Source organism: Bubalus bubalis, chromosome 18 (genome assembly GCF_019923935.1).
Source record: "Bubalus bubalis isolate 160015118507 breed Murrah chromosome 18, NDDB_SH_1, whole genome shotgun sequence".
In the NCBI taxonomy this organism is placed as follows: Eukaryota; Metazoa; Chordata; class Mammalia; order Artiodactyla; family Bovidae; genus Bubalus; species Bubalus bubalis.
In genome coordinates this window covers 57187459-57259364 of record NC_059174.1, presented here as the reverse complement: position 1 = coordinate 57259364, position 71906 = coordinate 57187459, and the positions used below count along the sequence as shown (strand labels likewise).

The window sequence follows — 71906 nt, the reverse complement described above, 5'->3', positions numbered from 1 at the left end:
GGGGATGTTGTCAGTATGAAATTCAGCTACAGAGAATTGACATTTAGGGGGAAAGTCATGCTTTCATGGTATCATTTATGAGGGAATTCATTTCCTGTAATTTTGACATAATACACAGCATTACAGAAATTATTAAATATGTAAATAAATACAGTAGTTAGAAAACAAAGCAAAAATTATAGCAGAACCATGTGAAAATACCTAAGTGTTCTGTACCTATTTTAATAACATGATTTTTGTATTTGGGAATTGTGTATGTGAGCATTAACGATTGTGACTCCCTAGTTCATGTGCTTAAATGTCATAAAATTTTACCACAGAATATCTGCACTGAGTCTTTGTATCATCATAATGCTACATGAATTATAACTGAACTCATTATTTTAGTAAAAGAATCTTATGACTCAATATCTTGCCACCTCTACCATGCCCCAACTGTATGCTTTATTAGTAAGTGGGCCTGGAAATTTCTGAGTCTTTCTTGAGTAAAACTTTTGTTTTCATTGATCCAAAGATGGAAAAATTGTCCTGTGTATTAATAACGCTTAAGTGAAAATGCAGCACACAGTTGATTGCTTGACATATTTAAATGGAGAACTGGGCACATAAAATATTAGTGTATCATACAACCAAAGGTACCTTAGATTGGATGAAATACAGTAGAAATCATCATCTTTATAATAGTCTTTCTTCTAAACCAGCCAGATATTTAGGGTTTGAAGATGATGACTATTCATAGGTTTTATATACCCCCTTTGAATTCTGAACAGTTTGAGATAAAGTCCCTGGTATCAGAAGATAAAATTAAATATTAGCTTGAGTCCTGGTATTGCCTGATTGGATGTGTGGTTTGTTCCTAAGGACAAATAAAATATTTCCCCCATACAGCACAAGATGCACTTCCTTTTGAAAGAGTATAAACCAAACTTTACAGATGTTTTTATTAATCCCTTTCTAGAATGTAATACAAAATCTCATTTTTTTTTTTTTTATTAAATGGGAATTAAACTCTTAAGTTACAAGGAGCTTGACTCTGGTTTCCTTTTGAAGCACATTTTACATTAAAATAAAACACAAACCTCAAAGAACAATCCACAGACTGGGAGACTATATCTCAACACTTAACTGAAAAAGATGAAAACTTAGAGTGTATAAAGAACTCTTATGAATCTGTGGGTGCAGAAAAATTGGGATCATTAAGACAAAGAGGGTTGCTCACCATCTAGTTTTGACAGGGGGTAAGTTGTGACCCACTGCAGTTGCTGACAGTGCACTGAGAGGAATTTAAATGGTAAAACAACAGGCATTCTGTGCTTAGAATGCAAGTGAACAGGCAGGCAGGGCTCACAGATCGTTAGATGTATATCTCAGGAAGACTTTTAGTGACACTGGATTCTAGCATCTTCCCATACAGAGATAAACCTTAAAAAGATTAACTTGAGACATTTTTTTTTCCTTTATGATTAGCAGTAAATCTTTTACCAAGATGTATGCCTAACTGCATGTATTTCCTATCCAGAAAGCATATATAAACGGGCTTCTCCCTTACCTTTTTGGGGCAATTTCCTCAGAGCTAATGTCATCCCAAAACTGGGTTCACCTCTTGGTGGGTCTCAAGCCAGTAGGCACACCCAAGCCAAAGAATGGAAGAAGGAAGGATTTATTACTTGCAGCAGGTAAGAACACCCAGGGATTTTTCCCAAAGCATTGGCTCCTGGGAACTGCAAAAGTGAAGAAGTTTTAAGCTAAGGGCACATGCACATTCATGAAGGGGCTTGAGCAGAGAATTTAGCATAAAATTGAGCAAAAGTTGAGTGTCCAGCTTTAGTAGAAGTCAGAGGGTCAAGATTATCAATTTGGTCCTTCACCTAGTGAAGTGAAAGTTTAGCTGCATAGTGGTGTCCAATTCTTTGCGACCCCATGGACTCTAGCCCACCAGTCTACATCAAATTCTCCAGGCAAGAATACTGGAGTGGGCTGCCATTCCCTTCTCCAGGGGATCTTCCTGACTCAGGGATCAAACCCATGTCTCCTATGGCTCCTGCATTGGCAGGTGGATTCTTTACCACTGCGTTACCTGGGAAGCCCCATTGTCCCCTTAACATCATTGATTACGGAGACTGTTCAAGGGCAAGAATTATGGCCAGGCTTAGACGACAAAACGGCTTAGGCTAAAATGGGTTCTCTCATATGTCAAGAAAGCCATGCCTGGTTCTCTTTCTCAGAGAAATCTCCCTAACCCATATACTTACACTAACTGGATGGCTGTGGTCCTTAGCAAGAACCTGAATAAAACTTACAACTGTTATTTTGCATGTTTTCCAGTCAACAGATCAATAAGAAAATAACAGAGTAAAAATCAGTAGGTAAATATCCATAGAAGAGATGATTCTGAATACCCAATTAACATGAAAAGACACTAAACTGCATTTTTAACTGAAAGCAGGCCCATTTTTGGACAGCCAATTCTCAGATTTTACTTCTTTTATGTGAAAAATTATAGCAATTCCTGCTGGATAGGATAGTTTTAATAGTTTTGGGGGACATATCTGTAAAGTGACAGCTGACTGACTTACAGTATCCTAAAAATTTGTAAGGAACACTTGATTTGTCTCTGCCAAAGTATGACAGGATGGAAGGGGGCAGGGCACAGTCATTACAAGAATGACACAGCCATTGAAGATATGACAAACTGGTTAGAACCTACAAGGCTTTGACTAGCCTATACGACTTCCCATAGACCTTGAGCCTCATTATACACTCCTTGTAGTACATTAACGGAGAAGGCGATGGCACCCCACTCCAGTACTCTTGCCTGGAAAATCTCATGGGCGGAGGAGCCTGGTAGGCTGCAGTCCATGGGGTCGCGAAGAGTTGGACATGACTGAGCGACTTCACTTTCACTTTTCACTTTCATGGTGGAGAAGGAAATGGCAACCCACTCCAGTGTTCTTGCCTGGAGAATCCCAGGGACGGGGGAGCCTGGTGGGCTGCCGTCTATGGGGTCGCACAGAGTCGGACACGACTGAAGCGACTTAGCAGCAGCAGTAGTACATTAATATGCTAAATAACACACCCACCAGTGCCAGGACAGTTTCAAGGTTGACCATTTTAAAAGATCAAAAAGTGGGTGGTGGCCCAATTCCTGAAAACTGCTTTTCCCCACAAATAGTTTAAATAATCCTCCCACTTGTTAGCCTATAAAATTATTCAACCCATAAAAACTAACAACCCTCTACCCCTAGGCTGCTCTCACTTGCCTAGGGCATGTGTATTTCTCTGAATAAATTCACTTTCACTTTACTATGGCTCACTCTCCTGAGACCTGGGATGTGACCATTCTCTTGCTCCTCCCTTCTCCTGTAACCATAGCCCACTGCTGCTACAGCTGGAAGAAGCTTGGACTAAGATGCACGATAGGGTGAGGGGTGAACAGAGAGAAGGGGACGTACATTAGTTCAGTTCAGTCGCTCAGTCGTGTCTGACTCTTTGCGACCCCATGAACCGCAGCATGCCAGGCTTCCCTGTCCATCACCAACTCCCGGAATTTACCCAAACTCATGTCCATTGAGTCAGTGATGCCATCCAACCATCTCATCCTCTGTCATCCCCTTCTCCTGCCTTAAATCATCCCCAACATCAGGGTCTTTTCAAGTGAGTCAGCTCTTCACATCAGGTGGCCGGACATTTTTGGCTGGACATTAAAAAGTGACAAAACAGCACAAAGATGCCCCAGAATTGTCTCCCAATAATCTTAGATGAAAGCAGAGGTGCTAAGGCCTTAATGATGTTGTCCCAGAAAGAATGGTTGTGTGTATTTTGAGACCTACCAGAATCCTGTGGGGCTTCCTGTTCATAGGAAAAAAGGCTTTGGGCTCCTTGACTTTCCAGGAGTTCAAAAGGGCAGATTCAAATAGTTTTTCTAATAAAGGAAGTAAGGGAACTCAGTAACAAAGGAAAAGCAGTCAAGAAATAATATTGCAGCAATAAAGCAGGGTCCTGGTTCTTCCTCCAAGGATACACATAACAATATACCTTTCAGCTTTTGGCTGAGCACAACATTCCTGGAACACTATCCATTACCTCACCACCAACCAAACAGAAGCAAGTCACATATCCTGTAGCCCCCGCCCCAAATTTTGCCTTTAAAAACTCTTCCCCCAGATTTCCCTGGTGGTCTAGTGGATAAGAATCCTCCTGCCAATGCAGGGGACAATCCTTGGTCTGGGAGGATCTCCACATACCTGTGGGCCACAACCACTGAGCTGGCAAACTTCAACTACTGAAGCCCTTGCGCCTAGGGCTGTTGCTCTGCAACAAGAGAAGCTACCATAATGAGAAGCCCATGCACTGCAGTGAAGAACTGCCCCGACTCTGCCACTAGAGAAAGCCAGCACACAGCAACAAGGGCCCAATGCAGCCAAAAATTAATTAATTAATTCAAAACAAACAGGGACTTCACTGGTGGTCCAGTGGTTAAGAGTCTGCCTTCCAACACGGGGGATGCAGTTTCGATCCCTGGTCAGGGAACTAAGAGCCCACATGCTTCAACTAAGTGTGGTGACTAAGCTCCCATGCTGCAATGAAGATCCCACATGCCTCAACTAAGATCTCATGCACCCAAATAAATATTTAAAAAACTCAAAAGAAACAAATACTCTTGTAAAAAAAAAAAAAACCTGATGGTTTTCAGGGAGTTCAGGTTTTTTTTTAGCACAAGCCAACCTTCTCCTTCCTTGGCCCTGCAGTAAACCTCTCTCTGCTCCAAATTGCAACATTTTGGTTTGTCTGGCCTCACTCTGTATCTGGCTCATGAACTTGTGGTCAACAACCTGTGTCTCCTGCATTGCAGGCGGATTCTTTACCTCTTGAGCCATCAGGGAAGCCCCTGTATTGTCTTTAATTACACAAATGACTTATTGTCACATATTTGGTCTTTGTATGTACTTGGTCTTTGACGCTGGCTCTTGGGACAGAGTTCCTAAAACATCTGCAGTTTCCTGAGAAATAGAGGAGTATCCTTTTTTTATTCATAACAAGCCCCTCTGAACTATCTGTGAGTGTATGCTAATGAGGTGACTCAGGACAGGTCCCTAGACAACTTTAAGACAGGAGCTGATCCCAGAAAGACCAAGCCTTGACTGGAATGTTGGGCTCTACCCTCTGATTTCAGTAGACAGGAAAGGAACTGGAGATTGAACTCTGTCACTAGTAGGCAGGGGTTTAATCAATCATTCCTATGTAATAGAACCACCATAAAAACCCCAATGGGGTTCAGAGAACTTCCAAGGAGGCAGGCTGATCCCCGTGCTGGGAGGGTGACTCATCCCAACTCTGGGATGGGGAAAGAGGCCCTTGCACTCAGGACCTTTTTACACTTGACTCTCTTTACCTTTTCATGTGGGTGTTCATTAATATCCTTGATGAAAGTGAAAGTTGCTCAGTCATGTCTGACTCTTTGCAACCCCATGAACCATACAGTTCATGGAATTCTCCAGGCCAGAATACTGGAGTGGGTAGCCTTTCCCTTTTCCAGGGGACCTTACCAACCCAGGGATTGAACCCAGGTCTCCCACATTGCAGGCGGATTCTTTACCCGCTGAGCCACACACAGGAAGAAGCCCTATATCCTTGGTAATAAACTATAAAGGTAAGCATAACATTGTCCTCAGTTTTGTCAGTTGTTCTAGCAATTTATCTAACCTTAGCAGGGAAGGTACGGGAACCCCTGAGTTGTAGCCAAGCTGGACACAAATGCAGGGGAACCTGGGACTTTGGACTGGTGTCTGAACTGAAGGCACTCTTGTGATACTGAGCCCTTTAGCCTGTGGAGCCTGATGCTAACTCTGAGTTGTCAGTGTCAGCTTAGGGTTGAAGCTGAAGACCAAATATTAGAACAAAAGATGTTCCTAGTGCTTTTACCACTTAGGAGACTACAAGGGTTTTAGGATCTCTAAGCCAACAACCAGGGATAGAAACCTCTATTATTTCACACCCTCCATTTTAGTAATAAGAGAAACACTCATATTACAGGGGACTGTGTTGTTACAGGGACCGCTGACACTGGAGGATGTGGCCGTGGATGTCACGTGGGAGGAGTGGCAGCTCCTGGCCCCTGCTCAGAAGGCCTTGTACCAGGACGTGATGCTAGAGGACTATAGCAACCTGGTGTCTGTGGGTGAGGACAGTGCCTTTTCTTTCTTCAGCTTCTGAAGGCTTTGTTGTGTCTGTCATGCTCTGAAGTGGTAGATTTTCGGTCTCATCTCCTGTCCCAGATGAGAAGGTATACTCTCTTTTCATTTTAGAGAAAAGCCTTTAATTTACAAACATACAAATTGTGTAGTCCCTAAAAAGCATACTGTTCTCAGCATCACTGATCCCTGGTGACATCTGATGAACCTGAGTCTTCTGGCATTTCCCATGAACAGGGTATCAAGTTAGCAAACCTGATGTACTCTCCAAGTTGGAATGAGAAGAACCACCATGGACCTTAGACGATGAAGTTCCTGGTCAACCCCATCCAGGTAGGTGAGAGAGAAGCAGCAAGACGGGCAAGGCTGAAGAAATCACCTTTCAGTTCCTTAGAGAAGGCATCCCAGTGGGGAGGGGTGCAGAGGACACAGAAACAGGCTCCATGTATCCCTCTCTCCATTTGAGAGCTCTTTTTCTGGGTGGGAATTTAAAGGAAAATATACCCCTTTATCTCTTCTTGGAAAGAATCCATTTATTTCTCCTTAGATGTCAACATTCCTCCCTGCCACACCCCACAGTCTTCCTTGGATTTTCAAATCTTCCCATACTTCATCATTTGTCAGAGTATGATTTTATGTTTCTTTCATGTCTCTTGATATGAAACTCCTCCTTCTGTGTCTTGCTTCTAAGAGGAAACTTTGAATTCATCATTATCTTCTGATGCATACACACGTTCCTGCCCCATTGGAAAGTATTTCCCCTTATGACATCCAGCCACACCTTGGAAGCCTTTATTCTCGTGGTGACATGGTCTCTTAATATGTATTTATGTTTGTTTTTCTTTTTTCCCACTCTGAGCTACTTCAAAGGTTCTGTTGTCATCCTCTGCTCTCATAGACTATAAAACCTTATTTATTTAAATGTGTTAAGCCCTTGTTCTCTGGCCCATGTCCCCTAACAATGTCTAATACACCTGCTGCTACCATATAGTTTACCTGTCTCTATGGCAACTCCCAGTAAGTTCACACTTTTTGTGTGAGACACCAGAACCATCTTCCCTCCAAGAAAATCCCTTTCCAACATCCTTTCTGAAATTGAGATTCTGTTGTACTTCTGTACATCTTAAATCCTGACATTACCTTGAATCTTCTTTACCTTCTGTGTGTATGCACGTGTCATTTCCAGCTCTTTGCAACCCTATGGACTGTGGCCTGCCAGCCCCTTCTGTCCATGAGATTCTCCAGGCAAGAATACTGGAAGGGGGTGCCATTTCATTCTCCAGGGGATCCTCCTGGCCCAGGGATCAAACCTGCATCTCCCACATCTCCGGCATTGGCAGGCAGGTTCTTTACCACAAGCACCACCTGGGAAGCCCCTCTTTACCCTCTGTGCTCCTGCATTTAATACCTTTGCTGTTCCTATTCTTTGTTTCATTAGAGAAGATCTTTCTAAAATTTCTCATTCTGTTAGGCTAGGGAGCCTAAACAAAATCATAAAATCTCATTAGTGAGTCTTATCCTTCCTTCCAAATAAATCCTCATTTCTTCTATGTCTCATTACTTCCTTTGCTTCTTCAAACCATTGTCATGTTTGAACTGCCTACTTTATTCCTTATCTTGTTTATTGTTTCCTTTCCACCTGCAGAATATGGCTTCAATTTAAGTAAAGAATTTTTTTGTGTTTCTCCAATACCAGCACCATGTCTGGTTTGTGGATTAGCCATTTAATAAGGATGTGTTGAATGAATGTCTTTCACCATTTTGAAATTGGGTGTCCCTCCAGTCTCTGTGAGGTGATGCTAACAGTGATGGTATTTAACTGTCCCCAGGGCCTTATTTATAAAGCAAACAAATCTATATTTATTCATTGTGAATTTACTCTATTTTACACTGATGGCTGACATCTTTTGGGTTGTTTGGTGTTTTATATTATCGTGTTTTTAACCATTTCCAAGAGATTGGAGTTAGTGCTTAACGGATGCAGAGTTTTTCAGTTGGAGAAGATGGAAAAACAAAACAAAAAACTAGCGATGAAAGGTGCTGATGGTTGTAGAACATTGTGATTATACTTAATATCACAGAACTGTACATTTAAAAATGGTTAAGGGACTTCCCTGGTGGTCGAGTAGTAGGACTCTGCTTCCACTGCAGGGAGCATGGGTTCAATCCCTCGTCAGGGAACTAAGATCTTGCATGGCCCAGCCCTGCCAAAACCATTAAAACAGTAAAATTTATTTTATATATATTTAACTATAATTTTTAGAAGTTTTTTAAAGATAAGGTAATTTTATGCTTGGAATTTCTTTTCTATTTGATATCTTGGGTTTTTCATTAAAAAGCCAGCTCACCCCAAGGTATTTTTGAAATAGTTTTATTCCATCTGATGCTCATAAAGTGTTCATTGTTATCTTTCCTAGACATTAAGGAAGTGGATGATCATGTGCAGTTGCACTGGCAAAACCAAAATATGCTGAAGTGTCATGAACAGAATGCATTTGGGAATATTATTCATCAGAGCAGACGTTGTTTTCCTTTAAGGCCAAATTATGATGTATTTGATTTACACAGGAAAACTCTGAAATCATATCTAGATGTAACTAACCAGAAAAAAAGCTGCAACAAAAAGGAGCCTGCTGAGTTTAATGGGGATGGGAGATCCTTGCTCCATGCTCATCATGAACAAACTCATACTGAAATTGAACATCAGGAAATACACAAAACAGAGAACACCCATGAATGTACTGAATATGGGAAAGCCTTCCTCAAGAAGTCTCAGCTCAATGAACATAAAATAATTCTCACACAGGAAAGAAACCCCATGGATGTAGTCTGTGTGGGAAAACCTTCTTCAAGAAGTTCAAGCTCACTGAACATCAGCGAACTTACAAAGGAGAGAAACCCCATGAGTGTTGTAAGTGTGGAAGAGCCTTCCTCAGGGAATTTTAGCTTACTGAATATCAGAAGATGCATACGGGAAATAAACCCCATGTATGCAGTATATGTGGAAAAGCATTCTACAGAAAGTTCAAGCTAACCGAGCACCAGAGAACTCATACAGGAGAGAAAGCCTACAAATGTACTGAATGTGGAAAAGCCTTCTTTAGGAAGGCAGAGCTCACTATACACCAACAAAACAAAACAGGAGAAAAACCCCATGTATGCAGTGAGTGTGGAAAAGCTTTCTCCAGAAAAGCACAGCTCTTTCTGGATCAGAAAATTCAGACAGGAGAGAAATCTTATATATGCAGTGAGTGTGGGAAAGGTTTCACACAGAAGGGCAATCTCCTCATACATCAACTAACTCACACTGGAGAGAAACCCTATGGATGCACTGAATGTGGTAAGGCCTTCAGTCAGAAGGCATGCCTCATAGCACATCAGTGATACCATACGGGAAAGACTTCCTTTGTATGTGCTAACCATGAAAAATCTTGTTTGCAGAAATCAGGACTCATTAAACCTCAGAGAATTCATATAAGAGAGAAACCTTATGTGTGCAGCGACTGTAGGAAAGCCTTCACCACAAAGACAATGCTCATTGTCCATCAAAGAACTCACATGGGAGAGAGGCCCTATGGATGCAACGAGTGTGGGAGAGCTTTCTCCCACATGTCTGGTTAAACACAAGAGGACACACACGAGAGAGAAATAAGTAGATTCTGTGAAGGTGGAATACTCTTTCACAAAGGGTCACGGCTTCTTAGATACTAGTGAACTCTTGCAGGGGAAAAACTCTGTTAATATAGTGACTGTGCAGATGCCTTCTGTGACCCCTCAGACATCATTACTCATCAGTGAACTCCTAGCAGGTAGGAATGTAGTCCCGATGGAACAGCCAGCTGCCAGATGATCACCCTCAGGAGATAACAGAGAGTTTGTGCAGGAGAGAAAGGTTTATGGATGCTATGAATGTGGTTATGCCTTCAGTGGTCAATTACATCTTATTTTATGTCATGAAAAATATATAGGAAAAAAACTGGTACATTCTATATGGAAAAGCCTTGGGCCATAATGTATAGCTGCTTGCATGGTTATATGTAAACAGGAAGCCTGTGAATGCAGAAGTTAGAAAAGCTGTGTTTTGGAAGAAATACCCTGTCATCAGTGATTACCATTGGTCATAGGTGAGCTTATAGTGGGTAAAAAATATGAGAGTGGTAAAACCCTTGCCCCCAGTAGGTATTACATACTCGAGAGAAACTGTTGGAAGGCAGTGAATGTGGCAAGGTTTTCAGTGGTACATTCTGCCTCATCCATCAGCTGGTGAAATCATACACAAAACACTGTGAACATACTACTTGACGAGTATCTTAATTAGTTCTTGTGATGCAAAGCCTGTGAAAATGAGGGGTATTTGAGAGCTTTATGTACCATTTCCCACTTTAATGCATTACATAAATACCTGATACATATTTTTGGACAGGAAACCTGGAACCATATTCTTAGGTACTATGCTTAAAAGTGAAAATGTTAGTCACTCAGTCATGTCTGACTCTTTGTGACCCCATGGACTGTACCTGCCAAGCTCCTCTGTCCATGGAATTCTCAAGACAAGAATACTGGAGTAGGTTGCCATTCCATTTGCCAGGGGTTTGACCCAGGGATCGAACTAGGGTCTCCTGTATTGCTGGCAGATTCTTTCCTGTCTGAGCAACCAGGGAAGCCTGGTTACTATGCTTATGTTTCCATAATTTTAAGGAGATAATCTACCTCACATCACTGGTTATATTCATTTCTTATACATTCATTTCTCCCAACTGAAAAAAAATTATCTTCAACGCCCACCCAGTATATGATAATTAGCTGCTACATTTCTTTGACTCTAAATTTATTTAAATATTATTTCAGAAAATTGGGTTTTCTAATAAGAAAAATGAATATTAAGGTCATAAATGCAACTTAATGTCCTTGAATGAGCTTAACTTCAACTGATAAATAAGACCAAGCATTATACAATAAAGGTCACCTTAAACGTAGTTTTTTTGGAGAAGGCAATGGCACCCCACTCCAGTACTTTTGCCTGGAAAATCCCATGGACAGAGGAGCCTGGTGGGCTGCAGTCCATGGGGTCGCTAAGAGTCGGATACAACTGAGCGATTTCACTTTCACTTTTCACTTTCATGCATTGGAGAAGGAAATGGCAACCCACTCCAGTGTTCTTGCCTGGAGAATCCCAGGGGCAGGGGAGCCTGGTGGGCTGCCGTCTATGGGTCGCACAGAGTCGGACCCAACTGAAGCGACTTAGCGGCAAATGTAGTTTTTAAGATTTTCTAGACTTGAAAAGGTAGTGAAATGGTTTGCAAAGTGAACTGAAAGCCCAAAAACAATTAGTAATTTAAACCTATAAATTACATAATAAAATACATTGCAACACAGACCTTGTTTTTTTTTTTTTTTCCTTAAAACATGAAAAGATGGGCAATCTGAACACAAATTAAGATTGCTTCTCTCCTAGCTCTCCCCTTCTCTGGTTATCCAGATTATTCTCAGAATCCTGGGAATATGAAAGTCTACACTGGTTAACTCAGCTGCATTCTTCCTTCTGGACATAGTTCCCTAACCCTATCTTTTGCCTCACTGATGGGATGGAAACCGATACCAGGAAGAAAGGTGGGTGGTTCCATTTCCTCCTAACTCAGGCACTTTTGAATCTAACATGTTTGGGAGTCATATGAGGAAGAGAGAAGTAGATTTTGTAGAATCAACTTTGGCCTGTTACCTCATTCTCCACTGAGCTGGAGAGACTGAATCAGATTGGGAATGAGTGGAGGAGCCCTGCAAGAGTGGGCCGAATCTGGTTCTAGACTGGAATACTACAGGCCTTTAACCAATCTGGCAAATGTTTTCCGAATCTCTATAATCATTGAGCTGTAGCCAGGGGTAATGTCAGTAGTGACTGGCATAAGGTTCAGGCCAAGTCTACTGCTGGAAAACTGGGTTTGAGGAAGGGCATGATGTCAGGTCCCTTAGGGAGAAGCTAGCGGTAGAGGCATGTAAGTAGATGAGGTATCTTAATGGCATTGTAAATGTTCTTTAAAAACTAACACATGAAAAAAAAAAAACTAACACATGATGTGAAAACTTAAGACTCACTTGGAGTGAACATCTCAATTGTTTTCTTAAGGGTTTTAATGTGAAATATATGAAGATCTTAGGTCATACATAAACATTCCTGTATTACACTGCTCTGGTGGCCATACTGAAATACCAGCATAGGTGGCTTAAACAGAAGTTAATATTCTCATAGTTCCAGAGACTAGAAGTCCAAAGTCAAGGTTCCAGCAGATACAACTGGAGTACAGCCCCACCCTTACAACTTCATTTAACCTGAATTACTTACCGTAGGAGTCCCATCTCCAAATAGAGCCACAGTGGGTTTCAGGGCTTCAGCATGTGAATCTGATGGGACACAAACATTCAGTCCTTAAAATTCCACCACTGGCCCTGTCCCCTCCAATCACGCCCCTCTTGCATGCAAAATACATACATTTCATCCCAATAGCCCCCTGGATTAACTCTAATCCAGGACTTCCCTGGTGGTTCAGTGGTTAAGAATCTACCTGCCAATGCAAGGGAAATGGGTTTGACCCTTGGTCCAGAAGATTCCACATGCCTATGGCAACTAAGCCTGTGCACCACAACTACTGAGCCCACATACTGCAACTAGATAAAGCCCCTGCCCAACAAGGAAGACCCAACACAGCCAAAAACAAATACCTTTAAAAAAAAAAAAAAAGTCTTTATCCAAAGTCTCATCTGAGCCAAATATAGGTGAGACCTGATGTACAATTCACCCTGAGGAAAATTCCTCTCCATCTTTGGACCCGTGAAACCAGGTAAGTTATTTTCTTCAAAAATACAATGGTGGGACAGAGGTATGATACATACTTCCATTATAAGACAGATAAATCATAAGGAAAAAAGAGTGACTGGTCCCAAGCAAGTCCAAAAGCTAGAAAAACAAATTCCATTAAATCTTAGGCTAATGTCTTTGGTTCACTGCTCTGCCCTCCAGGCGCTGTAGATCACATTGTAGGTGGGAATCAAAACTCTTGCTATAATGAGGAAGACAAACCAACAACTTTCCTTTTACATTCTGCACACCAGTACTGAGACAGGCTGGGACCCAGGACACTTCACTGCAGTGCCTGCCCCTAGACAAACAGCCCATCCAGAATACAGAGGAACTATAAGGGACTAAAAATAACTGCCTGGCATAGGCAATAGGAGCAAATTATGAACAAGATACACAAAGACCCAAACCCAACTGCTACTTCTGAGGTACTGTGAGCAAAAGCAGGATCCTATGTGTGTTCCCTGCAAACAGCCCTAAAAGGAATGGGCAGACCACCCAAGCCACCCCTCCCCTGGACCTGCCCTACCCTCACACCATTTAATGGACCAGTTCACCACCTGCCCCGTAGCAAGCAAGGGTACCTGTTACTTGTTTTCACTTCCTCCTGCTACAGCACCAGGCCCAATAAAGCATTGCCTGAATTTATCTGGCCTCTTACCAATTTCTATTGGCTAGAATCCAAGACCCTGGTCAGTAACAGAATGTACAGCTCAATGAAACCATGTTATCTTTCCTGCATTTATACCTTTTGTATTTCCAGCACCCAGATCCCTGTTTGCCACAGAGGATGCATTTTATAAACATCTGCTGGGTCAATAAATAAATAACCCCTTTAGCTTGAACGTTCTCTGAACCAAGTTCTATAATTAAAGGGTTGTTGTTTAGTCGCTACATCGTGTCCGACTCTTTTGCGACCCCATGGACTGTATAGCCCTCCAGGAGCCTCTCTGTCCATGGGATTTCACAGGCAAGAATACTGGAGGGGGTTGCCATTTCCTTTTCTGACCTTCCTGACTTAGGGAGCGGTGCTTCATCAGTTGCGTCACAATACTCAACAGAATCACTTCCCTCAGAGCTTTTGATTCAAGTATTTCTCACCTTTGTGCAAGTAAAACCTTACCCCATCTTTGGCTCACCCCACTGTCGAAGGGAGAACCATGCTTCTCCTCTGGCTTTGCCCCTGATCAAAAGTGTTTCCCATTTCCCTCCACACCAGTCATAACAAGAGCTGTATAATCCCGCCGTTTTACCCACTCTCAGACCTGTGCCCTCCTGAACGGTTTTCTAAACCCTGCAACACCTTCTGCAGTCCGCATTCCTAGAATACTGCTCGGTTGTCCTTCAATTGTTGCCAGGTTTGGCTTGGGATCCCTCCGTATTGGATTTCTTTGAGACGGCCGCGCTTCTTAGCTTCTCTTTATCTTAAATCAAAGGGCCTTCGTGTCCGCGAACATCTCTGCCCAGCCTGCAGAGATCCAGGGACCCTTGAGTTTCTGAGAAGCTAAGCGTTTGTGCAGCGCCCCTGGCGAATGTTCAAAGTCATGGCCCAGTGGGTCAGGTGGGCCGAAAATAGAGTGAAATAAGTCCTTTTCGATCGCTTCTCACCGTTTTACACCTTCCCGCGAAAGGAAGAAAAACGAAGCCCTCACCGGCCAAACGGAACTAGGTGGGAAAACCGCTGCTACTGGTAAAGAGCCGCGAACCCGGCGCGGAAATACTGCGTCATGGAAGGCTCGCGAGAAGCCAGGATCCGGGTCTTTGGAACGGCCGCTTGTGAACCTCGTCGGCCGCCATCCTTTCACCTTCCAGGAGTCTTGCCTGCGGCAGAGGGTGGTCGCCTGGTTTTAAAACGTCTATCCTGTTATTTGCCTCCAGCGGTGAAGACAGAAGTCATCCATCAGGTCAGTGTTGGTTTCTGGGCGTGTGTCAGGCCAGGGAGAGCGCCTTAGGGTGTGTGTTGTTGTTGTTCCAGATTGCGTAATGGGGTAGGCGTTGGGGTGACGCGAATGGTCATGCCGGCTCGTAGCTTTTGTGTTTGTGGACCAACCTGGGGATTCATGTTGAGAGTTTTCTCTGGTGCGGGAGCACGGTTACCGTATTGAATCTGTAACCTAGCTGGACGCCACCAGGCCTTCCTGGCACAGGCCTTCCCTCACATCCTGTGCTTCAGCTCCTCTCTGAAGTACCTAGATAATAGTACTTGATGTACATTTCATGAGTTGTTTTGCAGAGGTTAAAAAAAAAAAAAAAAAAAAACTCTCCCTCTCCAACAAAGAAGAAGATATTAATAAACTATTTAGTGAGGTAGGGCACAGAACCCCAGGCCTCCTGGAACCCAAGGACTGATAATGTTAACCCCTGTGAAACCATCCTGCTACCTCACCAAAAGCCAATTAAAGAATTGTACACAAGCTGATCTTAGACCCTGCAAACCCCCTCCCTCCCTCACCTGGCTTTTAAAAGTGCTTTGCCAGATCCCTTCTCATTTTAGGGCGTTTTAGGGCAAGAGCTGTCTTGTCTCATTGCAAGGCCTTGAAATAAACCTTTCACTGTTCCAAACAACAGTTTGGCTTTGCGGTGTCTTGAACATGATTAACAGCATGACAAATTGGGAGATCTTTGCTGGAGAGTAATATCTGGGGTGTCCGTTGTTGGGGGATTGGAACTTGTGTCCTCATTAGGGACAGTGTTTGGGGAGCTTATTGCATGTTTAATTTTAGATGTGGAGTTTCCGGTCTTGCATCCATGTTTACTGTATATTCCTATTGAAAATACTTGGTTTTCAGGTTCATCCTAAAATCAGGGCTTCCCTGGTGCTCAGCAGTAAAGAATCTGCCTGCCAATGCAAGAGACTGAGGTTTGATCCCTGGGTGCGGAAAATCCTTTGGAGAAGGGAACGGCAACCCACTCCAGTATTCTTGGGCTTCCCTTGTGGGTCAGCTGGTAAACAATCCACCTGCAATGTGGGAGACCTGGGTTTGATCCCTGGGTTGGGAAGATCCCTTGGAGAAGGGAAAGGCTACCCACTCCAGTATTCTGGCCTAGAGAATTCCATGGACTGTATACATGGGGTTGCAAAGAGTCAGACACAACTGAGCAACTTTCACTTTCCAATATTCTTGCTTGGGAAATCCCATGGACAGAGGAGCCTGGCAGGCTACACTCCATGGGGTCACAAAGAGTTGGACACGACTGAGCACTAACACACTTTAAATACTCCTCCAGAAAGCAACTCTTGTTAAAATTTAGTATATTTCATTTTTAGCATTGGGACCAGATGTGTAGGTTTTGATATGATTTTATACATTTTAATCTAACATCCTATCATAACCATTTGAAAGTTTTATTTCTTTTCTTTAAAAAAAAACTATTGCAGTTATGTTCCATCAAGTGGGTATTTTAATTTGGGAAGAAGCGATACAGATGTAGGTACTACACTTTTCAGTTCAGTTCAGTTCAGTCGCTCAGTCGTGTCCGACTCTGCGACCCATGAATCACAGCACACCAGGCCTCCCTGTCCATCTCCAACTCCCGGAGTCACTCAAACTCATGTCCATTGAGTCAGTGATGCCATCCAGCCATCTTATCCTCTGTCATCCCCTTCTCCTCCTGCCCGTAATCCCTCCCAGCATGAGAGTCTTTTCCAATGAGTCAGCTCTTCGCATCAGGTGGCCAAAGTATTGGAGTTTCAGCTTCAGCATCAGTCCCTCCAATGAACACCCAGGATTGATCTCCTTTAGAATGGACTGGTTGGATCTCCTTGCAGTCCAAGGGACTCTCAAGAGTCTTCTCCAACACCACAGTTCAAAAGCATCAATTCTTCGACGCTCAGCTTTGTTCACAGTCCAACTCTCACATCCATACATGACCACTGGAAAAAACCATAGCCTTGACTAGACGGACCTTTGTTGGCAAAGTAATATCTCTGCTTTTCAATATGCTATCTAGGTTGGTCATAACTTTCCTTCCAAGGAGTAAGCGTCTTTTAATTTCATGGCTGCAGTCACCATCTGCAGGGATTTTGGAGCCCAGAAAAATAACATCTGACACTGTTTCCACTGTTTCCCCATCTATTTCCCTTGAAGTGGTGGGACCAGATGCCATGATCTTCGTTTTCTGAATGTTGAGCCTTAAGCCAACTTTTTCACTCTCCTCTTTCACTTTCATCAAGAGGCTTTTTAGTTCCTCTTCACTTTCTGCCATAAGGGTGGTGTCATCGGCATATCTGAGATTATTGCTATTTCTCCCGACAATCTTGATTCCAGCTTGTGTTTCTAACAGTCCAGCATTTCTCATGATGTACTCTGCATAGAAGTTAAATAAGTAGGGTGACAATATACAGCCTTGATGTACTCCTTTTCCTATTTGGAACCAGGCTGTTGTTCCATGTCCAGTTCTAACTGTTGCTTCCTGACCTGCATATAGGTTTCTCAAGAGGCAGGTCAGGTGGTCTGGTATTCCCATCTCTTTCAGAATTTCCCACAGTTTCTTGTGATCCACACAGTCAAAGGCTTTGGCATAGTGAATAAAGCAGAAATAGATGTTTTTCTGGAACTCTCCTGCTTTTTCGGTGATCCAGAGGATGGTGGCAATTTATCTCTGGTTCCTCTGCCTTTTCTAAAACCAGCTTGAACATCTGGAAGTTCACGGTTCACGTACTCCTGAAGCCTGGCTTACAGAATTTTGAGCATTACTTTACTAGCGTGTGAGATGAGTGCAATTGTGTGGTAGTTTTAGCATTCTTTGGCATTGCCTTTCTTTGGGATTGGAATGAAAACTGATCTTTTCCAGTCCTGTGGCCACTGCTGAGTTTTCCAATTTTGCTGGCATATAGAGTGCAGCACTTTCACAACATCGTCTTTCAGAATTTGAAATAGCTCAACTGGAATTCCATCACTTCCACTAGCTTTGTTCGTAGTGATGGTTTCTAAGGCCCACTTGACTTCACATTCCAGGATGTCTGCCTCCAGGTGAGTGATCACACTATCATGATTATCTGGGTTGTGAAGCTCTTTTTTGTATAGTTCTTCTGTGTATTTTTGCCACCTCTTCTTAATATCTTCTGCTTCTGATATGTCCATACCATTTCTGTCCTTTATTGAGCCCATCTTTGCATGAAATATTCCCTTGCTGCTGCTGCTGCTAAGTCGCTTCAGTCATGTCCGACTCTGTGCGACCCCATAGACAGCAGCCCACCAGGCTCCCCCATCCCTGGAATTCTCCAGGCAAGAACACTGGAGTGGGTTGCCATTTTATTCTCCAATGCGTGAAAGTGAAGTGAAGTTGCTCAGTCGTGTCCGACTCTTAGCAACCCCATGGACTGCGACTCACCAGGCTCCTCCGCCCAGGGGATTTTCCAGGCAAGAGTACTGAAGTGGGATATCTCTGATTTTCTTGAAGAGATCTCTAGTCTTTCCCATTCTGTTGTTTTCCTCTATTTCTTTGCATTGATCGCTGAGGAAGGCTTTCTTATCCCCTCCTTGCTATTCTTTGGAACTCTACATTCAGATGCTTATATCTTTCTTTTTCTCCTCTGCTTTTCACTTCTCTTCTTTTCACAGCTATTTGTAAGGCCTCCTCAGACAGCCATTTTGCTTTTTTGCATTTCTTTTCCATGGGGATGGTCTTATCCCTGTCTCCTGTACAATGTCACAAACCTCGTCCATAGTTCATGAGGCATTCTGTCTATCAGATCTAGTCCCTTAAATCTATTTCTCACTTCCACTGTATAATCATAAGGGATTTGATTTAGGTCATACCTGAATGGTCTAGTGGTTTTCCCCACTTTCTTCAATTTAAGTCTGAATTTGGCAATAAGGAGTTCATGATCTGAGCCACAGTTAGCTTCCGGTCTTGTTTTTGCTGATTGTATAGAGCTTCTCCATCTTTGGCTATAAGGAATATAATCAGTCTGATTTCGGTGTTGGCTATCTGGTGATGTCCATGTGTAGGAACATGTAAATGGATTTCTTTTAACTCAAGTTTTTTGGTTTCTTTGACCAGCTGTGATGTTTTTCTATACGTGTTTTGAACATGTTTTATTACGTTTGTTTGTAAACAGGTTATACTTTTGTTGTAGCTGTAAATAGTGTCATTTTTTTCCCATATGACCCAGCTCCCTCAATTTTGTGTCTTCTAATTTTATGTAATGAACAAGAGCAAAAATTAAAAAGATACACTTATTTTGTCACCTCATTCCACTCAGATATTACTAATTGACTCCTTCAAATAGATTCCTTTCTATTTTCTAGTTGAGCATCTTTGTCATCTGCAAATAGAGTTGGCCAGGTGGCAGGTTTATGGACTGGAGTAAGAAGAACCTGCTTCTTCCTCTGACTTGGGTAGGTTAATCTTTGAGTCAGGCTTCATCGCTTGTGAAAAAAGCTGTCATGATTCCCACTTCATAGCTGTTAGAAAGATGGAATGAGCAAAAGTTCTTTGAGTACAAAGCAGAGTGCCTGCTAGTCTGAATAAATGGTACGTGCACTTTATCAAGTTATTAATCTTTCTCAAAGGTGTCCCACACACTTTATTGAGATGTAATTGGCATATACATATATAATTCTGTAAGTTTAAAGGTGTACAGTTGTGTTTATTTAATACACTTACATACTGTCAAATGATCACCACCGTAAGTTAGCCAACATCTGCATCATGTGACATAATTACCATTTCTTTTTAGTGATGAGAACACTGAAGATCTGCTTTTTTTAATTAACTTTCAAGTGTATGTGCTTAGTTGCTCCGTTGTGTCCGACTCTTTGCAACCCCATGGACTGTAGCCCTCCAGGCTCTGCTCTCCATGGGGATTCTTCAGGCCAGAATACTGGAATGGGTTGCCATGCCCTCCTCCAGGGGATCATCACAACCCAGGGATGGAACCCACGTCTAATACGTATTTAACTGTAATCACCATGCTGTACATTACAGTCCCCTTAAAAGGCTTTTAAATTTTATTTTCGTTGATAATTTTTTTCTCTTTTAAGTTTTCTTTATGTTGTGAGATTTTTCAATATTTTATATTCCAGGAATAAAGCATACCTGTTCATAATGATTTGTTCTTTTAACATGGGACTAAATTCTGTTTGCTTATAGTTTACCTAATATTTTTGCACCTAGAAATAAAAAAATGTTTTGGATTTGCTTCAAAATAATCCAGTGGTGGTGGGGGAGTGAATGGAGGTGTAAATAAAACAAATTAGGTTTGAGTTGATAATTATTGAAGTCACACAGTGGTATGTGGAGTTTGATTATGCTGTTCTTTTTTTGTTTGTTTATCTATGGCTGCACTGGGTCTTCATTGCTGCACACGGGCTTTCTCTAGTGCGGCAAATGGAATCTACTCTCTGGTGGTGGTGCACAGGGCTTCTCACTGAGGTGGCTTCTCTTGTTGCAGAGCACGGACTCTAGGCACGCGGGCTCAGTAGTTTTGTGTGCCTGGGCTTAGTTGCCCCAAGGCATGTGGAATCTTTCTGGACCATGGATCGAACCCGTATCCCCTGCGTTGGCAGGCATGTTCTTAAGCACTGAACCACCAGGGGCGTCGCTGAGTACACTGTTCTCTATGAGGGTTTTTTGTACATGAGGTTTAAATTACTATTCTTTCTTTTGCTTGAAATTTTTTTTTAAAAATTGTGAAAATGTATAAGTGAAACTGATCTGTACTTTTCTTTAAAAGCTTTTTTCAAGTATAACACCCAAAATTAAAGGCTAGAATGTTACAGAAACAAAATAAAAACCAAATTAAAAAGGATAGAATATTACAGGGACTTCCTTGGCAGTCCAGTGGTTAAGACTCTGCCCTTCCACTACAGAGGCACAGGTTCAATTCCTGGTCATCCCTGGTTAGGGAACTAAGATCTCACATGCCAAACAGCATGGCTAAAAAAAAAAGAATAGAGTAGTCCAGTACCCTAGAAGCCTCCACCTCCTAATCTCCCTCCTCTCCAGAGGCAATTACTTTCCTAAAAACATATTAAATTTGCCTGACTATTAACTTTATGTAAGTAGAATCGTGCATCCATGTTTTCTTGTGTCTGGCTTCTTATGTTCAATATTTTGTTGTGAAATTCATCTAAGTTATTGCATGTAGCAATAGAGTATTTCTTTTCATTGCAATTAGTATTCCACTGTATGAAAGTAAAAGAAATTGTTAGTCCCTCAGTTGTGTCTGCCTCTTTGCGACCCCATGCACCGTAGCCTTCCCCACCTCCTCCCAGGCTTCTCTGTCCATGGAATTCTCCAGGCAAGAGTTCTGAAGTGGGTAGCCATTCCCTTCTCCAGGGAATCGTCCCAACTTGGATTGAACCCAGGTCTCCTGCATTGCAGTCGGATTCTTTACCATCTCATTTCTTTTTATTGCTCAGTCATGTCTGATTCTTGCAACCCCATGGACTGTAACCATCAGGCTTCTCTGTCCATGGAATTCTCTTGCCTCTCCCGGCAAGAAACTGGAGTAGGTTGCCATTTCCTACTCCACTATATTATATATATGTACACACTCTGTTATATTCTTTTTCCAGTACTGTTTATCGTAAGACACTGAATATATAGTCCCCTGTGCTGTACAGTAGGACCTTGTTGTTTATAGAGCCAACATTTTCGTACTTCATTTTTCCTGAACTGGATCTGTGTGAGATCTTAGCCATGGACAAGACCATGAGCTGGTTTTTATTTCCCATCTTCTCTTTCATTTTCACACTCTTCCAACTTTGTCAAAAAAGGCATTCGTCTCACCCATTTCATATGTTTCTGTGGGACCCAACCCCATGATAGAAAAGCTTTCAGGGAGTTAAAGAGACTTGAATTATTGGGACATTCTGTTTGAATGAGTACTCGTGGCTAGAGAGAGCTGTGGCCGTAGGTTCAGTCATTGAATTTGCTCTTGAATCCACAGATTCTAGTCTACAGGAACATCTTCAGTAATAGGAGGCTCCAGGCTTGGGAGAGCATGGATTCTGGCAGCAGCCTGACCTGAGACCCCTGACCATAACCTCCAGGCAGGCCTGGAAAGAGAGAAGACAACACAGCCTGGAGTTACACACCCTTTCTTAAGAAGTGGAGAAGATGAGCAAGGTCCAGGTGAGGTTTGTGTTATGTTTTAATCCTTTGTTTCCCAGGGGACTTGTGGAAGCTTCTAAAAAGCAGTCTGGTGAAATGAGAACAGTATGAAGTGAAAAGTGAAAGTGATGGTCACTCAGTTGTGTCAGACTCTTTTTGACTCCCATGGAGTGTAACCCACCAGGCTCCTCTGTCTGTGGAATTCTCCAGGCCAGAATACTAGAGTGGTTAGCCATTCCCTTCTCTAGAGGATCTTCCCGACCCAGAGACAGAACCCTGGTATCCTCCATTGCAGGCAGATTCTTTACCTTCTGAGCCACCAGGAAAGCCCTGAGAAAAGTATACGTTAATAAAAATTAGGATCTGCTGGACAGTAAGTTTAGGCTAAAATCTTAAAATAGAGGCAAATTCTTCCCTTATAACTTCTTAACCCCAGTTTCAAAAAAATGAAGTCAGAGCCAATTATTCTTGGGTGATCTTTGTATTTTTACTCACACAAATGATACATAGCTCCATTTGCGTGCACAAGGTTTAAGCACACAGAAGTCTTTGCACCAAAAGAGAATATCCTCTTTGCCTTTTTCTCACCAAAGGCCCACCCTGAAGGGTAACATGTTAATAATTTGGGTCTCCCACCAAATTCATGTTTGGTAAAATATATCTATATTTAGATTAATTTATGTATATCTTAATATATGCATTTCTATGCACACACATATGTAAACTTATGTAGCTGAATATATTATTAAGAGTTTTTCATATGTCTGGGATGAGACTATATACTATATAGACTATATACTATAGACTATACTATTTGGGGGCTTGATTCTTTTCATTTAAGAGAATGCCTTGAAGATCATTGATACCAGTATATTTAAATCCATCTCATTGATTTTAATGTTTGCATAATATTTCATAGCATGGAGGTTTAGGATACCCTGTCTGCCTCTAATAGACTTCTAAATTAATAACAGATTTTCCACTCATATAAACAAAGACCTTCTTACTGCACAGTGTCTTTTATTTCTATGCAAATATTATTTTAGTTCTTTTCTAGGCTGGGAAGGACTAATTTGTAGAATTCCACAGGGCTATGGTTTGAATGTTTGTGTGCCTCTACAATTCATTGTTGAAATCTTAACCAATCAAAGATGATAGTATTAGGAGGTGGGACCATTTGGAGGTGTGTAGGTCAGTCATGAGGGTGAGGTCTTCACAAATGGGTTGAATGTCCTTTTAAGAGAGAATGCACAGGGATCTCTCGCCCTTCCCTGTGAAGGTTCCCGCTGTGAACCAGGGAGCAGGCCCTCACTAAAAGGTGGCCATGATGGCCCTTGATCCCAGACTTCCCAGCCCCCACAACTGTGAGAAATAAATTTGTTTTTATAAGCTACCCAGTCTGTGGTATTTTATTATAGCAACCCAAGTGGACTAAGACACAGTCACGGGCTTTCCCTGGTGGCTCAGTGGTAAAGAACCCATCTGCCAATGCAGGGGACACAGGTTCAATTCCTGGGCCCAGAAGATCCCACATTGCCACAGAGCTAAGCCCGAGCACCACAACCACTGAGCCTGTGCTCTGGAGCCCAGGAGGCACAACTGCTAAAGCCCACTGGCCTAGAGCCTGTGCTCTGCAGCAGGAGAACCCGTGACAATGAGAGGCCCACACACCACAGCTAGGGCGTGGCCCCCACAACTAGAGAAAAGCACATGCAGCAACGAAGACACAGCACAAAAATAAATAAATAAATAAATACAGATTTTTTTAAAAAAAAGACACATGGTCTATCCTATGTGAAATAGCCACAGCCACAGTGCACATAATTTTTTATCATGGGGAAGATAAACAGAACGTGTTCCTGGGACTTCCGTGGTGGTCTAGCGGTTAGGATTCCAGGCTTTCACTGCTGTGATCCGGGTTCAGTCCCTGGTCAGGGAACTGAGATCCCATGAGCTATGTTGTACGACCAAAAAATAAAATAAAAATGAGATCTCTTCTGATTTATTAAAAAAAAAAAGAACATGTTCTTACTCTTTTTCCACATCATATGTTCCATCGTGAATTGCACTGGAATTTGTTATTACAGGGCTCTGTGTCATTCGAGGATGTGGCTGTGGGCTTCAGCCAGGAGGAGTGGCAGATACTGGGCCCATCTCAGAAGGCCCTGTACTGGGACGTCATGTTGGAGAACTACTGCAACTTAGTGTCAGTAGGTAAGGGCAACGTGTGCTCAGGCCACCCAGGATGGCGTTCTCCTGCTCTCTGTCCATCTCTGGCTCAACCCATGCCTGCTTCACTTACACCCTTCTCAAATGACTGACCTCCCTGTCTACAAACTTACCCCGGCCCCAGCTAATGCCCATTCTAGCTTTAGATCAGAACATCTCCACTATGAGAGCTTATCATAGGGGTGGTGATGGGCGTGCCTCTCTGCTGGTTTCCCTGGTAACCAATGAGCCAACCTGACATCAGTTTCCCCTGTAACTGGTAATGCACCCCCCACCCCAGCAAAGACTGCCATCATGTCCTACCTGCCATGTACCGCACACAGTGGGGTATTGCTCCAGGACCTTGCGTCAGACAAGTAAGCTCCTCCCTCCGTTAAACCACTGATGTCTCTGTCGCCGACTCCAGGCTCTTTTTCTTTGAAGTTGGGTGAGTCCAGGGCTTGGCTTGGAGGACTGCAAGGTGCAGCCCAGCAGACAGCATTATAGTCAGTTGCCTTTTCTTTCTCATTCAGTGAAATCTGCAGGGTTCCTGGAATGTTGTATTTTATGGTTGGGACTAAAGCACTGTAGGTCCTAGAATGCATGTTCTCCCTTTCCAAGTTAAAGGTTTTTACTTTATCAAAGTATAAGGGATGTGGTCCTCAAAATCGAACTTTGTACAGTTCTCGTAGATCACCCCGGCACAAATGCTCAGCACCGGCCATCCCGTGATTTCCCGTTTACAGGATATCAGGCTCCCACACCAAATTCACTCTTTCAGTTGGAACAAGGAGGACGCCTGTGGACAGTCAAGGGAGCAGCCCTGAGTCCAACCTGCCCAGGTGAGTGAGCGCAAACCAAGAAGGTGGAACGAAACGACACGAAAATTCAGTTAGTCAGTGACAGGTTGACATTTCTGAAGTATTATCTAGGGAACTTCCCTGACACCAGTTGGTGACCCAATAACCTAACACCTTTCTGCATGTTGTTATTAGGGCTGTTCTTTGCCTGCTATTAAAGCATGATGTCTTCTTTTTTACAGTTTTCTGGATCTTACTGTTGTTTGTTTCATCCAAGACCTTGAGGTCTTAAGGTGGTTCCATGCCTCCCAGCATACTCCCTCGTGCCTTCTCCTTCCTTTGTCTGCAGGGGCTCACTTCCTGTCCTCCACCTTACTCACTATGAGGTATCTCTCACCACCCATACAAATCACTTTGCACTTAGTGCTGCTCCCTGCCTCTGCAGTATCAGCTCCCCTTTTGACAGAGCTATTCTCCCTCCCTGACTACCCACCTCACCTTCATTCATCTGAAAAACCACACACACCTTGTCTCCCAGGGGACTTCTGTCTACTGATTGACGCTCTGCTTCCCCAGCTTTCAGGTTAAGGGTTTTGTTGTTAATCTTCTGTTAAAAGTTTGACTCAGTCTCAGGGCCTCAGCTTTCTGTTCTCTGCTGGAGGGCCCCAGGTTGACTCCTGCTAACGTCTGACCTGCACTCTAACTCTGTGTGTGTTGCCAGCCACCAGAGCTGCTGGCCTGTGATGCTCTACTTCCTGTGTGTGAGACCAGAATCCTCTTTTCTCCCAGATCCTGTCTTCACCCTCAGAGTGTGTGTTCACACATATGGAAGATTTAAGCTCTCTGAAAGATATTCCTGGGTTGACAACTCTCTTTCTATAGTCTAATCTGCCCTCTGATTTTGCATTTTGCCTGCATCCAAAGTAATTGTCCTGCAAAATACTTTTTCCTTCAGTTTCATGAATGAGATCATTTTTCCTCCTGGTGAATTCTTTTCCTCCCCATGCATTTTGTTTAGGTTCTACCATATTGCTCTGCCTTTCAGTTACCTTGAGTCTTTCCTATTTGCTCTGTTATTTCTGAAGGTCTCTGTGGTGGTCCAGTAGTTAACACTCCATGCTTCGTCTGCAGGGGTCGCAGGTTTTATCCCTGGTCAGGTCCCACATGGCACAGGACATGGCCAAAAAAAATTTTTAAAGGCCTTCTGTATGAATTCCAGGTGCCTTCTTTCGGACTTCCCAGGTGGCTCAGATGGTAAAGAATCTGCCTGCAATGTAGGAGACGTGGGTTTGAGCCCTGGAGAAGGAAATGGCTACCCACTCCAGTATTCTTGCCTGGAGAATTCCATGGATAGAGGAGCCTGGCGGGCTACAGTCCATGGGGTCACAAAGAGTTGGACACGACTGAGTGATTAATACTAACTAACTGCTGTTCCTACTGACTTTTGTTTTATAATACTCTCATTTTTTTCACAAAGCATAGGATACACTTCCATAGTAGACATTTCTCTTAGACTGGGATCTTATAAGACCTAACTCAAACCATGGCATTTCTGTACTCCATTTCCCCCCCTAGAATTATCATGGATGTTTTCATTGTTCTTTTTCCTAGAAGAAATGTGGGAGATTGATCCTATGCAATGGCACCCAGAAAACCAAAACAGAATTAAAACTTTGGAAAGATGTCCACAAAGTTATGCAAATAATTTTGATTTATGCAAAAGCCTTGTTCCTTTAACACAAAAACACAATAAGTTTGGCTCACACTGTAAAAGTTTGAAGTCACAGTTAGGTTTTGTTGTTGAGAATAGAAGATACGCAGGAAAGGACTCTGATGGGTTCAGTGGGTATGGGAAATCATCTGTCTGCCTCCAAGATAATAAAACTCTTAGTGGAATCAAATACCATGGTTGTGTGAAACCCAGTAGCACTAAATCACCACTCAAGTGGCCGTCAGAAAACTTGTTCAGGAAAGAAGCCATATGCATGCAGTGATTGCAGGAAAGCATTCTCCAGGAAGGCACAGCTCATTAGACATCAGAGAACTGAAAGGGGAGAGAAGCCCCACAGATGCAACGCATGTGGGAAAGCATTCATGAAGATTCAGCTCACTGAACATCAGAGAACTCATATGGGAGAGAAGCCCCATGAACCTAATGAATGTGGAAAAGCCTTCCAGAAGGTTGCAGCTCATGGGTCTCAAGAGCAGTCACACAGGAGAGAAACCCTACAGGATGTGGTGAGTGTGGAAAAGCCTTCAGCCAGAGGTTACCTGCTCAAGAGACATCAGTGCTCTCACACCGGGGAGAAACCGTATGGCTGCGGTGTGTGGGGGAAGGCCTTTTCCCAAAAGGCTCACCTCATTGCCCATCAGAGACTCCACACAGCCGAGAAGCCCTATGAGTGCTGCGAATGCGGAAGAACCTTCTTTTTTTTTACGTCTGACCTGACCAAGCATCAGAGAATTCACAGGGAAGAGAAACTGTGTGAGTGCAGTGACTGCAAAAAGGCCTTCCGAAGCCAGGCAAAGCTCATTCAGCACCAGCGGACTCACACCAGAGAGAGACCGTACGGCTGCAGTGAATGCGGCAAAGCCTTGGTGCACATGTGCTCATCAAACATAAGAAGACTCACTGGGGAGAGAAAGCTGTAGAATCCCCAGAGCTGGAGAAACCCTCCTCCGGGCGTCATAGCTCTTTATGCCTGAGTGAACTCGTACAGGAGCAAAGCCCTGTTAACGCAGTGCTTGCGGAGATGGTGTCTTCAGGAACTCAGTCCTTATTAAAGAGCGAGCTGCTAATGGGCAGAGTGATTGTGGCCTAGCCTTTTCTAAGAAGTCAGGCCTCAGTAGATAATCGGGGGTTTACCCAGGGAATGAGCCTCAGAAATGCTGAATGTGATCACCCCTTCAGTAATAAATTATGTCTTATATGTTACAGATACTACATAGAAAGAAAAATCCATGGGTACCAGAGATGGGGGAAAGCCTTGAGCCAGAATCTTCCCCACATTCTTATGTGTCAATGCTCACTTAGGGCAAAAATGCTGGATTTCCCTGGCGGTCCAGTGGTTAAGACTCCAAGCTTCCAATGCAAGGGGCACAGGTTCAATCCCTGATTAAGGAACTAAAATCTTACAGGCTGTTGTGGGGTGCAGCCAAAAAAAAAATATAAAGAGTTGATTTCAGGACAGAAATGCCATGGATGCAGTGGTTGTGTAGAACACTTCCATGAGAAATTAGACTTAGTAAATATCAGTGAGATCATATGGAGCAGAAATGTAGCTCTTGTGGGGAACCTTTTTCCCAGAAGTGATATCCTAGTGGGGTTCAAAGAGTTCCCATGGGACTGAAACCTTAGGAAAGAGTGTGATGGTCTTCATTGATCAATTATACCTTCTCACTTGTCAGAGAAGCATAGAAAGACAACTCTAGAGGCACTGAAAGTGGAAAAAACACATTTATAAAGTGGAAGAACTCATAGAAAAGAGAAATCCCCTGAAAGCCGTAAAAAAAAAAAAAGGAAACTGTATCCCTAAATTAAGTCCTGTATCACAGTTTTACCTTGGGAAATGGGGAGAGACTTCTCTAAGTAAAGGAAATCTTAGATGTCAGGAAATGCAGTATGGATTGAAAACCTCAGAATATAATGAATGTAAAAGTACAGCTGTATTAGTTTCTTATGACTGCTGAGTTTTCACAAACTCAGTGTTTCAGAATAACACTGTATTAGTCCAGAGATCTGAAATCCAAAATGCATCTCTCTCGGCTTAAAAACAAGGTTGTTGGCAGGGTCACATTTCTTTATGGAGGTTCTAGAGCAGACTCAGTTTCTTTGTTTTCCCAGCTTCTAGAAGCTGCCCAGATTCCATAACTTTTGACCCCTTTCCTTCCTTAAGGCCAGTGATGACTGGTCAACTCTTCATTTCTCACTTTTCTGCCTCTTCCTTCCACGCTTAAGGACCCTTGTGATTACATTGGGCCCACCCAGAAAATTCAAAATAATCTCCTATCTTAAAATCAGCTAATTAGCAACTTTAACTTCATCACTAACTTGTGTCCCCTTTGCCTTATAATATAGCATATTCACAAGTCCTGGACATAAGGATGTAGACATCTTTGGGAGGCCATTATGCTGCCTACCGAAGGCCACCCTTTGGCACCCAATGATTCGTGTCCATCCCACATGTAAAATGGAGTCACCCTATCCCACCATCTCCAAGTGTCTCAGCCTGTCACAGGACCAACTCAGAGTCCAAAATCTCACCTAAAACGGATCCACTCGGGAGTGCCAAATCTCACCTTCTAAAGCTAGTATTGGTGAGCCTCTGGGTATAATCTTCCCTGGGGCACCGTTTTTCTCTGTGAACCTTAAAACTCTAGAAACAATTTATTTGGCCCTAAAATGACTTAATGCCATCTTCTGCCTTAATTCCCCTTCACCGTATAATGTAACAGATTTCCAGATTCTGGGAATTGGGACGTGAACATCTTTGGGATTTGCCATGATATTGCCTACCACAAAAGCATTAGATTTCAGAGAGTTTGCACTTCAGTAAATTCCTGCCTACCCCTTAAATAAATTTGGAACAGCATGTTCCCAGTGAAGCAGTTATCTAAAGTAATTATGATCTAAGTACATTAACATTTTTTTTTCTTTAATCAGAGAATCTTGTACTAATTCTTAGATGTGAACACCGTGGAATGCTCTTGAAACATAAGAATCAAATTGGCAGCACTGGAAAAGAACTCTCTCCTAATGGAACATGAGATTTTTGCTGCTGGAAATACTACCAAACATACCTTTGTATCTATTCTGAAATTGAATAGATTAATATATCCACATATAAAATTCCATTGGCAGAGGATCCTGGCAGGCTATAGTCCACAGGGTCGCAAAGAGTAGGACATGACTCAGCAGGCATGGATCAACCAATAATGTTAATTTCATGAAGTCAGACATCCAATCAGAACCTACGCATGTATGCCAAGAAACAGGAAAATAGGACCCATAAATGTGAAGGAAAGTTTGTAGAAAGAGACCCAGAAAAATAAAAAATGAAAAAATATTTCTTAAAATAATAACAATGTAGAAAACAATAAATCTAAAAAGAGGAAAAAAGTAATAAAAGACCCAGAAATGACATGGGTGATAGAATTAGTAGAAAATGATGTTAAAATAGTTATTATAAATGTTATATATGGTCAAGAAGACTGTGTCAAGTGGATTATGGAAATTATAATCTTCTGTGGGATTCTCTCCACATGAAGAAAGGGACAGATTGCTTCTCTGGTGGCTCACAGGGTAAAGATGGACCTGCAATGTGGGAGACCTGGTTCAATCCCTGTGTCAGGAAGATCCCTTGGAAAAGGGAATGGCTACCCTCTCTAGTATTCTTGCCTGGTGAATCTCCTGGGCAGAGGAGCCTAGTGGTCTATAGCCCATGGGGTCGCAAAGAGTCGGACACAACTGAACAACTGACACACATATGGCCAATTGCGCGGTATCTCTTTTTAAAATTTTTGTTTATTTTTGGCTGAACTGGGTCTTTGTTGCTGTGTGTGGGCTTTCTCTAGTTGTACCCAGGCTTCTCATTGCAGTGACTTCTTTTTGCAGAGCATGGGCTCTAGGGCACGTGGGATCAGTAGTTTCAGGCCACGAACTCTAGAGCTCAGGCTCAGTAGTTGTAGCACACAGGCTTGTTGTTCTGTGACATGTGGGATCCTCCCAGATCAGGGATTGAACCCGTGTCCCCCGCATTGGCAGGCAGATTCTCCACTACTCACCCACAGGGGAAGCCCTGTATTATACCTCTTGCTTGAACAAAGCTTATCTAACACATACAATTGCTCCATAAGGTACATCACTGCCTTCTTGCACTTGAAGACATGAGACGGTACTTGAACACTGTGCTTGGGACCATTTTAATCAGCAGAATTACCAAGACAAAGTATAAAAATATGAAAAACATGACACTAGACCATGAAAAGGGTGATTGTTTGCAATAGGAGAACTGAAATAAGACAACATCATTTTGTTCAGACTTAGCCGGGATCATACACATTGGGCAACTCAAATTATTTGTTGCTCAAATTATTCTATGCAGATGTCTGCAGATGTTCGTGAAAGTGCTGTGATTATTGATTTGGGGTTAAAAAGAAATTTTAGCAGTCAGGTGAATTCACAGTAAATCCATGAATAATGAGAACTAACAACTTTATTTTTAAATTTTTCTGCTGGTTTATGTACATCTAAATGGTCATTTTAATAATATCCCTTCTACATATTTTAGATTTCCTGTTTCTCAATACAGTAAACCTTTATATTAAACATTCAAATTAATAATCTTGTGCTGATAATTCCTGCATGTGTAGTCATTTCATATCTGATTCTGTTATTTGTTCTATCTATTGAAAAGTGTCCAAAAGCTCCTTGAGGGCAGATTTTTGCTGTGTTTATATGTTAGCACTTAGTTCTTCTTCACCTTTTAAATAGTTGTCTGAAATGTTTTATAGAGACATCTTATATCCCTGTTTTAGGGATATTTTACCTGTAAGATATAGCGAATATGCTTTTCAGGAACTTTTGATTTACTAGACTAGTTGATAATTAAGGGTTCAATTGCAAAATCGGTATAAGGGCATTTTACTTCTTTTCATAGTTACTAATGAAAACTGTTACCCAGAGAGAGATAGCCTTGGTAACTTATGGTGAAAACAGCCAGAACATGTACCTGTAGGTCTTTTGCTTATTGATAATGATCATTACCGGCTTCCCAGGTGGTGCAGTGGGAGAGAATTCACCTGCCAACACAGGAGGCCCAAGAGACATGGGTTTAATTCCTAGGTTGGGACGATCCCCTGGAGGAGGAAATGGCAACCCACTCCAGTATTCTTGCCTGGAAAAATTCCATGCACAGAGGAGCCTGGCAGGCTATAGTCCATGGGATCACAAAGAGTCGGATACAATTGAGCACACATACACACACATTCAGAATGATCACTATACACTGGAAGAAGAATCTGTGATAATTAATAGGGACTAGTGTCATTTGAGAATATTTCTATGGACTTCACCTGGGAGGGGGACTTCCCTTTTGGCTTAGATGGTAAAGCGTCTGCCTACAATGTGGGAGACCTAGGTTTGATCCCTGGGTCGGGAATATCCCCTGGAGAAGGAAATGGCAACCCACTCCAGTACTCTTGCCTGGAAAATTCCATGGACAGAGGAGCCTGATAGGCTACAGTCCACGGGGTTGTAAAGAGTTGGACATGACTGAGCAACTTCACTTCTATTTCTTTACCTGGGAGGAGTGGTAGCCACTAGGTTCTGCTTAAAAGAGCCAACATCAGGATGTGTTACTGGAGAATTCTAGTAACCTATGACACTAGTTAACAATAATTGCCCTGTGTCATTCAGAACATAGCCAATAGCCTTTCCTTTTTTAGTTGCTCTAATGTCCAAAGAGCCTCAAGATACTGGAGTTGAGTTTATAGACAATCAATTTTCAGTCCTTCTGTTCCCATCAGAACTTAATGTGCTTTCATCTTCATTAGCTCTTTAATCTGCCAAGGTGATAGTGTGTCTGTTCCTTTTGTGCTCTTCCTAGACATCCCCCACCAGGTCCAATTGTAAGCATCCAAGTCTTTGTCATTTCCCATAAACAGGCTATCAAGCTACCAAACCAGTTGTGATCCTTAACTTCAAGCCCAGAGAAGAGCCATGGAAAGTAGAAGATGAAATGCAGCATCAGTACTTTTCAGGTAAGTAAGCAGCTGAGAAGCTGCAAGATGGGAGACCTTGAAAGTAGTTGGACGTGAAAGGTTGACCCTTCCGAATGTGTTTAGCAAGGCTAAAACTCTGAAGTTTTGTTGTTGTTGTTTAGTCACTAAGTTGTGTCTGACTCTTTGCAACCCCATGAACTGCAGCATGCTAGTCTTTCCTGTCCTTCACTGTCTCCCAGAGTGAAAATAAACTCATGTCTGTTGAGTCTGTGATGCCCTCCAACCATCTCATCCTCTGTTGCCCCCTTGTCCTGCTCTCAATCTTTCCCAGCATCAGGGTCTTCTCCAGTGAGTCAGTTCTTTGCATCAGGTGGCCAAAGTATTGGAGCTTCAGCTTCTGCATCAGTCCTTCCAGTGAATATTCAGGTTTAATTTCCTTTAGGACGGACTGGTTTGATCTCCCTGGTGTCCAAGGGACTCTGAAGGTCTTTACAAACACCTAAATCATCGATGAGGCTCTCTTGCATGCTGTTTCCAGGAAAATGTGCCTCTTTTTCTCTCTCAGATTGACTCAGTGTTCAGTAATTAGTTTCCTTACAGCATCCAGACTTCCTCCTTCTTCTTCCTCTTTGGCAGCGTCACTTTCTTTCTCCACATTCTCTTTAGCCTCTTGCACGACTGAGTGACTAACACTTACTTACCTGATCAAATAATGCCACAATTCTTCCAGTTGATACAGCAGCACCAGTGCCCGTGGCCTTCTGTGGGCCGTGTGAGAACGCATCAGAGCAGACCAGAAGGTGGGGTACTGACCACAGTGGTGGTCTGTAAATGTGATATTAGAGTTTGGGGAAGGTTCATTGTCTATTGCCTGCAGAATTAATTAGACAAGAAAGAATCAGTAAGATAGGGTAAATACACTTTAAAAGCTGAGGATCCTTTGTTCTAAAGTGCTTCCCCCAGATGTTTGTTCAAGACTTAACTTGGCGTCTTTCCTTTGTAGTCATTGTTTGTGCCTGATGTGAATGGACCTTCTCCATACTCTGGGCATCTCCTAAAGTCTTCAGAGTTGAAAAGCATGAAGCTTCATCTTTGCCTGTTTCTGTCATTTGTTAACCAGTGTAAATTCATTAAATTTCATGGCCTTAACAATACTATTTATTTGCTGATGACCCCCAAATTTCTGTCTACTGACCAAACCTTCCCTTATCCTCATATAGTCACCTGATACTTCTTTTCTGCACTCAGAAATCGGATACCTACCTCATACTCACATCACTTTTTGTTCCTCTTTTCACTTATACCACAAATTTAATCTGTCGGCAAGTTTGGTCTCACTGTCTTCTATATCCCAAGGGCGCCACTCTTTTCTGTTACTGTTGTTTTCACTCACACGTCAAAGTCTAGTATTTTTTGCCAAAATTGTTATAGTTTTCTTGAAAATACTCTTGACTTTTTAATCTTGCTTCTCTCTGTTCTCCACACAGTAATCAAGTGATTTTTTTCAAAAATTTTGCTGTTTTTATTTATTTATGAAAAGGAAGTAAGAAAAGTCAGTGTTTCTAGCTACTCACCACCCCACCCCCCACAACAGTCATGAGCATAAGTTTCAGAAACATCTGGCCTATTAAAGACATAATGTTTTGACAGTTACATGGATTGAAAAAATGGGGAATGACAGGATAAACCATCATGTAGCACAACCTTCTGAGTGGGAGGGTAGAGCGCAAAATCTAAAGTGTAATCTAAAAACAATGCTATATGACATAGCAGATCATTACCAGTTTTCATAACCACAGTCCACAAGCCTAAAAACAGTGTTATGTCACAATATTTAAGACCTTGTAATTCACATACACAAAGGATGACATTTTTGAAGTGAAAGCTAAGTTGTCTCTCTCCTAGTATTACCTTGAATGGCATCCTGTTACTGTTATTAATAATATAATATCTGAATTCCTTCCAGAGTCCTCCTACACGTGAGCATTTCCTGACTACTGCCTACTTTTTTACTTCTTTATGTGAAAATGAAGTATAATGAAGTTAATTTTTCCAATCAACCCACGATGTAACCAGCATTTAGATCGGAAATACTAGAGTACTGTGCAAGATGCCATTGTGGGAATCTAAAACAATTTAGTCACTCTGCATTCAGGCCATTATGAATAATCCTCCTATATAACTTAATACAAATGTCTTCTTTTATTTTCTATTTTTTCCTTTTGAAAATATTTATTCCTAAGTAGTTTAGACTTCATGTGAAATCCCAAGATTATACACAGATTTAATGTACATTGTTTTTGCAGATTCCCTTAAGTGGTAGCATTTTACCACATTTTCTTTATTGTAATCTGTCATTTTACACACACACACACACACACACACACACAAGTACATATTGCTTTCCTGAACTCTTGACCCCTAATAATGACCCTTTATAAATACATAACTGTGTATTTCCTAGAAACAGGTAATTTAAAAAACATAAACAGAATAGTTTTCAAAATCAGAATATTACTACTTATACAGAACTATTATCTAATCTAGAGTTTCCTCAAATTTTACTAATTATCTCATTCTTATTCTGATAATAATTAAAAAAAAAAACTTTTTCTGGACCTTTACTTGCTATATTGTTCATTCTGCTATGAGTACTCTGGCTTTCATCTAGCTGTCAGGGTTTGCTAATTATAACTCAACTTCTTTAGGCAAGAAACTATATGGATGCAATCAAAACGCAGTGGATACTTGTCAACCACGCACAACCATGCCTTGGAGAACTCACACAGGAAATAATTCCCATGGATGCCATGATTGTAAGAGAACCTTTCCCAGTGAGTTAAAGCTGGTTACTCATCAGGACACTCAAACAGGAGAAAACCCATATAGATGCAGTCGATGTCAGAAAGCCTTCATTACGAAGTCAGCACTTGCCTATCATCAGAAGACCCGACACAGAGAAGGAAAGTCCCACAGATGCAGCAAATGTGGGAAAGCTTTTCCTTGGAAGTCAAAGCTCAGCTTACATCAGAGGACTCACTCAGGAGAAAGACCCTTCAGATGTGGAGTTTGTGATAAAGCCTTCATGGTGAAAGCACATCTCACTGTACATCAGAGAACTCACACGGGAGAGAAGCCATACAAATGCTCCGATTGTGAGAAAGCCTTCTCCAAAAAGTCTCAGCTCCTGATTCATCAGCGAATCCACACAGGAGAGAGACCATATGGATGCAGTGAGTGTCAGCAAGCCTTCATCCAGAAGTCAGATCTCAGCGATCATAAGAAAAGTCATCATGCAGCAGAGAAATCCCACGAATGCAGTGAATGTGGGAAGATTCTGTCCTCTAAGTCAACTCTCATTGTACATCAGAGAACCCATACAGGCGAGAAGCCCTTCAAATGCAGTGCATGTGATAGAGCCTTCACGTCAAAGGCACATCTCGTTATCCATTTGAGAGTTCATACAGGAGAGAGACCGTATGAATGCTCAAACTGTGAGAAGGCCTTCTCCACTAAGGCGTATCTTATGATCCATCAGCGAATTCACACAGGAGAGAGACCTTATGGATGCAGTGAATGTCCGCAGGCTTTCATCCAGAAGTCAGGTCTCACTAACCATCTAAAAAATTGTCATGCCAAAGTGAAATTGTGTGAATGCCCCCAATGTGGGAAGGTTCTGTCATGTAAGTCAACGCTCATTATACATCAGAGAACCCACACAGGTGAAAAACCATTCAAATGCAGTGTGTGTGACAAGGCTTTCACAGCCAAATCCTATCTCACCGTACACCAGAGAATTCATACAGGAGAGAAACCATATGAATGCCCCCATTGTAAGAAAGCGTTTACTACTCTGTCAGCTCTTATCAGTCACCGGAGAACTCACACAGGAGAGAGACCCTATGGATGCAGTGAATGTCAGAAAGCCTTCTTTCGGAAATCAGTGCTTGCTAATCATCAGCGAACTCAGCATAGAGGAAAATCCTGTGCACAGTGACTGTGAGAACGTGACAAAGCTCTTTCGATTAACCTTATCTACTCACAGAACTCACACAGAATGGAAATGCCGTAAGTGTTCTCATTATACAGACTGTTCTGGAACTCCTTAATAGGAAAGAAACCTTGTACATGGAATGAAAGTTGTACATCTTCCATCTGAAGACATTCACCTTGTTTGATCATACCTTAGGGATCTTGCCAAAAAAAGAAACATTATAAAGTCAGTGAGAATGGGCTTTTCTGGTGGTGCCGTGGTATAAAGAATCTGCCTGCCAACGCAGGAGATGCAGGTTTGATCCCTGGATCGGGAAGATCCCCTGGAGTAGTAAAAGGCAACCCACTCTAGTATTCTGGCCTAGTGATTTCTGTGGGCAGCGGAGCCTGGCAGGCTACAGTCCATGGGGTCACACAGAGTCAGACCTGACTGAGCATGCAACGTAGTATAAAAGGCAGTGATTGTCAAAAGACTTTATTTGAAAGTCACAGGCTATGCATTTAAGAGGCAGCCCACGTGGGTGCAGGGAAAGTGGGAAATTTTCTTTTTCAAGTCATGTTGGTTATACATTAGGGTATTCATTCAGGAGAGGGACCCTGCAGTTGCAGTGAATACAAGCAAGCTAAGAAAAGTCACATCTCATTGTACATAAAAATGGAAGTTTCAGGAATGTTTTGATAGTGACAATATCCCCTAGAAAAGTCAAAACTTTTTGATCATCTTGTACAGGAGAGAGATCCTATGGATGTGGTGAATGTGGTAGTCTTCCCACATCAACATGATGTAAGATCTTCCTTACATCAACAAACTCAGAGAGGAGGAGAGCCTTATTAATGTAGTAAATGTAGTACCTCCTTAATGTAGATGATCTCCTTGGACTGCAAGGAGATCAAACCAGTCAATCCTAAAGGAAATCAACACATAATATCCATCAGAAGGACTTATACTGAAGCTGAAGCTCCAATTATTTGGCCATCTGATTCAAAGAATGACTCATTAAAAAAGACCCTGATGCTGGGACAGATTGAGGACAGGAGGACAAGGGGGTGACAGTGGATGAAATGGTTGGATGGCATCACCGACTCAATGGACGTGAGTTTGAGCAAGCTCTGGGAGATAGTGGAGGACAGGGAAGCCTGGCATGCTGCAGTCCATGGGTCACAAAGAGTCAAACACGACTTAGCAAGTGAGCCATGACCCAGGAATTCCACTTTTGGGTATATACCCAATAAAGTTGAAAACAGGTAATTAAATACTTGCATAAGAATATTCCTAGCAGCACACTGCTCACAAAAACCAGAGGGTGGAAACAACCCAGATGCCCATCAGTGGCTAAATGGATAAACAACATACATGTATATATGTAATAGAGTATTAATCACTCATACACGTGAACTATCGATACATAGTATAAAATGAATAAGCCTTAGAAACAGTCAAGTGAACTATCGATACATATTATAAAATGAATAAGCCTTAGAAACAGTACACTGAGTGAAAGAAACCAGACCCAAAATACCATGCATTGGGACTTCCCTGGTGGTCCGCTAGTTAAGACTGCACTTCCAATGCAGGAAGCATGAGTTTGGTCCCTGGATGGGGAACTAAGATCCCACATGCCACCCAACTGGAAAAAAAAAAAAAAAAGATCACATATTATATTTCTATAAAATGTGCAGAATGCATAAATCTATAGAGACATAAGAGCTGCCTTGGTGGCTCAGAGGTAAAGAATCACTTGCCAATTCAGGAGACCCAGATTTGATCCCTGGGTCCGGAAGATCCCCTGAAATGGCAACCCACTCCAGTATTCTTGCCTGGAAAATCCCATGGACAGATGAGCCTGGCGGCCTACAGTCCATGGGGTCTCAAAAGAGACACGACTGAGTGACTAAACAATAACAACAACATAGAGGCATGAAAGAAAGTGGTGCTTACCAGGACCTGGGGGGAATGGGGAATAGAGACTGAGTGAATAATGGCTACAGAGTTTTCTTTTAGAATGATGAAAATGCTTTGGAATTAGAGGTGGTGATTGCATAACATTCTCAGTGTAGTAAATGCTCACTGAATAGTTTGAAATGGTTAACTATATTTTATGAATTTTTAAATCAATAAAAAAATATTTGAGAAGAATAACATTGCAAGAACCTTGGCACTCAAAATGCAAATAAAAATCATTTCTTGTTGTCCAGTAGCTAAGTCATGTCTGACTCTTTGAGACCCTATGGTCACACCAGGCTTCCCTGTCCTTCACTATCTCCCAGAGTTTGCTCAAATTCATGTCCATTGAGTCAGTGATGATACTTAGAGAAAAAAAAAAAAGAAACCAAAAACCCTGCACAGCAAAACCAGTGTAAATATACAGTCTTTAACTTAATAGATATTAGCTACCAAAACTTTATAGCTAACGTCATATTTAATGGTGAAATTTTGAAGATATTCTCTAGTTATTCACCAGTGAGGTACAGAAATCTGCTGTCTCTATTCCTGCTAAACACTGCTGGAGGTCTTAACCAACATAGCATGACAATAATAACAACTAATGGGTTTAAAAATTGGAAACAAAATTGTCATTATTTGCAGATGATTTGATTGCCTATGTGGAGAGACGAGAACCCATAGACAACCATGCAGAAAAAGAGAGTCCACTGCATAGCACAGGGAACTATATTCAATATCCTGTGATAAACCATATTGGGAAAGAGTATAAAAAAGAATGTATGTGTATAACTGAGTTATTTTGCTGTACAGCAGAAATTAACATTGTAAATCAACTCTTGGGAAAGAAGTGGGGACAGAAAAGGTAATGCATGAACATTGGTCTAATCATTTTAGTCTAGGGAGCAAGCTAGATATCATCTAAGCTGACATTAAAAAAAATAGAAGACAAGTACATGTCAACAAAAAATTAGTCAATCTAAGGAAAATTTTATTCAAGCCCAATTGAGAATTATAACCCAGTAACAGCCTCTCAGAAAGTTCCAAAACCTGTCCTACCTGTTGGAAGTCAAAACACACATATATATTTTCTGAAACAGATGGCTGTACGTTCAATGGCATACTGTTGACAGTTTACACAACCCAGATCTAAGCATCATTGTGGTCTCTTACAAGGTCGAGGAGTGTTAAGGAGTTGTCTTGATGCTGGGAGGATGTTGCTGTTAATGGTTGAGTCAGTATTTCTCTTGATGGGGGAGGTTTGGTCGATACCTAATGTAGGTACACAAGGCACAGTCAGGGGTGAGGGGAGGCCACCGGACAGGAAAAATTTTTTATGTTTAAATTTTTCTGGGAATTCCCTGGTGGTCCATTGGTGAGGACTCCATGCTCTCATGCTCTCACTGTCAAGGGCTGGAGTTTGATCCCTGCTTGGGGAACTAAAATCCCATAAGGCTCGTGCCACAGCCAAAAAATAATAATATAAAAAAACACATATTTCTTGTCTTACCATAAAGTGTGACTTTTATTTCACATACACATAAACTATAAAAAGAAACATGAAGACCAGTGTACAGTTAACCCTGGGCAGTGGAAGGAAAAAAATAGCAAGTGGAACTATACGAATTGTATCATTACATAGAGTAGGCACTCAACAAGTTAGGGTAGAAGCAATTTCAAAAGTGATTGGGTCACTTTTGTTGACTTGGCCCCAAGATGGTTCAAAAAGACAGATTTGGGCATGAAAGGTGGAGGGACTGGCAGGAGTAATCAGGGCTCCTGCAAGCGAGAGTAAGATCCAGCCAGAGCCTTCCCAGCAATCCAGCACCTCAGACACAGCTTGTGCCCTTAACAGTGACACGCTGGTAGCCAAGCAAGTTCGTGTGCTCTACGCACCGTGAAGCCACACAACCTGAAATGGGAGGGTTTGGAGCAGAGAAGATCGTATTGCAGGGCTATGAAGGAGACAGGTGCTTCCTGCTCAGAAAAGCCCCAACTCTTGGAAGGGTTTCTGCAAAGCCCTTTTAAAGGCAAGGTGAGGGAGGGGCATGGTTAGTTATCACAGACTTACTGGTTTGGGCATCCTTGCTTCTTGCAGCTGTTGTCCACGTAGGTCAGTTCACTTTGTTCCTGTAAACCTCCAGCAAGACAAAGGTTATTGTCTCTTCTGCAGCTTTTTATATGAATTGGCTTTTTTTTTTTTAACAAGGGGAGTAAAATATATAGATCTTTTATTTCCTTTTAAATATTTCATTCTTGCTTCCTATTTTAATGTTGCTAGTGGACAACAGAAAGTGTCTGACATTGAATCTACACCAAAGAGTACCATTGTTCATTTCTGCTTCAGTTCAGTTCATTTCAGTCGCTCAGTCATGTCTGACTCTTTGCAACCCTATGGACTGCAGCACGCCAGGCCTCCCTGTCCATCACCAACTCCTGGAGTTTACTCAGACTCATGTCCATTGAGTCGGTGATGCCATCCAACCATCTCATCCTCTGTTGTCCCTTCTCCCGCCTTCAGTCTTTCCCAGCATCAGGGTCTTTTCCAATGAGTCAGTTCTTCGCATCAGGTGGCCAAAGTATTGGAGTTTCAGCTTCAACATCAGTCCTTCCAATGAATATTCAGGACTGATTTCCTTTAGGATGGACTAGTTGAATCTCCTTGCAGTCCAAGGCACTTTCAAGAGAGTGAGATTCAAGTGAGATTAAATTCAAAAAAAAAAAAAAAGAGGTTGGAGCACTTTATGAAGCAATCATTGATTTTTTTAAAACATTTAAAAAATAATATACGTATTTATTTTTGACTGCATTAGGTCTTCACTGCTTTGTGCAGGCTTTCTCTAGTTGCAGAGAGTGGGAACTACTGAGGTGCGGCACACGGGCTTCTCATTGTGGTGGCTTCTCTTGTTGCAGAGCACAGGCTTAATGGTCAGTCTTGAGGATGGGCTGTCCTATATATTTCAGGTTCTAGGCAACATTCTTTTGCAAAAAGTGCATTATGACTAAGCACAGGCAACAGAGCACAATGTTTAGGAAGAAACAGATCTAATATGGAGTCAGATTTACTCTTCCCTCTTAAAACGCCACAGCTCAGAGTCCAACATGAACATGACAGGTCTCATCTCTGTGACCCTGGTTTACAGGGGCGGGGAGGGGCACAGGATTTGGGGATCCACTTTGCCATCCCAGCACAGCGCTGAGTGCCCTGTCTGTCCTGCGCTCCCTTGGACACACAGGATTCACTGCAGTGGGGGCAGGAAAATGTTGCCCTCAGCTGCACCTGCTTTTAATTAGTTCTGTCTTAATCCCCAGGAACTGCGGATGCCGACTTGTCTCAGGACTAACATTGACAGCTTCTTTGCAGATGTACCTCCGTCCCTCTGGAGAAGCTGTCAGTGCCTTGCAAGTGCCAGGGTAATTGCAACTCTTTAGTGGGGCAGATGAACTCAGGGGACCTCAAGACACATAGCTGCCATGGCTTGCACGGCACATATTTACTGACAGCCACAGTCCTGCTGCCTGTTCCAGCAGCAGTGATCTACCCTGGTGAGTGTGTCCTTATGGCTCAGACTCCAACCAGGTGAGGGAGATAGTGTCCAGGAGGAGAGGGCAGCTGGGGAACTGGGTGGGACAGCAGCTTTTCCCCCTTGTGTCTCAGGACAGCTTTGTCTCAGCTGGACTCCTTCCTGGGCTGAGTGAGTGACGGGGCAGGTGTAACAGCAGAGACCCCCAGAGCAGGCAGGGGAGGGCGGTGGGTACTCAGCTGGAAGGGGGATGGGCGTTGCCCAGGCTGTGCTCAGCCTGAGAGTAAGGGTTTCTTTTCTTCCTCCTGCTCTTGCCCCTTAAGATTGGAGATAAGATTTCCCATCAACCCAAACCACTCGGCGCTGGACCCAGAGTTGAGACATTTTGATATCTAGAGTTCAGGGTTAACATGTAGACTCTGGAACCGTGGCCCCTGTTCTCTGCACACACGTGGGCACTCACACTCACACTGCTCCACTATTGCCTCACAGGCCGATTCCACAATCTGGAAGGACCTGGAGAAATGGACGGGCGTGGGACCTAGTGGGGTTGTAATATCATACATGCTTTTCACCAAAAGGCACAGCTTCAAAGCAACACTGAGTAAGAGTCCAGTCTTTGGGGGCGGGAGCAGCTTATCTTCAATTCCTGGCTCTGCCTCCTATAATCTGGGGGACCGGGGACTCCTGACAGCAAGTCTCAGCCTCCCAGCCAGTGAGCTGGGATTAGGACAATATCATTCTGAATAGTGCGCAGGGTGGCTGAATGTTAAAGAGGGTGACAGGCAGGTGCACAGCAAGTCTCTGGTAAATGGTGGTCATGATGGTCTCACCTGCATGATGCTAGAGCCAATATTTTGCAGCTAGACAGACACACACTGCAACAGCTCATCAAATTCCACCCCATCTTGGTGATTCTGTGTTGATTTCCCAATTCCATCTGATGGTGTTTTGGAGATTTTGTGGGATGGATCTGAATGACTTGGTGTATTTGTGTGTGTGAGACAGAGACAGAAAGACTGCCTAGACCATGCCCACATTTACCAACCTACCAGTGATTTAATCCTAAAATACTTATGAAAAATGAGACAGTACATCCAAACATGATATCTTATTCAGTAAAGGCTATTGATGTGTTTAGGAGTTTGTTCTTAGCAAAGATTTCCATAGTAGAGAAGAATAACCCCTTTACAACACAGATCAGTATTTTTCTTTCTTTTTTTCTTTTTTTTTTTTTTTTTTTGGCTTTAGCTTTGTGAAAGTGCCTCTTAGACCTTAAAAGGCAGGAGTGAAGTCGGAGAGGGGACTGCTTTTTTAAAAAATTTATTGAAGTGTGGTTGATATACAGTATTAATTTCAGCTGTACAGCAAAGTGATTCAGTTATATGTGTGTGTGTGTGCATATAACTTTATAAATTATTTTCCATGATGGTTTATCACAGGATATTTAGTTCTCTGTGCTATACAGTAGCATAAACAACAGGGTAGGACAAAAAAACTGCCTCTGGGAATTCCCTGTCTAGTGGTTAAGATTCAGCACTTTCACTGCCAGGGCCCTGGTTCAGTCCCTGGTTGGGGGACTAAGACCCCGCAAGCCTAGTGGTGCAGCAAAAAAAAAAAAAACAAAAATTGCCTTCTTAAAATTGGCTAGTAGGATTTGAATTACTCACTGATTTCACTTAACATATTGAATAAACTTTAGTAGCAAAGGAGAAATCAATCTGGCTTCAAGACTAAAGAATGAATTTATTTTTTAAAAAATCCTTGGGTCACATTAGAGCTAGGCTGCAATTTACTGAAACTGAGTGACCTTGAGAAGATTAAAAAAAGTCTCTCTGGCTCATTTTCCATCCATGTAAAATAGGATAATAATATTCATCGGATAAGGATCTTTGACACTGAACATTCAATATTAACTTATAAGGGCCTATTCTTGGCCCTATGTGCAAAAGCTCATCAATAAATTGCATCTCCTGGCATATTCTCTGAATGGACTGTGAGCCACTTACTGGGAAGTGAGTTGAAAATACAGAAATTGGGGCTTCCCTTGTGACTCAGTGGTAAAGAATCTGCCTGCCAATGCTGGAGACACAGGTTTGATCCCTGATCTGGGAAGATCTCACATGCCACAGAGCAACTAAGCCTGTGCATATTAAATTTTTTTTTAAAAATACAGAAGTTGGTGAAAAGAAAAAGTGAAAGTCGCTCAGTTGTGTCCAGCTCTTTCGGACTCCATGGTCTGTACAGTCCGTGGAATTCTCCAGGCCAGAATACTGGAGTGGGTAGCTGTTCCCTTCTCCAGGGGATCTTCCCAAGCCTGTGATCGATTCTAGGTTTCCTACATTGCAGGTAGATTCTTTACCAGCTGAGCTACCAGGGAGGCTACAGAAATTGGTAGCTCTGTTAATTACTTCTGTCTTCCTAATCACTTCCAATTCTTTTACCTCTCAAAGAATTCCCCTTTGGGTGAATAGGCCTCTTCTAAGGCCTTCTTCCTTTTTTTTTTTATTTTAAATGTCTTCACGTCGGTCTCCTTGAAGATTCAGGGTTTATTTCCAGCGCTCTTACAGCTGGCAGCTTTCGCAAATGTCACTGTCCCCAACTCCAAAGAGCAAGTCTAACCATGCCTGACTCACCAGTGCTTGACCTGATCTTCAGAATTCCATTTTCGTTTTCATATTTATTTCTGCCCGATGCTTGGCCCCTGGGGCACTTGGAACACTCAAGACTTTTTTTTCCTCTTGTCGTTGCTGTCAGTTTAATTTTTTTTTTCCATAAAGAGAAACCCCTGAAGCACCAAGCATCCAGTGGAAAAGGCAAAATCAAGAGACATCTTGAGTCCTATTGCAGAAACTTATCATCTATAGTAAAGCGGGTAAAGACAGGATCCTTAGTACCTGCAGTTCTAGAAGTGTGCTGGACTGCAGCACACTATGGTGGACTGTTTGCTATCTGGCCCTATGCAAGCACATTCAGGGGTCAGCCAGAGTCTTGGATTAAGACTGGTTACGATTTATGGTCACACTTTTCTGGCTCTCTTTTTTTCTTTTCTTCCTTTTTTTTTTTAAGATTTTTGGTTATCCTGTCGTTTGGTTCTTTAGGCCAGTAGGATTATGGGGAATCTATTTGGGCTTTAGGCATGATGCTAGCTACAGCCTGCCCTCAGGAAGAGTCATTTAAAAAAAGAAAGAAAGAAAAGCAAACTTATGCTTCTTCCAAGTGTCATCCCAACAGGATTTGCCTGCTGTTTTTCACTCTTTAGTGAACTACTTCTGTTGTTTTTTAGTCACTCAGTTGTGTCCAACTCTTTTGCGACCCCATGGACTGTAGCCCGCCAGGCTCATCTGTCCGTGGGATTTCCCAGGCGAGAATACTGGAGTGGGTTGCCATTTCCTCTTCCAGGGGATCTTCCCAACCCAGGGATCTAACCCACATCTCCTGCATTGGCAGACAGTTCTTCACCACTGAGCCACCAGGGAAGCTGAACTAACTCTATAGATACTCATTTAAAAATATAAATAATATAACATAAATAAATAAATATATGTATATATGTATCTTTTGTCCAGGGTCTATGATTGTTATTTGTAGAATTTGCCCAGCTATTAACAGAAGCAGAAACTGTTCTTTGTCTTTTATTTTACTTATAGTGTTTCATGAAAACTTTCTTCTTTTTAACATTTATATAGTTGATTTTATCAATATTTTATTGTCTTTTGATATTCAGTCATAGTTAGAAAGCCTTTCCCTATGTCTGGGTCATAGAGGAATTCACCTATAGTCTCTTATACATAATATATCGAGGGCTCCATTTTAAAAGATTTTGATCTTTTATCTGTTCTACTGCTCAGTTTGTCCATCTGTGTGTGAGTACGGGCTTCCCAGGTAGCACAGTGGTAAAGAACCCACATGCAATATAAGATATATATATACTATATATATTATATAATTATATATATTATACATACATTATATGAAAGAAAAGTGAAAGTTGCTCAGTCATGTCCGACTCTTTGTGACCCCATGGAATTCTCCAGGCCAGAATATTGGAGTGGGTAGCTGTTCCCTTCTCCAGGGGGTCTTCCTAACCCAGGGATTGAACCCAGGTCTCCTGCATTGCAGACAGATTCTTTACCAGCTGAGCCACCAGGGAAGCCTGTATATTATATATATGTTATATCATATTTTTTAATGAATATACAGTTAGTTCAGCTTCCCTAGTGGCTCAGTGGTGAAGAACTACCTACCAGTGCAGGAGATATGGGTTAGAGTCCTAGGTCAGGAAGATCCCCTGGAGAAGGAAATGGCAACCCATCCAGGATTCTCGTCTGGGAAATCCCGTGAACAGAGGAGACTGGCAGGCTACGGTCCTTGGAGTTGCAAAGAATTGGACATGACTGAGCACACACACAAACATGCGAGTACAACCCTTTTAATTACAGAGATTTTGAATTATATTTTAACACCTGCTAGAACTACTCCATAGCCCATCACACTTCTTTTATGCTCTTCCTACCTAATCTTGCATGTTACTTTCCATGTAGTTTAAAAAAACCAACTCATTTGGTTCCAGAAAAAAAGCTTGTTGTTGTTTTTACTAGGTCCATTAAATTTTAAAATTATCTTAGAGAGAACTGATGTCTTTAGAATGTTTAGAAAGCATGGAATGTCCTTTCACTTGACTTTGATATTTTCTTTGATATTATATTGACTTTGATATTACTTTGATATTTTCTTTGATATTATATCGACTTTGATATTACTTCGATATTTTCTGTTTTTGTTAAGTTTATCCCTAAAAAATTATAAATCTTCATTGGTTTTGTAAATAAAATTTCTCTTCCATTACATAATCTAACTGATTGTTATATGTGTATATGACTCATATATTAATTTTAAAGCTTTCTACCTTCCAAAATTTATTATTTATTTGTTTATTCATGGGGCTTGAGGGCATCTTAGTTCCCTGACCAGGGATTGAATCCAGGCCCTCCACAATGGGCAGTGAGGGGGCAGAGTCCTAACCACTGGACTGCCAGGGAATTCCCATAAATTATTTTATTAGTTGAATTAGTTTCAACATGGATTCTCTAGGGTTTTCATGCTATACCATCATATCATATGCAAGAATAATTTTACTTCTTTTAAAATGCTTATGCTTATTTGTTTTCTGTTGTGTAATTATATTGACTTACACTTAGAGGACAATATGAATTACTAATTGAAATACCATTCCTCCTTGCTTTGTTCTGGCAGTATTTCCCCTTCAGTAAAGTGCTAGTACATAAATTCATAATCATGCCAACGAGGTATCCATAAACTCCTATATCCTAGAGTGGTTTAAAAAAAAAAAATGATGTGGTTAATTTTTGTCAAAGGCTTTTTTAACATCAATGAAGATAGTCATATGAATTTTCTTCTTAGATATATCAAGTGGATTTTATAATATCAAGATATATATATATATAGTGAATGCAAGGTAATAAAATTCCTTGCATTCCTTGTCTCACATGGCCACAGTATATTGTTTTCTTAATGTCAGGTTTTCAGTATGATTTTTTTTCCCCCTTTGGTCCATGTTTTATGAGAGAGAATGTTTTAAATTTCTAAACATTAGTGGCACATTTAGTCCTATACTTATTATTACTGATTGCTAACACACACACATGCACACTTTGTGTGTGAATGGGTGTGAAAGAATGCACACCTAAAATATATGATTATCTCAGGGGGGAGAGGAATAAGACTAGAAATGAGAGACAGAGGACACAGATGAACTTTTTCCTTTCTGTATCTTTGTAATTATTTTATTCCTTAATAGGAGATGCACATATTAGTTTAATAATTTGGGAGAGCAGTTTTACTAAATTAATTAAAATGTCTGTATATTATCACAGATTCTTTAAGTGCTAGAATCTCTAACACACGTATCCACAATACTATTTATATCCTTTATTTATTTTTGTGTGATTTCTATTTTATCTTATTGTATTTTATATAGGTGTCACCCACACTAGGCTCCCTGCCCTTTGGAACAATGATCCAGGTCAGCTAATTTTTGTATATCTGTGCACCGACAGCCTGTCCTGGCATATAGTAGATGTTTAAGAAGAGTTTTTTTAATGAAATATAAGAGTTTATACCTTGGCGCTTATGACCTCAACACATACACTGAAGGATTTGGGTAATGGACTAAATAATGAACCATTTTGCATGGCTGTGTGAGCATAAGCAGACATATGCCAAGATGGCCCCTCTGAGTGGTGATTTAATCTCTATCCTCAGAAAGGGAGTTCCTAAGGGCCCAAGACTCCCTATCAGAACTGGGAATAGTGGAGCAGATCTGTGATTAGTGCTATCACTCTGAGTTCTAACTTCATGACCCTCAGGTTCTTTTCTGAGCTGCTTCCTCCCATGATCTCGTGAGAATGATTTTTGGTGACTCGATCCTGAGGCTACTCTTCCTGGTCCAGACGGGGCTTGGGGTCCTGGGAAACACCTTTCTGCTCTCAACTTATGCTTCTACATCCTGCACTGGCTGTGCCCTGAAGCCCATACACTTGATTATCACCAACATGGCAGTGGCCAACTTTTTGGTTCTTCTCTTCAAGGGGATCCCCCAGATGATTTTTATCTGGGGAATGACACACATCCTGGGCAACACGGAGTGTAAACTTGTCTATTACATCCATAGACTAGCCCAAAGTCTTTCTTTCTGCACCACTTGCCTCTTGAGCAGTTTTTGGGAAATCGCCATCAGCCCCAGAACTGGTGGGTGGATGAGGCTCAAGGACAGAGCTTGGAAGAACATCCTTTCTTCCTGCTTCCTTTGTTGGATCTCCAACTTGCTGATAAATGTCTTTGTCCCTATAAATTTAGAGGCTTATCAGCATACTCACAATTCAATCAAGCTATGGGATTATGGGCTGTGTTCTTAGAAAAATCCTGAAATGTCTAGTGCTGCAAAATACACCATTATCATGACTTTCCCAGATGCTGTGTTCATGGGACTCGTGACTGGGGCCAGTGTTTATATGGTCCTTCTCCTGCATAGACACCACCAGCAAGTGAAGCATATTCACACCCTCAGAAACTGCCACAGCTTCTCTCCTGAGGCAAAAGCCGCTCAAACCGTCCTGCTTCTAGCAAGCACCTTCATTTTGTTTTACTTCACCAATTCTCTCCTTACAATCTATCATGTTTTTTCCAAGTCTCACCTCTGGGTGCAGCATACTACCACCTTTCTAGCTGCATTTTATCCCTCCCTGAGCCCCCTGATATTGTTGCTTCAAGATCTCCAAGCACCAAGATTCTGCTCTTAAATATTGAAAAGATCCTAAATGACTAATGGCCCATTCACAACTGTTTCTCTTTTCTTCAAATAATCTGGTTATTCACTTATTCAAAGCAAGGATATATGGATGTCTAGCACGTGACACATACACTCAGGATACTGGAATGTATCTTGATGACGATGGAAAGATTTAGAAGACACTGACTTAACCATATAGAAGCTTTCAGCTTCACTAAGAAGGCAGACAAATAATCAAATGAATACAATTCTGTATAGGTGTTAGTATTATCTTGATGCTTTGTGATTGTTTTTTCTTTGAAACAGTTGATGAAAATGAAGTTGGATAGACATAATTTGGGGACACATCAACATTTTGAATGGTTTACTAGGGCAATTATTCAATTGTATTCAGGGTCTTCTCCTCCAGTTAACACTCTGCCTCCCAATGCAAGAGGCATGGATAGGTTCAATTTCTAGTTGGGGAACTTAAGTTGGGGAACTAAAGATTCCACATAATGCACAGTGTGGTCAAAAATAGTAATAATAAAATGTCTAGCTTCAATAGAAAGTTGTGATACACAAAGCACAGGAAAGTATTACTTTTTACCTTTACACAGGAAAAAAGTAATCCATAGACATTGTCACTGAGCAGTCTCATATATTAGATTTACTACACAAAGACATTAAATCAGCTATTATAAATACAGTCAAGGAACTAAAAGAAACCATCTCTGAAAAACTGAAGGAAAGTATGACAATGATGTTTCATGAAATGCAGGATATCAACAAAGAGATGATGAAAAAAAAGAATTTACTAGAGGGGCTTCACAGCAGATTTCAGTTGTAGAAGACAGAATAGGTAAACATGAAGATCAGTCAATAAAGATTATCCAGTGTGAGAAACAGAGAAAAGTCAAAGAGAAAAAAGTGAAAAAGAAAAAGTAAACAGAGCCTCAGAAATCCATGGTACACTCTCAAGCATACCGACATATACATAATGGAAGTCCTAGAAGCAGGGGAGAGACAATAGTGGGCATAAAGAACGTCTGAAGAAATAATGACAAAGGGAATTCGCAGTGGTTAGGACTCTGCACTTTCACTGCTGAGGGCCTGGGTTCAGTCTTTAGTTGAAGAGCTAAGATCCTGCAAGCCACCCAGTGTGGCAAAAAAAAAAAAAAGACTTCCAAATTTGATGAAAACAATCTACATATACAATTAGGTCAACAAACTCCAAATAGCATCAAATTATTTTCTTCCTCAAAGGTTTTAATTTCAGGACACTAAACAGGAAACTGGTTCTTTCCAGAGATGGGTACAAAATGGGTTCTTATTGGATGAATGCTGAGAACATTTCTACAGTGATCTGAGATATGATAAATAGAAACTCTACTTTCTTCTCCAACTTCCTGCCACACAAAAAGCAAATCACTTCCAAATCAGTTACATATCATCCAAAACCAGTCACCAGTAGCTTCTCACAAGTTTCTTATTATAAGAATGTTCTTACATATATAGAAACTCATAATACCGTGGACATCCTTATACTATCACATAAATTCAATAAATGTTAAATTTTGCCATTTTGTTTTGTGTTTATCTTCTAGCTATCATGTTATCTATCCATCTCCTTCTGTCTTCTATCCAGTTTACTTTTGGCTGAACTATTTTGAAAGTAAATTGCAGACATCACGATCCTTCACTCCCAAATACCTCAATTAGAATCTCCTAATAATAAAAATATTCTCCTACAAGCCACAAGGTCTTCATGATGCCAGTCTTTTGAGAGTGTGGTATTGGGAAAGAAAGAGGACCAGATACTGAAGAACATCTGCAAACTGAAAAAGAGAAGCCTAGTTTCAATAGGAGTTTTAGCCAAGAAAGCCACAATGAGGCTTCCTGAATCCAAAAAGGTGAAAAAACCAAATATACCATGTAAGGCAACAACAGAGCCTTCATTATATTTGAAAATCATACGACCAGGTTCAGAATCAGGCCCTCCCCTCCATGTAAACTTCCACGTGGTTATCAGATCTTGGGACCGGATAACCACAGTCCTTTAGGTTGGTCAAATTTAAGACTGAAGTTCTCTAATGCCTGTAGAAAAAGACTAAAGCAATTGAGTTCATCACTGAAGACCCAGCAGGTGAAAGAGAAGGAGGAAAAGTGGTAGATCTTAGGATAGTACTCCTTCTATTTTTTAAGATTTTTCTTTTGTAATATTTATTTGGCTGCTGAAATGCTAGATGGAAGTGCCCAAAATGAAAAACGTCAAAGAGAAAGAATCGCTTGGATTGGCACGTTGCCGGCCTGGTCAGCCCCAGTGTCCAACTCAGCTCTCAGTAGGTCACGTGATCCAGAACAGCAATGCACTAGCCAAGATTAGTAAGGGCGTTGACGCGGCCATATTGCACGGGGCTAGTTCCCTCCAGGCGTCAGAAACCATCGCTCACTTCCACAGCGGCCTGGAATGTGAGTGACAGCAGAGACCTGCCACTCACGTCAGTGGAAACGGAACTGTTGGAAGCTTGGCTTCCCCGAGCTTAAGGTCGTGGAATTGGTCTTGGACTTTACTTGAGATTTCTGCAAGCGGCTTTTAGAATCCCTCGTAGTGGAAATTCTGTGGCTTGAGATGTGGTGTGTGGTGGTTACTCGTGGATGATGATTGTTTAAGGCATCCTTGGAGTTTGAAGGGCGTTGTGCGTGGTTTGGGCCGGCATCAGTCTTGGGGAGTGGGGTTGAGGAAGACACCAGAGACAGTGACAGGTCAGCTCCAGCTCGCACCTCCTGGTCCCTAAGCCCCCAGCCCCCAGGCAGTGGAGAGAGGCAATGGAAGAGCCAGTGATCCAGGGACCCGTCTGGGTGCTGTTGTTGAGGATAGGGCTTGGGGGTCACTCATTGGAATACCCGTTGTCGGGGTTTGAGCTTCAGAGGGCCTAGTGGTCCAGATGAAAAGAGGTGTCTGGGGAACCGTGAATGGGTGTGACAGTCAAGTGCAGGGTGGGGAGCTGTGTGGTATCCTGAGGAAAGGCTGAGAGGGGTTGGAGCATAGAGACCTCAGGTGGACAGGTATTTGGGTGTATACTGAGCACTGGGGTACTTTATTTCCCAACATTTTAGACTGAAGAATTTCAAGCATACAGAAAAATTGAAAGAATAGCAAAATGTTCTGCAGTATAGCTACCACTTAGATCCATGAATTGTTAAAATCAACAAAGGTCCATTTAGTCAAGGCTATGATTTTTCCAGTAGTCATGTATGGATGTGAGAGTTGGACTATAAAGAAAGCTGAGTGCTGAAGAATTGATGCTTTTGAACTGTGTTGTTGGAGAAGACTCTTGAGGGTCCCTTGGACTGCAAGGAGATCCATCCAGTCCATTCTAAAGGAAATCAGTCCTCAATATTCATTGGAAGGACTTGTTGAAACAGAAACTCCAATACTTTGGCCACCTGATGCAAAGAGCTGACTCATTTGAAAAGACCCTGGTGCTGGGAAAGATTGAAGACGGGAGAAGGGGACGACAGAGGATGAGATGGTTGGATGGCATTGCCAACTCGGTGTACATGAGTTTGAGTAGACTCCGAGAGTTGGTGATGGACAGGGAGGACTGGCGTGCTGCAGTCCATGGGGTCGCAAAGAGTCAGACACGACTGAGCAACTGAACTGAACTGCCGTAAATATATGTTTATGTGTGTGTGAGTCAGCCAGTGTACACATGTGTTTGTAAGTGCTTGAAATCAAATGAACCCTAGCTTTTTATGTCAGTTTTTCCACTGGTTTGTGTGACTTTAGATAAAGTGTCAAGTTCTATAAGTCTGTTTTCCCATTTGAATAAATCGATTTCTACCTCACCAGTCCTCCTGAAGGCTCCATCTTCCTGACCTCCTGCCTGCATGCTCAGTCACTTAGTCATGTCATGAAGCCATGCAAAGCCACAAAGACCCAGAAAAGCCAATAAATAAATGTAATTTTTTTTTAAAAAAAGCTTGTGCAGTTGACCCTTGAACAGTTCAGGGTTTAGAGGTGCTGATCCCCTATGCATTTGGGAATCCATATATAACTTGATTCCCTCAGAACTTAACTACTAATAGATTTCTGTTGACCAGAAGCTTTACCAATAACATAAACAGTTGACTAACCCCATATTTTTTATGTTTTATGTACTAGAGAAAAGAAAATGTTATTAAGAAAGTCATAAGGGGAAATTCCCTGGCAATCCAGTGGTTAGGATTCTTACGCTCTTCTGTTGAGAGCCTGGGTTCAATCCCTGTAACACCCCACAAGCCAGGAAGCGTGGTCAAAACAAAACAAACAAAAAACACCTGTGGTGATAGGCTGATTCGCAGTTTCTCCAACAATGAAAGAGAAGCAAAGTTATAAATCAGAAAACTAACACATTAATTTTATACTAAATATCACCCATCTTAGGCCTATGTAAGGATAGTCTGTCCACTTCCAGTCTTGCACATGATATTCTGCATGATGAATACTTAGGCAGTGATAATGGTGATGACATAAAACGTCTTACAGTTCTTGCTATCTCATTATTAGATGCAGAGAAGGCAATGGCACCCCACTCCAGTACTCTTGCCTGGAAAATCCCATGGACAGAGGAGCCTAGTAGGCTGCAACCCATGGGGTCATGAAGAGTCGGACACGACTGAGCAACTTCACTTTTCACTTTCCTGCATTGGAGAAGGAAATGGCAACCCACTCCAGTGTTCTTGCCTGGAGAATCCCAGGGACGGGGGAGCCTGGTGGGCTGCTGTCTATGGGGTCGCACAGAGTCGGACACGACTGAAGTGACTTAGCAGCAGCAGCAACATTTTTAGATAACTGAGTACTACTCAGAAACTTATATACAGAGTGGATAAACAAGGGCCTACTGTATAGCACAGGGAGCTCTATTCAATACCCTGTGATAAACCATAGTGGAAAAGAACATGAAAAAGACTGTATCTGTATGTATAACTGAATCACTTTGCTGTACAGCAGAAATTAATGCAACATTGTAAATCAGTTCTACTTCAGTAAAAAAAAAAAAATTTTTTTTTAAAGAATGCATGTTTAATCATTAACAGAGTAGAAGCAGGATGTGTGTCTTCCAAACCAGTCAAGGGCAAAAGTAAAGAGCAAAAATGGAATGACTAAAAAATATTGTGAACCCAAAGAAAGGCTAATAAGCAGAGTACAGGGAATACCTCAGAGATATTGCAGGTTTTTTCCAGATCACAACAATAAAGACAATATTGCAACAAAGTGAATCACACAAAAGTTTTGACTTCCCAGTGCATATAAAAGTTATGCTTGGGGAGTTATTTGGTAGTCCAGTGGTTAGTTAAAACTAGGCGCTTTCATTGCCATGGCCTTGGTTTTAATCCCTGGTCAGGGAACTAAGATCCTGCTATCAAGGCAAAAAAAAAAGTTATGTTTACATTATACTGTAGTGGGTTAAGTATGCAACGGTATTATACCTTAAAAAGCAATTTACATACCTTGAGATTAAAATATGTTTTTTGCTTATCTGAAGAAATTATGTATAAATATAACTAAATCACTTTGCTGTATACCTGAAATAATATTGTAAATCAACTATACTTCAATTAAAAATGATTTTTCACTAAAAAAAATACTAACCATCACCTGAGACTTCAGCAAGTCACAATTTTCTTTTCAATTGCAACATCAAAGATCACTGATCACAGGGACTTCCCTGGCAGTCCAGTGGTTAAGACTTCACACTTATACTGCTGGGGGTGAGGGTTCAATCCCTGGTCGGGGACCTGAGATCCTACATACCACACAGCACAGACAGAAGAAAAAAAAGTCACAGATCGCCATAAAGTGTATAATAATAATTTTCATCTGTCTAGTAACAGTAAGTTTTTGGGTGAGGTGAGGGCCAGTCTCCTGAAATACATTCCAGGTAAGGATATTGGGATTTCTTGGAAGGATATTTATTCTGGAGGTCCCTGAAAACTCACTCTGGAGAAGCTGACGGAGACTGTAAGGTTCTCCTGAGGCTCTCTCAGTGACATTTAGCAAAACTTCCTTAATCATGTGTCCTAGCTCCAAGCAACCACTAGGTGGAAGTGAATGAAGTTTGCTCAGTCGTGTCCGACTCTTTGTGACCCCATGGACTATACAGTCTATGGAATTCTCCAGGCCAGAATACTGGAGTGTATAGCCTTTCCCTTCTCCAGGGGATCTTCCCAACCCAGGAAACGAACCCAGGTCTCCCACACTGCAGGCAGATTCTTTACCAGCTGAGCCACAAGGGAAGCCTAGGTGGAAACTGAGTTCTGAGTTTTCTTCTGCTCTTGGGACAAAGAAAGGTGACATGAGTGCCATCATCAGGTCACACCAGAGCTGTTTTACTTTTGCTGTCTTTTGATCCTTCGGGTTTCTAATTAGTCTAGTTTATTTGTTTTTATCTTTTGGTCATGACATGAGTCATATGGGATCTTAGTTCCCTGACCAGGGTTGAACCCATGCCCTCTGTAGTGGAACTGCAGGGTCTTAATCACTGGACTGCCAGGGAAGTCCCTAACCTATATTTTTTAAAAGTACCTCCCCGGCTTTCCCTGGTGGTAAAGAATCCACCCGACAATATAGGAGACAGGGGTTCAATCCCTGATCCGGGAAGACCCCACAGGCCAGGAGCAACTAAGCCCGTGCGCCACAACTATTGAGCCCGTGCTCTAGAACCCGGGAGCTGCAACGCCTGAAGGCCATGGGTCTTAGAGCCTGTGCTCCTCAACAAGAGAAGCCAAAGCAATGAGAAGCCTGCTACTACACCTAGAGAGTAGCCCCGCTCTCCATGAGTAGGGAAAAGTCCATGCAGGAAGGAAGTTCCAGCACAGCCAAAAATAAATAACATAATTAATTAGTTAAAAAAAAAAAAAATACCACCCCCCCCCCCCAGGCGATTTTGATGGAGCAGCATTGGCTGTAAATCAGCTTTTGGGAAACAGTTACCTGGATGGTATTTGCCACCTGGAGAGGCATGAGATGGGCATGTGAGGGGGAAAAACACAGTTGAACACTCCACAGCGTCCCGAGGTTATGAAACATTTACCTAGGTTCTCTCTTATCTTGTAGCTGTGGTAATTCTTAGGGTGGGATGAGATGCTTGAGAGATCTCCAGTCTCTGTAATGTACATTCTGGAATGAAGGGGACTTCCTAGATTACTTTAAAAAAAAAAGTTCCTTGGATCAACAAGGTCTTATTGTATTGCACTATTCTGTGATAAACCATAAAGGGAAAGAAAAAAAAAGTTTCTCGTTCAGATGCACTTAGAGATTCACTCTAGAAGCTCCCATGGAAAATAATTTAACTCTCCTAAACGTTCTCTCCCAATGAAGTCAGAGAGCTGTTCTTGTTATTCAGTTGCTAAGTTGTGTCTGACTCTTTGCGACCCCATGGACTGCAGCATGCCAGTCTCCTCTGTCGTTCACTATCTCCTGGACTTGGCTCAGATTCATATCCATTGAGTCAGTGATGTTATCTAACCATCTCATCCTCTGTCACCTCCTTCTCCTTTTGCCTTCAATCTCTCCCAGCATCAAGATCTTTTCCAATGAGTGGGCTCTTCGCATCAGGTGGCCGAAGTTTTGGAGCTTCAGCTTCAGAGAACTGAGGGTGAGGCGACTCATATTTCCCTGCTTTGTGTCTTAGGAGCCACCAGGTGGCGCTCGGTTCCTAACGAGTTAGTTTTCATTACCCGTTGGGACAGAGTGACACCACACCAAACCGAGTCATGCCAGGATTGTTTACTGCTGCTGCCTTCTGACTCCTCAGCTCTCCCCGTCCTAATTATGAATTGATGTGATACAACAGTTGCATCTCATTGCTTGGAATGAATGCTCAAACTACCACACAATTGCACTCATCTCACACGCTAGTAAAGCAATGCTCAAAATTTTCCAAGCCAGGCTTCAGCAATACGTGAACCAAGCACCTCCAGATGTTCAAGCTGGTCTTAGAAAAGGCAGAAGAACCAGAGATCAAATTGCCAACATCCGCTGGATCATGGAAAAAGCAAGAGAGTTTCAGAAAAGCATCTATTTCTGCTTTATTCACTATGCCAAAGCCTTTGACTGTGTGGATCACAAGAAACTGTGGGAAATTCTGAAGAGATGGGAATACCAGACCACCTGACCTGCCTCTTGAGAAACCTATATGCAGGTCAGGAAGCAACAGTTAGAACTGGACATGGAACAACAGACTGGTTCCAAATAGGAAAAGGAGTACGTCAAGGCTGTATATTGTCACCCTGCTCATTTAACTTATATGCAGAGTACATCATGAGAAACGCTGGGCTGGATGAAGCACAAGCTGGAATCAAGATTGCTGGGAGAAATATCAATAACCTCAGATATGCAGATGACACCACCCTTAATGGCAGAAAGTGAAGAAGAACTAAAAAGCCTCTTGATGAAAGTGAAGGAGGAGAGTGAAAAAGTTGGCTTAAAGCTCAACATTCAGAAAACTAAGATCATGGCATCTGGTCCCATCACTTCATGTCAAATAGATGGGGAAACAGTGGAAACACTGTTAGACTTTATTTTTTTGGGCTCCAAAATCACTGCAGATGGTGATTGCAGCCATGAAATTAAAAGACGCTTACTCCTTGGAAGGAAAGTTATGACCAACCTAGACAGCATATTCAAAAGCAGAGACGTTACTTTGCCAACAAAGGTCCATCTAGTCAAGGCTATGGTTTTTCCAGTGGTCATGTATGGATGTGAGAGTTGGACTGTGAAGAAGGCTGAGCACCGAAGAATTGATGCTTTTGAACTGTGGTGTTGGAGAAGACTCTTGAGAGTCCCTTGGACTGCAAGGAGATCCAACCAGTCCATTCTAAAGGAGATCAGTCCTGGGTGTTCTTTGGAAGGACTGATGCTGAAGCTGAAACTCCAATACTTTGGCCACCTCATGCGAAGAGTTGACTTATTGGAAAAGACTCTGATGCTGGGAGGGATTGGGGGCAAGAGGAGAAGGGGACGACAGAGGATGAAATGGCTGGATGGCATCAGCGACTCGATGGACATGAGTTTGAGTGAACTCCGGGAGTTGGTGATGGACAAGGAGGCCTGGCGTGCTGCGATTCATGGTGTCGCAAAGAGCCAGACACGACTGAGCGACTGAACTGAACTGAACTGAAAGGATGGCTGAAAAACCTATTGTTTTAGGCAGATGAATTTTTACCCACATCTGGCCACAAGGAAGAGGCATGAATATTGAGCAGGAAGCTGCCAGTCTATGCCTCATCCTACCCTTTTGTCTACCCAGCATCTTTATGTACTCTTGTCCTCAAATAGAAGTAGACCCATCCTTCCTAAGGAGGACAGCGCCAAAGTTTTATTTTGGAATTTTAGACTCAATCAGGTCTAGAAGTCACTCAGTCGTGTCCTACTCTTTGCAACCCCATGGACTATACAGCCCATGCAATTCTCCAGGCCAGAATACTGGAGTGGGTAGCAGTTCCCTTCTCCAGGGGATCTTCCCAACCCAGGGATCAAACCCAGGTCTCCCACATTGCAGGCATATTCTTCACCAGCTGAGCCAACTTTGTGGTTAGTATTCTATATGTCACTTTGACGACAAAGGTTCATATAGTCAAAGCTGTGGTTTTTCCAGTAGTCATGTACAGGTATGAGAGTTGGACCATAAAGAAGGCTGGGCACCAAAGAATTGATGCTTTCAAATTGCAATGCTGGAGAAGACTCTTGAGAGTCCCTTGGAAAGCAAGGAGATCAAACCAGTCAATCCTAAAGGAAATCAACCCTGAATATTCATTGGAAGGATGGATGCTGAAACTCAACCTCTAATACTTTGCCCACCTGATGCAAACAGACGACTCATTGGAACAGATCCTGCTGCTGGAAAAGAAGGAGGGCAGGAGGAGAAGGGGGAGACAGAGGATGAGATGGGTGGATGGCATCACCGACTCAATGGACATGAGTTTGAGCAAACTCCGGGAGATAGTGATGAACAGGGAAGCCTGGCATGCTGCAGTCCATGGGGTTGCAAAGAGTCGGACACGACTTAGTGACTGAACAAAAATAGCTAGTTCATGTTGTTGTACAGCAGAAATTAGCACAATATTGTAAAGCAATTATACTCCAATTAAAAGAATACTGGAGAGGATATTCAACAAGTGCTATTGTATTGCAACCAAGGCCAGTGGGTAGGGATAGTAAGAGTTCCCTGCCCTGGCGGCCACTTTGGAAGCACTTATTCTCTTTCAAGCCTCCTAGTTTGCTCTGTCGTCTTTATTGTTGTGGTTTAGTCGCTAAGTCATGTCTGACTCTTTTGTGACCCCATGGGCTGTAGCATGCCAGGCTTCTCTGTCCAGGGGATTTCCCAGACAAGAATACTGGAGTGGGTTACCATTTCCTTCTCCAGGCAGGGATGGAGCCCTCGTCTCCAGCACTGGCAAGTGGATTCTTTACCACTGAGCCACCAGGGAAGCCTCTTGACTTTATTAGTTGTTCCTTATTTTCTATAGCCACATCTTAGTTGGGCATTGAAGAGTATACATTTCTTGGAAATTAAAATGCTTTTCTAGGAGTCAAGAGTGCAAATGAGATGGGTAAACTTCTTTGCATTGAAAATGCAAAAACTTTAGGGGTGACATGAAGGGAGAGAAGATGATGGAAGGAAAACAGCGGAGTGGGTGAAAGACATTCGATAACAAGACCAGATGATACTCATTTTGAGTTCTTTCTTTTGCCAGTGCATTAAGAATGCGCGTTACACAATGAAGGGCAATTTGTGAGTGATCTTTTGCGGAAAGCAAGGGAAAACACCAAGTCCTTTTGCAGATTGATTTATTTCAAAACAAAGTGGTCAGACAACAAGTTAGGCAGGGTACTTTGCCTGGCACAGGGGTTGACCTTGCCTGAAACAATGCATTCTTTGCTAATAATCCCCACCTCCTTGCCCACTACCTCCACCTTTAAAAACCTTTCCTTTCCTGCGGCTCAGTGAAGTTCCTTTCCATTTGCTAGATGGGATGCTGTCTGATTCATGAGTTGTTCGAGCAAGCCAGTTTGATCTTTAAATCACTCAGTTGGATTTGTGTTGTTTAACAGCACAGAAGACCTTTTGTTCAGACCTCACCCTATGTGTCTCTAGCTGTTGATTCATATCCTCTGTAATAACCCAGTAATGTCGTGAATAAATGGGTGTCCAGAGTTCCCTGAGCTGCTCTAGCAAATTAATAAACCCAAAGAGGAGCTGCCACAGGAAACTCCGGTTTATAGTCAGTCAGAAGCACAGGTGACAACCTGGAGTTGGGATCAGCGTGTGAAGTGGGGGAGAGAGCAGTCTTGAGGGGACTGAGCCCTTCTTAACCTGATGGAACCCAATGTGGAATCTAGACCATGTCAGAACTGAACTGTAGTGATGGGCTTCTGCAAACAGGTGCCAAATAAAATGTTGGAGACAGAGTTTGGGATGAAGTAGAAAAGAGTAGCTTTATTGCTTTGCCAGGCAAAGGGGACCACAGCATGTGTGTGTGTGTGTGTGTGTGTGTGTGTGTGTGTAGGATGTCTGGAAGGGGCAGTGGGAACATTCTGCTTCTCTGGGTGCTGGTTCTTCAGAGGTGTTGAAATTGTGAATGTTGAATCAGTTCAGTTCAGTTCAGTCACTCAGTCATGTCTGGCTCTTTGTGACCCCATGAACAGCAGCATGCCAGGCCTCCCTGTCCATCACCAACTCCCGGGGTCCACCCAAACCCATGTCCATTGAGTCGGTGATGCCATCCAACCACCTCATCCTCTGTCGTCCCTTTCTCCTCCTGCCCTCAATCTTTCCCAGCATCGGGGTCTTTTCCAATGAGTCAGTTCTTCACATGAGGTGGCCAAAGTACTGGAGTTTCAGCATTACCATCAGTCCTTCCAGTGAACACCCAGGACTGATCTGCTTTAGGATGGACTGGTTGGATCTCCTTGCAGTCCAAGGGACTCTCAAGAATATTGAATAAGTGGAACATTTATGACATGCGCAATGGCCTGTGTGTATATTACATTTCTGTGAAAATTTTACTGAGAGAGGAAAAAGGAGGGAGAGGGGAGAGAGGGGAGAGATGGAGAGAGAAGCGAAGGAGTGAGGGAGAGGAGATGGAGGAAAGAAAAAGGGAGAGAGAAAAAAAGAGAGGGAGGGACAGAGGGCTGGAGAAAGGAGGAAGGGGTGGAAGAAGATATTTCCTGGAGCAGCGAATGTAAAGGGCAGTGAGTTTTAGCATCTTCCGCAGCTGAACGGATGACACGGGGTGAGTGGATACAGGCATTCAGTCGAGTCCCTGAAAATACTTTCTTATCCTTCCCCACCCCCACCCCATCCACACACCTGGAGGCTGGGAGAAACACCAGCACCACAGACAGAAATAGCCGAGTTCCGAGCACAATCACCAGTGACCTGGGGCAGCTGGACAGCGCCCGAGGCAGAGACGCCATTGTGGACAAGGGTCCTCTGTTGTCAAGACTATTTCCAGGGGCTGGAACTGGCCTCTGTCTCCCAAGCCTCAAAGTAGCCAAGGCGCATGACTCCTGGGACTCCGACGTGACGGCCACCCGTGTCTGTTCCCCTCCCACCCACCCACTCATATATGAGAGGGGGCAACACCGGCCATATGTTGAGAGGGCTCGTGATGGCTTCCAGACAGCCGTTAACGTGTCAGGAATTTTATGAGCCACTATTAGAAATCAATCCTGTAGAGACATCTCTGGTGGTCCCATGGCTAAGGCTCCTTGCTCCCAACGCCAGGGGCCTGGGGTTCAACCCCAGTTTAGGGAACTAGATCTCACATGCAGCAACTAAAGATCCTGCACGCATGCCTCCAGGAAGATCGGAGATCCTGGGCGCCGCGACTAAGACCCAGTGCTGCCAATAAATAATTTTTTTAAATTAAATAAAAATTTTTTAAAAAAGAAATCAGTCCTATAAAATTACAATGAATAAGTGATAGTCAAAACAAAGGTAACAAATTCTCAGATTCAGCCCTTCCTAATTACTTTGTTACATTTCGATGGACCCTTGAAGTTTCAACATCCATATTCCGTGTTTCACGTTTCCCTCTTATTAACATAAACAAAGATACCAACAGACACTCACATCATCGGTTGTAAGAAGTAGCAAGTTGCCCAGAAACCACCATGGTATGGAATTTACAGTAGAGTGTTGTGTGTTGAAGTCTGATTTGTAAGCTGTCTGCTTTGTTGTTGTTTTTTGCTTAGTTGCTAAGTCGTGTCCAACTGTTTTTTGACCCCAAGGACTATTAGCTCACCAGGCTCCTCTGTCCATGGAATTCTCCAGGCAAGAATACTGGAGTGGGTTACCGTGCCCTCCTCCAAGGGATATTCCCAGCCCAGGGATCGAACCCGAGTCTCCTGCACTGGCAGGTGGATTCTTTACCACTGAGCCACCAGGGAAGCCCCAAAGTATCTGCTACATATCATTTATAATCAGTAAAATTTATCATAAACATACATATTTATATACAGACCTACTTTTTTCCCTTGAGAGCTGGCTGTTAATGTTTACCAGCATACCACAGTCCAGACAGCACCTGTGCTTGGGATTCTGGAAGAGCTGTGTTCAAACCCTGGCTCTGTTAGTATGACCCTAGAGACCTCATCCCCTCTTTTTTGAACGTCAGTTTTTCTCTTCTTTAATATGGAAGCTATTATAACTGAGGTCGATTTGCTGGAGCTAATGTCATATACGGACGTGAGAGACCATAAAGAAGGCCGAGTGCTGAAGAATTGATGCTTTCGAACGGTGGTACTGGAGATGACTGTTGAGATTCCCTTGGACTGCAAGGAGATAGAACCAGTCAATCCTAAAGGCAATCAATCCTGAATATTCATTGGAAGGACTGATGCTGAAGCTGAAGCTCCAATACTTCGGCCACCTGATGTGAAGAGCTGACTCATTGGAAAAGACCCTGATGTTGGGAAAGATTCAGGGCAGGAGGCGAAGGGGGCGGCAGAGGATGAGATGCTTGGATGGCATCATAGACTCAGGAGACATGAATTTGAGCAAACTCAGGGAGATGGTGAAGGATGGAAAAGCCTGATGTGCTGCAGTCCATGGGGTCGCAAAGAGTCACTGAGCAACTGAACAACAACGTTGAATACGAAGTGGGTACGTATGTATCCCACGCGGACTTGGCATATATCGTGGCACCCTCCACGGTATGGCTATTTCGACTTGCTGGAGACAAGCCTGTTCTCCCTCTTGCCTTTTCAGCCCTCTGAGGTCCAGACCACAATGACGTGGCCCTTCCCCCTCCTCCCCACAGCCTTCCTTCCTCTGGCCCCACCCTTTGGCAGTCAACACAGGGGCAAATCCTTCAGCAGAATTTACTGTGACTCCTCAGACCTGGGGAGGGAAGCAAGGGGACACCTTTCCTGTAACCCATTCTGGTCCCTGCTGCCTGAGAAGAGGACGGTCCCCGTGAGCTTCTCCAGGTCAAAGACCAGTTCCTGGTTTACTGCAGGCCAGGCATCAGGCTGATGTGTTGGTCTGCTAGGACTGTTGTAACTCATGACCACAAGCCGGGTGGGTTCAAACCACAGAAATGTATTCTCTCACAGCTCTGGGGCCTAGAAGTCTGAAATCAAGGTGTGTGTGTGGGTTGGGGAGGGGTTCTTTCTGATGGTTCTCAGGGAGATCCGTTCAAGACTTCCTCCTCCTTTCTAGTGGTTCCCAGCAATCCTTGATGCGATGAATTAAATTGTAACCCCCGCTCCTCCAAATTCTTAAGTTGAAGTTCTAACCCTCCAGCACCTCTGAATGTGACCTTATTTGGATATGAGGTTGTTGCCTATATAGTCATTTCAGTTAAGCTGAGGTCATCATGAAGTCTGATCAGCCCTTAGTATGACCAGATGTCCTTAGGAAAAGGGGAACCAGCACATAGATGCACATGCAGGGTGAACGTCATGTGAAGATGAGATTTGGGTGATGCTTCTACAAAACGAGGGAGACAGAGGTTGCCAGCAAACCACCAAAAACTCAAGAAGAAGGCCCAAAAAGACTCAGAGCCTTCAGAGTCACAGTCCAGCTCAGTCGCTCAGTCATGTCTGACTCTGCGACCCCATGGACCCAGCACGACAGGCTTCCCTGTCCATCACCAACTCCCGGAGCTTGCTCAGACTCACGTCCATCCAGTTGGATGGTGATGTCATCCAACTATCTCATTCTCTGGCCCCCTGTACTCCTGCCTTCAGTCTTTCCCAGCATCAGGGTCTTTTCCAATGAGTCAGTTTTTCACATCAGAGGTGGCCAAAATATTGGAGCTTCAGCTTTAGCATCAGCCCTTCAAATGAATATTCAGGACTGATTTCCTTTAGGATGGACTGGTTGGATCTCCTTGCAGTCCAAGGGACTCTCAAGAGTCTTCTCCAACACCACAGTTCACAGTTCAGAGTCACAACCTGACCAAAACCTTGACCTTAGCCTTCCAGCCTCAAGATCTATGGGGCAGCAACTTTCTCTTGTTTTTAGCCAAAAGGTTGCAGTAAGCTATACAGAAGTCCTGGAAAATGAATACACTTGGCTGACAGACACATCCCTCCAATTTCTACCTTTGTCTTCACATCACCTTCTCCTTTGTGTCTCCTATTTACTAATCTCCCTCAGCCTTACTCTTTTTTTTTTTTTTTTTAACTTGGTCACTCATTGTTTTTAAAATTTTATTACTGGAATATAGTTGCTTTACAATGTTGTGTCAGTTTCTGCTCTACAATAACGTGGATCAGCTGTATGAATACATATATCCCCTCCCTCTTGAGCCCCCCTCCACCCCCACCCCGCTAGGGCATCACAGAGCCCCAGGCTGAGCCCCCTGTGTACACAGCAGCATCTCTCTAGCTCCCTGTTTTAAACATGGTAGTGCATATATGTTAATACCACTCTCTCAACTCATCCCACCCTCTCCTTCCCTGCTGTGTCCGCAAGTCTGTTCTCTACGTCGGCGTCTCATTTCCTGCCCTGCATAAGGTCCATCTGTATTTCTAGAGTCCATATATTACACATTAATATACGATAATTCTTTTTTATTGGAGTATAACTGCTTTACAATGTTGTGTTAGTTTCTGCTGTACAACAACATGAATTAGCTGTATGAATACACATATCCCCTCCCTCTTGAACCTCCCTCTACTCCTCCCCCCATCACCCCTCTAGGGCACCACAGAGCCCCAGGCTGAGCCCCCTGTGCTATAACAGCAGCTTCCCTCTGGCTATCTGTTTCACACGTGGTAGTGTCTATATCTCCATGCTACTCTCCCAATTCGTCCCACCCTCCCCTCCCCCCGTGTCCATATGTCCTTTCTCTATGTCTGCGTCTCTATTTCTGCCTTGGAAATAGGTTCATCTGTGCCATTTTTCTAGATTTCATATATATGCATTAACGTATGTGCCTCACTCTTGTAAGGATTCCAGCATTGGATTTAGGTAGGGGTGATCTCAGGTAAAAATCCTTAACCTCATCACACCCACAAAGACTTTTCCCACCTGAGGTCACACTCACAGGTACAAGGGGTGAGGACTCTGGGGTGGGGGGGCCACCAGTCACCCCAGTCACACTCACAGGTACAGGGGGTGAGGACTCTGGGGCGGGGGGCCACCAGCCACCTCAGGATACCTGGGGACTCAACCCTCTCATGAAACTGCGCTCCAAAATGATGTCCAAGGCGGGAAACTGAGGCTATGAGTGAACAAATCACTTTTCCAAACCCACACACTTCAGTCGGATCTGGGCTTAGAATACAAGTTCCTCCAGCATGCTGCAAGTCCTGAAGCCGGTTCGCCTACAGCCTGTGCTCCGCAACAAGAGACGCCCCCGCAGTGAGAAGCCCAGGACCCCAACTAGGGCACAGCCGCCGCTCGCCCCAACTAGAGAAAAGCCCACGCACAGCAAAAAAGACCCCGTGCAACCAGAAACTAATTGATTAATTTAAAATAAAGATTTTCCTTCCCTTTTTAATTTTTTTTTTTTTTTTCTTAAAAAGACAGACTTCCCTGGTGGTCTAGTGGTTGAGTCCCCCTGCCAATGCAGGGGACACAGGTTCGAGTCCCGATCCGGGAAGATTCCACAGGCCTCCGAGCAACTAAGTCCATGAGCCACAACTACTGAACCTGTGGGCCTAGGGCCCGCGCTCCGCACTAAGAGAATGACCGCAGTGAAAAGCCTGAGGACCACAGTGAAAAGTAGTCCTGGCTCACTGCAACTAGGGAAAGCTCGCAGCAACAAAGACCCAGCACAGCCAAAATTAAATAATTGTTTCTAAAAAAAAGAATACAGGTCCCTCCAACCTATTGCTCTTCCATGCTCTGTCCCACAGGAGGCCTCGGTAACAGTGTTTGATGAGTGAGTGAATGTGCTGTGCTTAGTGGCTCAGTTGTGTTCAACTCTGTGTGACCCCATGGACTGCAGCCCACCAGGCTCCTCTGTCCATGGGATTCTCCAGGCAAGAATACTGGAGTGCGTTGCCATTTCCTACTCCAGAGGATCTTCCCGATCCAGGGATGGAACCCAGGTCTCCCGCATTGCAGGCAGATTCTTAACCATCCGAGCCAGGATGAAGCAAATTACTCACAGGCCCAGAAAGCAATCTTGTGCAACTATTTCCTGTAAATAACAAATTATCCATGAGTTTGGGAGCTCATTTAAGGCAGTTTCTGGGCTTGGGACCTCCAGCTGTCTGCAGAACATTGAGTGTATCAAGACCTTAGTTTCTTTATTAGTAAAATGAGGATCATAATACTTGCTTCAAAAGGTTTTCAAAGCAGTTAAATGAGGGTAAAGCACAGAGATCAATGCTAAGCATGAAACAGGAGCCTGGGGAGGGTGCAGAGGTAATGCCACTTCAGAAATCATTTTTTCCCTCGTCAGATGGTTCTCAAAGTTCACACAGTCTAAGAACCCTGTAGGGATTTTTTGTTTTTTTGTGTGTGTTTTTTTTGTTTTTTTTTTGTTTTTTTTTTGTTTTTTGCCACACTGCACGGCTTACATGATCTCAATGCCCCAACCAGGGATTGAACCTAGGTCACAGCAGTGAGAGCCTGGAATCCTAACCATTAGGTCACCAGGGAACACCCTGATGTTTTGTTGTTCAGTCACTAAGTCACGTCAGACTCCTTTCAACCCTGTGGACTGCAGCACACCAGGCTTCCCTGTCCTTCACTGTCTTTGCTCAGACTCATGTCCATTGAGTCGGTGATGCCATCCAACCATCTCATCCTCTGTCGCCCCCTTCTCCTCCTGTGTTCTATCTTTCCCAGCATCAGGGTCTTTTCCAATGAGTCAGCTCTTTCCACCAGTTGGCCCAAGTATTGGAGCTTCAGCTTCAGCATCAGTCCTTCCAATGAATATTCAGGATTGATTTCCTTTAGGATGGACTGGTTTTATCTCCTTGCAGTCCAAGGGACTCTATGGGGCATATGTTTGAGTCATTTGCAGGGTTCTGAGCTCACTGAGTCAGAATATATTGGAGCAAGGCCCAGAAATCTGTATTTTTTAGCAAATGCACACAGTGGACGCTCTGAGGCCCCTAGACCACTCTGTAGGATGCTTGGATGGATGGTAAGAGCAGACATTAGAGCAGGTTTCTGGGTCTGAGCTTTGGGTGCCTTCCGTCAGCTGGTCTGATCCCCAGGTCTGTGCTGAGGTTGCCAGGGGAAGGTCGGGGGCCCGCTTGTTGCAGCCTGAGGCAGTCATGCAGCCACTCAGCTGTGGCTGGCTCAGGAACAGCTAAAACTCACTTCCAATTCCATACGCTCTCCTAACCTGTAGGGCTGTCCGTGAGGGACAACTCACGTATGCGTACTCAGTCATGTCTGGCTGTTTGCAACCCCATAGACTGTAGCCCGCCAGGCTCCTCTGTCCATGGAATTCTCCAGGCAAGAATACTGGAGTGGGTTGCCATTTCCTTCTCCAGGGTTGGGTGGAACCTGCGTCTCTTGCATCTCTAGTATTGCAGGTGGATTTTTTACCCCTGAGGCACGAGGGAAGCATGGGGGACAACTTGAGATGTTCCCATTTTACAGATGCAGAAAGAGAGGCTCAGGGACTCAAGAACACACAAGTGGCCGGCTCCCACCTGGGGGGCCCAGGCAGTCCCTCCTGGTCCCCATCATCCTGTCTTCTGACTCCGATCATTGTGTTTCTCTCCTGGGAGGCTCTTCAGGCCCTGGTGTGTGTGGAGGCACGGGCAGGACTCAACGTGGACAATGGGAACATTGCTCGGGAAGGGAGCCAGGGAGGCACAGAACCAAAGTCATATGTGCAGAGTGACCCGGCTCCAACAGCTCTGTCAGAGCTCAGAAGGTGATGGACTCAAAGGGCCAGGGGTCCAGGACTCCTCTTCAGCACGCAGGAGTGTAGATCCTCAACGCCTCCTCCCTCAGTCCCAGGGGTCCAGAACCCCAGCGCCCTCCCCCCTCAGACCCAAGAGTCCTCCTCCCTCAGCCCCTCCTCCCTCAGAGCGGGGGTCCAGGCCCCCAGCCCCTCCTCCCTCCAGTCCTCCCCCCGGGTGGACAGGCCTCCTGTCCACTGGCCTCAGCTGTCCCCGGGCTGCATCCTTCTGACCAGGAACCAGCTCCTCCCAGGCCTCAGTCTCTGTCTCTCAAGATGAGACTCCTCTCTTGTTTTCCTGGAAGAGGAGAGAGCTGCTGACCTGGGAAGCCTGGCCCTGTAGCTGGGCGGGGGCGGTGGGGGGTGGGGGGATGGAGGGGTGGGGGGGTGCGGATGTCTGCAGCTGGAGGGAGGGTTACAGCCTGACTGGGCGGCCCTCTCCTCAGGCCTCAGAGGTCCCCCAGCTTCTCCCAAGGGCGGAGGGCGGACCTGCGGCCATCATCTCCTTCCCTCTGCCCTCCCCTCCCTCTCCCAGGATTTCGGCAGAATCTAGAGGCCTAGGCATTGATTTCGGCAGAATCTGGAGGCCTAGGTGTTTCCCAGAACGCAGCTGAGTGGGAGGAATGGCCAGCGGAACCAACTGCAGCCTGTCCAGGGCTGAGCTCAGAGCGCTGGGACCTAGGCCTGGAACTCCTGGAAGGCCACCTGCTTCCGGATTCGGATCCTCACTCATCCTGGGAAGCCTTGTCCAGGGTCCCACCTTCCTGGAAACACCTCCTCCTGTCCCTCCAGAGCTGCGGGTAGCTGGGGGGTCCTCAGCTCTGGGCTTTCTCCCCCTCAACCCCTCACGTTCCCATCTCCCCCCATCTCCCTCCTCCTCCTCTGCCCTCCTCCTTACCCCTCCCCCTCCCTTTCCCTCCTCTCCTTCCCTCCTGTCCCCCTCCCCCTTTTCCTCCTCTTCTTTCTCTTCCTTTTTTTATTTTTCTTTCTTTGACAGCACCAAGAGGCTTGTGGGATGCAGCACTGTAGTTGCCCAACCACGGATGGAACCCCAGCCCTTGGCTGTGAAAGCATGAAGGCCTAACCACTGGGCCACCAGGGAATTCCGTCTTCTTCCTCTTTCCTGCCTCCACCCAGCGTTCTGACTCTCCATCCCAGTCTCACTGACTCATTCACCCCGTATTTATCCATCCAACACCCGCTACACAACAGGTACCAGTCCAGACCCAAGGAACCGGAGCCACCGACGACACAAAGACCACTGTCTATGAGCAGCTTGCATTCCAACAAGGGAGAGGCAGGTTATACAGGGAAGAGACTCCATGGACAAGTTATGCTTTATATAGAAGTATATGCTGTGGGGAAAAAAGAGAATTAGAGGGCAGTGAGATTCAGGAGACCCAGAGTGGGACAGCTTTCCGTATTAAATAGGGTGGTCAGGCTAAACAGCCTCCCTCCCCTCCTCCCTTCCCCCTCCTCCCCTCCCTCCCCTCCTCCCTCCCCGCCTCCCTTCCCTCCTCCCTTCCCTCCTTCCCTACTCTCCTCTTCTTCCTCTTCCCTCCCCTCCTCCTCCCTCTCTTCCTTTCTCCTCTGACTCTCAGTGTCTAAATTCTCCTAAAGCACTTCCCTCCCACCCAGGACTCCTTGCAGAGAAGTCATTCGCCTGGACTAAAGCATTTAACAAAATGCTTCTTCACAGACTTCTTCAAGCTGCCTCCCTAGGCCCGGCACCCTCCCTAGTTCTGAAGGGAGGCAAATGTCATCAGAAGGAGCTCAGAAAGAGGACTTCCCTGCTGGTTCAGTGGTTAAGACTCTGAGCTGCCAATGCAGGGGGCACAGGGGAACTAAGACCCACTAAGATCCCACATGCCCTGCAGTGTGACTGAACTATTAACATTTTTAAAAAAATTTTTAAAGAAGGAGCTCACGAAATATGTTTCTAATGAGCAGTCTTGTTTAAGAACAACTGGACTAGATGATGATCATTTACTTTTATCTAGTTTGTTTCACTTTTTCTATTTCTTACTCAGTGCTCCCATCTCAATTAGTTTGTTTTCCAACTCCTCCGTCTCTTCTCTTTTTTTTTTTTTTGATGTTGTTTCTCAAGCATTTATGCAATAGAAAAGTTTTTGTATACATATATAAATAATATGTATAATATATGTATTTTAGAAAGCTTATGAATTTTTACCTAACTAAAAAATTTATGACATTTTGATTCCACTTGTTTGACTTCATATGAGTAGAATGCTAGATTTCTAACTAAAAAATATGCAAAAAACAAACAAGGAGCTCAGACAAAAAGGGTGAGTCTGTCCGCCCCCAACCTCTGTCTGCCTCCCTCTCTCAGCCACCCTCAGGGCTTCCCCTCTGGCCTCTGCTCCCCCAGCTCTGCAGGTCCCTGATGCTCCTCCAGACCCGCGGCTGCTGCCTGCATCCCAGCTCACATTCCATGCTCTCTTCCTCCCAGAGAAGATGCTGAGGTGAACCTGCCACACACACACCCTGGCCAAACGCCCCTAGTCTCTCCATTCCCTGTGTCCCTCACAGGAACCCAGAGCGGACACTGTCCCTCCCCTGCCCACAGCCCTCCCCTGGCTTCCCAGCACCCAGGACAAAGTCCCAGCCTCTGAAGCTGGCATTCAAAGCCCTGCCCAGGGTGGACTGTGTTATGCACCCAGCCCTGTGCTTCACCCTTTCAGCTTCCGCAACATCAACTCCCAGGTACTTTCCTGACTGTCTAGGACATTTCTTGCCTCGGATGCCCTTCTTGTTCTATCTTTCGACCCCCAGCCCCACCCCCACCACCCTTACCCTGATTAACTCCTCCACACTCAAGGACTCGGCTCCTCCAGGATATCACCTCCTCCAGGAAGCCCTCCCTGACTCTCCTGCTGGGTTCGTGCATCCTTGCTCTCAATGGTCTGTGATCCTCTGTTTACACA

The 71906-nt window shown here is 43.4% G+C and overlaps 3 protein-coding genes across 7 annotated transcripts; all 3 read left to right on the top strand.

Annotated features, from left to right (window-relative positions):
* Positions 1–1576: 1576 nt before the first annotated feature.
* On the top strand, positions 1577–10227 carry LOC102400685 (zinc finger protein 649). The gene is given in 7 exon segments (XM_045163224.1): positions 1577–1676; positions 6008–6178; positions 6429–6524; positions 8609–8988; positions 8991–9799; positions 9801–10086; positions 10088–10227. Coding segments are annotated over 7 exon segments (1914 nt in total). The 3' UTR covers positions 10160–10227.
* Positions 10228–14784: 4557 nt separating this feature from the next.
* On the top strand, positions 14785–37562 carry LOC102400375 (zinc finger protein OZF). Of its 5 annotated transcripts, XM_044931437.2 has the most exons (8): positions 14785–14948; positions 15834–15904; positions 19299–19388; positions 21944–22128; positions 24195–24321; positions 24999–25157; positions 32781–32876; positions 35546–37562. In XM_044931437.2, exons 4-8 carry the CDS (start codon positions 22114–22116, stop codon positions 36832–36834), a joined length of 1686 nt encoding a protein of 561 aa, XP_044787372.2. In that variant the 5' UTR covers positions 14785–14948; positions 15834–15904; positions 19299–19388; positions 21944–22113; the 3' UTR covers positions 36835–37562. The 5 variants fall into 5 exon arrangements, with proteins under 5 accessions (XP_044787372.2, XP_044787371.2, XP_044787373.2 ...); XM_044931436.2 differs by lacking the exon at positions 15834–15904; XM_044931438.2 differs by lacking the exon at positions 19299–19388.
* On the top strand, positions 25164–28691 carry LOC123330289 (zinc finger protein 577-like). The gene has a single exon (XM_044931462.2). It carries the CDS (start codon positions 27210–27212, stop codon positions 27765–27767), a length of 558 nt encoding a protein of 185 aa, XP_044787397.1. The 5' UTR covers positions 25164–27209; the 3' UTR covers positions 27768–28691.
* Positions 37563–71906: the final 34344 nt, after the last annotated feature.

Bases quoted from the DNA above. Each gene is read 5' to 3' on its own strand.
- LOC102400375 (XM_044931436.2), top strand. The intron at 24,322-24,998 runs GTAAGGGCAACG...AACTTTGTACAG, and splicing joins CTGCAACTTAGTGTCAGTAG to TTCTCGTAGATCACCCCGGC. The intron at 32,877-35,545 runs GTAAGTAAGCAG...CAACTTCTTTAG, and splicing joins GCAGCATCAGTACTTTTCAG to GCAAGAAACTATATGGATGC.
- LOC123330289 (XM_044931462.2), top strand. From the start codon at position 27,210: ATGAAGATTCAGCTCACTGAACATCAGAGAACTCATATGGGAGAGAAG.